Source organism: Loxodonta africana, chromosome 10, assembly GCF_030014295.1.
Source record: "Loxodonta africana isolate mLoxAfr1 chromosome 10, mLoxAfr1.hap2, whole genome shotgun sequence".
Classification (NCBI taxonomy): domain Eukaryota; kingdom Metazoa; phylum Chordata; class Mammalia; order Proboscidea; family Elephantidae; genus Loxodonta; species Loxodonta africana.
The window spans coordinates 72,392,335-72,464,423 of NC_087351.1; the positions used below are offsets into that span (position 1 = coordinate 72,392,335).

Sequence of the window (72,089 nt, forward strand, 5' to 3'; positions counted from 1 at the left end):
CAGGGTTTCCAAAAGAACAATACCTATACGAAATCAAACACTCAAGTGCAACCAAGTCAAATGATTTTTGCATGGTGACAGGATGATTTCAGGACTCTTAAGGTCAATCCAATTTAAGTTTTCTTTAGCTCAGAGTATTAAAATGATGCCTAAATTTCATTGTCAGAGATAAATAATATTTCCTCTTCTGTAGAGTTTCTTGACCAACCCCCTTTTCAAATTTCTTTAAGTTTTGTTATGTTTCCTTTAAAACTCAAATTTAACCAAATAGGCTGCTTTTCCTGATTCAATGTCAATACTTAGAATTAATGGGATTACTTCTTTTGGAAAGAAGGCAAATATGCCCTAGTTAATTCCCAAATATTTTACTCTATAATTCTAAAAAAAATTATCTTGTTGAATGGGTAATTTGAGACTGCTGTGTAAGAAAATAATGATTAGCAAGTGGGGCACCAGAGATATTGAATGGAGCATATGTAATTATCCCAGAGTTTATAAATTTTTCAATAATTAAAAAAGGCCATCTTAAAAAATAATACAAATAAAGACTGAACAACAGTATAAAGACAGCAAACTGGCATGCACTGCTGGCTCTCTCAAAACCCAAACTCAAAGACATTACAAAAGCTAGAGAAAGCTTGATACATCTGCCAAACAAATATCAGCACTAATAATATAAAATAGTACCAAAAATGAAATACTTGGGTATAAATATAACAAAATAGATGCAGGGTATATATTATGAAAACTATAAAACATTGGTGAAAAAATATTTTAAAATGCAAAAATAAGTGGAGAGATATACCATGATCATGAATTGGAAGACTCAAAATCATTAAGATGTTAAAGCTGTAGATCCAACACAATCCCAATCAAAATCCCACAAGCTTTTAAAAAATAGCTAAGGAACTAGAAGAGCTAAATTTTTTTTTTTTTAAAGAACAAAGTTGGAGGACTCACACTATCCCATTTCAAGATTCATTATAAAGCTACAATAATCAAGACAATGTGGTGTTGGTGAAAGGATAGACACACAAATCAATGAAAAAGAATACAGAGCCCAGAAATAAACACATAGAAATATGGTCAATTGATTTTTTACAAAGGTATAAAGGCATTTTTTCAAGAAAGTGTAGTTTTTTTCAACAAATGGTCCAAAAAATCTACCTTGACACATGCCTCACATCTTATACAAAAATAAGCTTAAAATGGATCACAGACATAATCTCTTAGAAGAAAATATGTGTGACCTTGGGTTTGACAAAAAGTTTTTAGATTTGATACCAAAATCACAACCAATGATTGGACTGTATCAAAATTTAAAACTTTTGCTCTGCGAAAGACACTATTAAAAGGATGAAAGGATGAGCCATAGATAGGGAGAAAATATTTGCAAGTCACGTATCTGATAAAGGACCTACATCCAGAATATATAAAGAACTTGCACAATTCGATAATAAGAAAACAAATACCCCAATTTAAAAAATAAACAGTATTTAGACTGCAAATATGTATATGAAAAGATGTTCAATATCATCAGACATTAGGGAAATGAAAATTAAAACTATAATAATATGTAACTTTATATCTATTAGAATTGCTAAAATTTAAAAAAGAAAACCTTACAATAACCGAGTGCTGACACAGATGTGAAGCAACTGGAATTCTTATATATTGCTTGTTGGAATGCAAAATGGTACAGTTATTTTGGAAAACAGTTCAGTAGTTTCTTGTAAAGTTAAGCATACACTTGGTACATACAACCCAGCAATCTCACTCCTAGCTATTTACTCAGGTGAAATGAAAACTCATGTTCACACAAAATCCTGTACATGAATTTTTATAGAAGTTTTATTCATAATCATCAAAAACTGGAAACTATTTAATACCTACCACCAGGTAAACAAACTGTAATACATCCGTACAATAGAACAGTCAACAATAAAAAGGAACAGCCTATTGATTCATGCAACAAGACTGAAAAGGCTTAATTGCATTTTTCAAAATGAAAGAAGCCATATCCCAAAGTCTACAATTTGTATGTTTCCATTTATATGACGTTCTGGAGGAGATAAAACTACTACAGAGTCAGAAAACAGATCAGTGGTTTCCAGGCTTTGGAAGTCAGAGGAAGGGTTGATTATAAACAGGCAATGCTAGGGAATTTTGGGGGTGGTGGAACTGTTTGGTATGGTACCATGGTGGTAGATACATGACTCTCTTTATCTGTGAAAACTCATAGAACTGTACATTACAAAGAAGAAATTTTACTATATACGACATTTTAAAAACCAATCAGGAATTCAGATAAACCCAAGATGGAATGTAGATGGCTATAAATGAATATAACTGTATTATAAATGCGTGACATAATCACACTTAAGGGGGTGGAGGAGACAGAAGCTAACCTACATAACTTTGGAAAACAGTGTTTTGATTGGATGCTGTAAGGCTAAAGACAAAAATATAGTATACAAACACTACACCCTATGTCATTGGCTAAAAAATACCCCCTCCCAGGTGGTAAAACCAAAAAAACCCAAACCCGTTGCTGTTGAGTCAATTCCAACTCATCGCAACCTCATGTGTTACAGAGTAGAACTGATCCATAGAATTTTCTTGGCTGTAATCTTTATGGAAGATCACCAGGCCTTTCTTCTGCAGCACCACTGGGTGGACATGAACGGCCAATCTTTAGGTTAGTAGTTGAGTGCAAACTGTTTGCACTACCCAGAGACTGTTTGCAAATGATACTTATATTCTAATCCCTGGAATCTGTGAATATTTCCTAATATGGTGAAAAACAAGTCTTTGCAGGTGTAATTAAACTAAGGATCTTGAGATGGGGAGATTATCTGAATTATACACCTATGTGAACCCTAAACATAAACATATGTATCCTTATACAAGGGAAGAAGAGAGAGATTTGTGAAACATGCACAGGAGAAAGCCACGGGAAGAAACTAAAGAGATATTTGAAGATACTGACTTTGAAAACTGGAGTGATGGGGCTACAAGGTGAGGGTTACCAGCATCCACCAGAAGGTGGGAGAGGCAAGGGACAGATTCTCTCCTAGAACCTCCAGAGAAAGAGTGGTTCTGCCAACACCTTGATTCCAGTCCAGTGAAACTGATTTTGGGCATCTGATCTCCAGAACTATGAGAGAATAAATTTCTGTTGTTTTAAGCCACCAAGTTTGTGGTAATTTGTTACAGCAGCCACAAAAAACTAATATACCCTAGTTGATAAATTTGTTTCTCACAGGGTTAAAAATTCTGAAACTACATGTATACTAAGGTTGAACAAGAAGGTAAATATGTTGTAGATAATGACAGCCAGGTTTATCACTGTCAGAGAAAGAAATTACAAATAAGCAAAAGTGGAATACTAGAATAAATCAATCTCTTGTTGCTGGAGTTATCAGTATAAACTCATGTCTTTTTATTAATAGATAGGTAAGTAGGTAGGTGAAGAGGATTTGAAGTACTTACTGATGAAGATCAGAGACTACAGCCTTCAGAACTGGACCGAAAAGCAACATCACGATAAATGGAGAAAAGATTTAAAGTTGTCAAGAATTTCATTTTACTTGGATCCACAATCAGCACCCATGGAAGCAGCAGTCAAGAAATAAAACGACGTATTGCATTGGGCAAGAGCACTGTAAAAGACCTCTTTAAAGTGTTAAAAAGCGAGGATGTCATTTTGAGGACTAAAATGGCCTGACCTAAGCCATGGTATTTTCAATTGCCTCATATGCATGTGAAAGCTGGGCAATGAATAAGGAAGACTGAAAAACTGATGTCTTTGAATTATGGTATTGGCAAAGGATACTGAATATACCATGGACTGCCAGAAGAACCAACAAAACTGTCTTGAAAGAAAGTACAGTCAGAATGCTCCTTAGATGCGAGGATGGTAAGACTTCATCTCATGTACTTTGGACATGTTCTTAGGAAGGACCAGTCCCTGGAGAAAGATATCATGCTTGGTAAAGAAGAGTGTCAGCGAAAAAGAAAAAGACTCTCGATGTGATGGACTGACACAGTGGCTGCAGCAATGGGCTCAAACATAGCAATGATCATGAGGATGGTGCATAACCAGACAGTGTTTCGTTCTGTTGTAGATACAGTCACTATAAGTTGGAACCAACTCAACAGCACCTAACAACATAACAGGTAGGTAGATGGATATACATGTGTGTACAGATGGACTAGTATAGATATGTATTTCCTAGCTCTGTCTACTGAGAAAGCCTAGCTCTGTCCAGTGGTACCCCAGTAGTTATTGTGTGCTTAGGCTTATCTCCTTTGAGTATAAATCAGAATTTTGATTGATTTTGGAGTATTACTCTTATATTCTTGGAACACCTTTCCTAACCTTAGAGAGAAAAATTAGTTTAACCATATTAAAGTAACTTTTTTTCTTAAAAATAATTAGATAGAGAAATTAACTTTTCTTCTAAATGTAAATGAGGGCTGAGACTGGACCCCATATTTCTGAAATCTTATTGACTGGAAGGGGTGACAAATTCCTGTTTTGAATGATAGCAGATTTATCTTTAGGAAAAGACTGATCTTTATAAAATAACTTCAGAAGGCTATTTGATTGCCCAAAGTTCTTTTTGTGATCTTAGAAAACTGCACATGACTGCACTAGTTGGATAATCTATGATATTCAAACACAACCAAACAACTCTGATTCCTTTATCCTTTTACTTTATACCCACATGGTATTCAATCATATGTATTTCTTTTACACAAGGTATGCTTTTCCAATTTTAGGTGTCAGCAGCATCAAACCACAAGACAATCAGTTGTTATCATCTGGAACTTATCACTGCACACCTGAGCCAGTGCAATTGTCTCCTCATTGGTTTACCTAACCCTAATGTCTCCCAGCTCTGATTGTATCATCAGTTTAGTTTTCCTTAGCCATTCCTTTTCTCTCACAACTCCAACATTTAAAGTATAAGGTCTTTATTGCCTAAGAAATCAGCTTCAAGATACTCCATAAATCAGTCCTACCATATCTATTAAATTCAATTTCCTACTATTATTCTCTACTCTGATTAGGTCTATTGTTTCAAATAAATTATAAGTTCCTTGAGTGTAGGACTATGTCCTCTAGCTCTTTTATATGCCCTCAAAATGCCAGAACTTTGTAGATACTTTAAAAACACTGATTTTAAATCCTCAACAAAATGCTAGCCAATAGAATTCAACAATATATCAAAAAAATAATTCACCATGACCAAGTGGGATTCATACCAGGTATGCAGGGATGGTTCAACATTAGAAAAACAATTAATGTAATCCACCACATAAATAAAACAAAAGAATAACATGATTTTATCAATTGATGCAGAAAAGGCATTTGACAAAGTTCAACACCCATTCATTATAAAAACTCTCAGCAGAATTGGAATAGAAGGAAAATTCCTCAACATAATAAAGGGCATTTATATAAAACCAACAGCCAATATCATCCTAAATGGAGAGAGCCTGAAAGCATTCCCACTGAGATCGGGAACCAGACAAGGATGCCCTTTATCACCACTCTTATTCAACATTGTTTTGGAGGTCCTAGCCAGAGCAATTAGGCTAGATAAAGAGATAAAGGGCATCCAGATTGGCAAGGAAGAAGTATCTCTATTTGCAGATGACATGATCTTATACACAGAAAACCCTAAGGAATCCTCCAGAAAACTACTGAAACTAATAGAAGAGTTCAGCAAAGTATCGGGATACAAGATAAACATTCAAAAATCAGCTGGATTCCTCTACACCAACAAAAAGAACATCGAAGAGGAAATCACCAAATCAATGCCATTTACAGTAGCCCCCAAGAAGATAAAATACTTAGGAATAAATCTTACCAGAGATGTAAAAGACTTATACACAGAAAACTACAGTACACTTCTGCAAGAAACCAAAAGAGACTTACATAAGTGGAACAAATGTACCTTGCTCACGGATAGGAAGACTCAACATTATAAAAATGTCTATTCTACCAAAAGCGATCTATACATTTAATGCAATTCTGATCCAAATCCCAAGGACATTCTTTAATGAGCTGGAGAAACAAATCACCAACTTCATCCGGAAGGGAAAGAGGCCCCGGATAAATAAGGCATTACTGAAAAAGAAGAACAAAGTGGGAGGCCTTACTTTACCTGATTTTAGAACCTATTATACTGCCACAGTAGTCAAAACAGCCTGGTACTGGTACAACAACAGATACATGGACCAATGGAACAGAATTGAGAATCCAGACATAAATCCATCCACATACGAGCAGTTGATATTTGACAAAGGCCCCAAAACAGTTAAATGGGGAAAAGACAGTCCCTTTAACAAATTGTGCTGGCGTAACTGGATATCCATCTGCAAAAAAAAATGAAACAAGACCCATACCTCACTCCATGCACAAAAACGAGCTCAAAATGGATCAAAGACCTAAATATAAAATCTAAAACGATAAAGGTCATGGAAGGAAAAATAGGGACGTTAGGAGCCCTAATACATGGCATAAACAGTATTAAAAAATTATTAAGAACACAGAAGAAAAACTAGATAACTGGGAGCTCCTAAAAATCAAACACCTATGCTCATCCAAAAACTTAACCAAAAGAGTAAGAAGATTACCTTCAAACTGGGAAAAAGTTTTTAGCTATGACATTTCGGATCAGCGTCTGATCTCTAAAATCTACATGATAGTGCAAAAACTCAACTACAAGAAGACAAATAACCCAATTAAAAAATGGGCAAAAGATATGAATAGACACTTCACTAAAGAAGACATTCAGGTAGCTAACAGATATATGAGGAAATGTTCATGATCATTAGCCATTAGAGAAACGCAGATCAAAACTACAATGAGATTTCATCTCACTCCAACAAGGCTGGCATTAATCCAAAAAACACAAAATAATAATGTTGGAGAGGCTGTGGAGAGATCAGAACACTTATACACTGCTGGTGGGAATGTCAAATGGTACAACCACTTTGGAAATCGATTTGGCACTTCCTTAGAAAGCCAGAAATAGAACTACCATACGATCCAGCAATCCCACTCCTCGGAATATATCCTAGAGAAATAAGAGTCTTTACACCAACAGATATATGCACACCCATGTTTACTGCAGCACTGTTCACAATAGTAAAAAGATGGAAGCAACCAAGGTGTCCATCAACAGATGAATGAATAAATTATGGTATATTCACACGATGGAATACTACCCATCGATAAAGAATAGTGAGGAATCTGAAACATTTCAGAATATGGAGGAACCTGGAAGGCATTATGCTGAGTGAAATTAGTCAGTTGCAAAAGGTCAAATATTGTAAAAGACCACTATTATAAGAACTTGAGAAATAGTTTAAACTGAGAAGAAAACATTCTTTTGTGGTTATGAGAGGGAGGGAGGGTGGGAAAGGGATATTCACTAATTAGTTGGTAGATAAGAACTACTTTAGGTAAAGGGAAAGACAACACACAATACAGGTGAGGTCAGCACAACTAGACTAAACCAAAAGCAAAGAAGTTTCCTGAATAAACCGAATGCTTCAAAGGCCAGTGTAGCGGGGCAGGGGTTTGGAGACCATGATTTCAGGGTACATCTAAGTCAACTGGCATAATAAAATCTATTAAGAAAACATTCTGCATCCCATTTCGGAGAGTGACATCTGGGGTTTTAAACACTAGCAAGTGGCCATCTAAGATGCAACAATTGGTCTCAAGCTACGTGGAGCAAACGAGAATGAAGAACACCAAAGACACAAGGTAAGTATGAGCCCAAGAGTCAGAATGGGCCACATAAACCAGAGACTACATCAGCCTGAGACCAGAAGAACTAGATGGTGCCCGGCTACAACCGATGACTGCCCTGACAGGGAGCACAACAGAGAACCCCTGAGGGAGCAGGAGAGCAGCAGGATACAGAACCCAAATTCTCATAAAAAGACCAGACTTAATGGTCTGACTGAGACTGTTAGGATCCCAGTGGTCATGGCCCCCAGACCTTCTGTTAGCCCAGGACAGGAACCATATCCGACTGGACAATGGGTTGGAGACGGATGCTGGTGAGGAGTGAGCTTCTTGGATCAGGTGGACTCTTGAGACTATGTTGGCATCTCCTGCCTGGAGGGAAGATGAGAGGGTAGAGGGGGTTAGAAGCTGGGGAAATGCACACAAAAAGAGAGAGTGGAGGGAAAGAGCAGGCTGTCTCATTAGGGGCAGAGTAATTGGGAGTATGTAACAAGGTGTATATAAGTTTTTATGTGAGAGACTGACTTGATTTGTAAACTTTCACTTAAAGCACAATAAAAATTATATATATATAAAAAAAAAAAAAACACTGATTTTACCTTGCTGATACATGGTAAGTCTGACTCTACTGGTATGCTAGGCATATCTCTGCTTAAAAATAAACCACTGAGTCACTGTACAGTTTAAGGCTAAATCCAGTTTTGAATTTCTTAATAAACACCAAATAAACCAATTTCAATATTTTTCTCCTTTTCCATATATAGTTAATGCCTTTATAATATCAAAAACTACCAATGAATTACAGGGTCAAGTTAAATATTTGATATGAAAACAAAAACTCCAGCTTTTTCACTGAAATTTTCATCTTTCAACCAGTTGTTGAAGGTGGTTGTTGTTGTTTTTATTAACACAGTCTAAGGTTTTCTTAAATTCCATCATTAGTTAGATCATTCTTCTGACTTCTTAAATGTCTTTGGGTAAGGTTTAATTTAATTTATAGTGTAGCTACCCTGAAGAAGCAAGATGGATCCTTACCCAAAATTTGGTTCAAACGTTGAGACTAATAAGGTATGAAAAGGTTTACTATTCACACAATTAGGCTTTCTGGGGAGTACAGGGCAGGCCTCTCAGGCAGGTTAGAAAATGGCTTGAGAGAGAGAAAGGAAACTGGCTTTGGGTTTTTACGGTGGTTAGTGGGTGAGGCTAGGGTGAGGATTCCTGTGCATGACAGTGCTAAAGGAGGACCTTTCTTGTCAGCTTGCCCCATTGTGGGACAGAAAGGGAAGACTGAAGAGTGTGGCTTAAAAACTGTCAGCAATCAAATACCAAAATAATGGACTCAGATTCTTTATTATATGATAACTCAATACAACTTATAAAAAAAATACAAAGATATTAAGCAATATGTTTATTTAATTTCATCAAATTTTATATATCCTCACATAACCCACATACAATTAATTTACAAGCAAATACTATACATAAAAGATGAAATCATTTTCTGTTGAAAACAGGAAGCAAAATCTTAAACGCAAAAAAAGCCTTAGGAAAAAAATAAACAGTGTCATCATTGATACAATAATCAAATTTTGGAAATTAGTCTATACCTTCATGTTTAATTTCCTTTCATTAAGGATATCAGAATAACTGACTGACCCTACTTTTACCATTCGTTACATTGGAAGAAAATAACACAGACTTTATTCACTACCAAGAACATAAATTCTTTGAGATTATTACTAAAGTACCACTCTGTAGGCCTGCAATGCAATGGTGAAGCATAAATAAAATCCAATAGTTTTAAAATAATTTTTTAGTACCTAAAGTCCACCTCAGCACTAATTCTGCAGAGTTACCACTAAAAGGTCTCCTGATGACCTGAAGTAGTCCTTGTTCTTACTAAAGCACCTAAAGTACTTCCAGAATGAAACTTAGTTCTGAGGACAATCAGGCTTAATATTCACAATAAAGATTAATAGAAAAAAAGTATCAAATTCCATCAAGATTAATAAAGATTCTACCCTGAATGTGGATTATAAAATCAAAACCAAGGCTAATGTTACAAATAAAAACAAAATTAGATAACATAGGCTTAATTTCTGTAAATATTCAATAAAATCAGATAATGCAACTATGAAAAATCTATTATTGATTTAATCGCCTTCATGTTTTAATAATAATGTAAATTTACACTGCAAATAATTTAAGAACAGTAAAATAATTCAAGAAATTAGTAACTAGTTCAAAAAAAAGGAAATTGTGTTGTATTTTGTGAGGAAGACGGAAAACTTTTTAAAGAGGAAGAATATGTGACATTTTGATCCTGTTCAAATGAAAACGGAAAACTAAAATCATCTTTTCCAGCTACAAATGTATGAGTTGACGAGTCTGATGGAAAAGTAAATGTAAAAGCATCTTCTCCTTCTGATTTCCCAAATAAGTTTCCTAAGAAAGATAAATATTACAGTATAGTTATTCATGTTATATAAAGTTTGTATAATCTACTGAATTACAATATACATAACCACAATAATATATAGAGTAACATTGAATCCTTTACCTACTAAGCAGATACTTAACTGTGTTCCTTTTATGTGCAAGGCACTGTCCTGGGTACTATGGACAGTTAAAAACGGACTCAAACTTAAACCTTACTTTGAAGTAATTTGAATTCAAGAATACAAAGAACTAGTATACATGGTAGAAAGTGGGGTAAAATACCTCATATGGAGAGAACAGCACAGAGGCACAGAAAGAGGCATCCACAGGAAGTAAAGAATAACAGAAATCAATTTGGGTTGGCAGGAGCACTGAGAAATAATAAAGAGGTGTAGAGGAAATTACTCAAGATGAGTTTCAAAAGATTGCTGAATACCCAACTACAGAATCTGGACTTTATTTGGTAAAATACAGTAAGCCATTAAAGGTTTTCAAGCTGAGACATGGCATGATTTGAACTGTGCTTTATAAGGATTACTCAGAAAAGAATGCGTAGAAAGGCTGGAACAGGAGTGTCTAGAAATGGGGATAACAGAAAGGAAGAAATATCTATTGTCTAGGCAAGAGGTAATAAAAGCCCGACCTTAGCGACTAGAATGAAGGAAAATGCTGAATCTGAGAGACATCGTACAAGTCAAACTTATTCAACTATTATTTATTAACTACACGACACTATTCATGGCATTGTTCAAGGGAATTGACAGAGTTGTGCAAAGAGTTCTATAGTTTTAAAAGGAATTTTTAAAGTAAACTTTACATATAGATGTAAATACACGTTCATGACTCTCTGAATTGCCATTAAGGAAAAATATTGTTTTTCATTTATTATATTATTTAAACCTATAAATACAAAAAACATTTTCAGCATCTTAATTATAATTTAAAATCAATTATTATTAAGCAATTAAAAATGTACAGTAATCCAAATCCTTACTTGAAACAAATCTTTTAAAATATTTACATTTTTTAAATAGAGAACCAATTCAAATAGTACATTAAACAAAATAATTTACTTTGTGCCACTCTGAGATTTTCATATATTTTTAAACATCTTGATTATTTCACTCTAAATAGAGCTAAGCCAACCAAAAGCAAGTTGGATAGACAAATGGATGGATGGATGGATGAAGTGATTACTAAATACTTCAGTTCCTTCTCTCTCCCTTTTTTATTTTTCCACTGACTTCAGTACACAATCACAAGACTTAAGCAAAGAAAATAGCTATTAATGTAAATATAGATCCAGAAAGAAACAAAATCTTGAATCTTCCTTTGAATAAATAAATTAGAATTTTTTTAATTTGAGAGGAAAAAAGATTCACATAAGGTCTTCACAAAACTCCTATGCTCACTGTAAATAAAATAACAGAATATTGTGTAAGGCAGTATTGTAGGTGCTGTGGGAAATTGAAAGGTGAATAAAATAGAATCCCTGCCTCAAAGGGCCTACGATCTAGAGTAGTTTTTCTACATATTCATAAATAACTGTGATAGAAGGTATAATGTAAAACAGTATCTAAAAAAAGAATAAGAGACTCAGAAAAACAAGGGAGAGATCTTTTTGGAATGCAAGGGTGAGAGAGGAAATAAGAAGAGGTTTTGTGGAAGAGAATTTGGTCTGTAAAGATGGAAAGAGATGATGTTGAGGATTTCCAGAAGAAAAAGTAGGGGAGAAAGTGTGAACATATTTGAGAGGCACCAAGTTCTCTAATCTAGCCAAAGCACAGGTTATATAAATAAGATAAAAGGCTTAAAAGGTATGTTAGATCTAGGCTAGAAAAGTAGGAGCATAATTTGATAGTCAGTGGGGAGTCACTAAATGTATTTGACTAGAGCAATAACATAGTCAGTGCTTTGCATAAAGAAGATTTATTAAGTAAGGTAATCTATAGGTAAACTGAGAGATGAAAAGATCAGTTAAGATGTTACTGCAACAGCCCAAGCGAATGGTAGTAAGAGTCTGAAATATGCTGGTGTCAATGAAAATTGAAAAGAAAAAGAAATATTTTAGAAACAGAACGGATAAAACTTGGTGACTAGCTGAATGTAGTCACAGGCACAGAGAAGTTAAAATTATCACTGAGGTTCTGAATCCTGGCAATTAGAAAAATGGAGATATTTTTAGGGGCATGAGAAGGAGAACAAGTTTGATTTCAAATATGCTGAGTCTTTAATCTACAAAGGCCTTGGATATAAGGAGATTTGGATTATACAATCAGGAATTAGGCCTTTGTGTTGAGGAGAAAAGTCAGTGGGGAAGATATGAATTTGGTCATTACTTGTACTATATTTGGAAGCACTGAAGTACATGAGTGTCAAGTGAATGAGGGTGTCAAAAAAGAGAATGTAAACAGATTTAAAATTTTATATGGCAGACATTTAAAGAATTCTACAATTAGTGGATTCCCTCTGGTCTCATAGCATTAAGTATCACCTATGATAAATCTAAAATTAATGTCTCCACTCCGCTGAATTACAGACTCATATATTGTAATGGATTGAATTCTGTTCCCCCAAAATATGTGTCAACTTGGTTAGGCCATGATTCCCAGTATTGTGTGGCTGTCCTCCATTTTGTGATTTTCCTATATGTTATAAATCATAATTTTTGCCTATGGTTAAAGAGGATTAGGGTGTGATGTAACACCTTGCTTAGGTCACATCCCTCATCCAATGTAAAGGGAGTTTCCCTGGGGTGTGGCCTGCATCACTTTTTGTCTTACAAGAGATAAAAGGAAAGAGAGGTAAGCAGAGAGCTGGAGACCTCATACCACCAAGAAAGCAGTGCCGGGAGCAGAGCACGTCCTTTGGACCTGGAGTTCCTGTGTTGAGAATCTCCTAGTCCAGGGGAAGACTGATGACAAGGACCTTTCCCCAGAGCCGACAGAAAGGAAGCCTTCCCCTGGAGCTGATGCCCTGAATTTGGACTTCTAGCCTACCAGACTATGAGAAAACAAATTTTGTTAAAGCCATCTACTTGTGCTATTTCTGTTATAGCAGCACTAGATGACTAAGACGTATATCCAACCTCCTACTTTATTTTCACCTTAAACTCGCTGCTGTGGAGTAGATTCTGACTCATAACGACCCTATAGGACAGAGTAGAGCTGCTCCATATAGTTTCCAAGGAGCACCTGGTGGATTCTAACTGCCGACCTTTTGCACTTAACCACAGCACTTAAGCACTACGCAACCAGGGTTTCCACTTCACTTCACTTTATTATCTAGTAATTAAAGCAGTTCAAGAACTAAGCTCCCAGTTCCTGCCAATCTCATATCAACTTCTACAGCCTTCCGTATTTCAGTAAATGGAAATTCCACTCTTATGGTTGTTCATGTCAAAACCTTGACATCATTCTTATTTTCTTTCTCTCAATCTTTACATCCAGTCCATAAGCAAATCCTTCCAAATCTACCTTTGGAATACTTTATAACCCAAATCTGACACCTTCTCACCACCTACACAGCAACCATTCTAGCCACCATCAATTCCGACCTGTATTGTTTTTTTTTTTTTTAATAACTTTTATTAAGCTTCAAGTGAACGTTTACAAATCCAATCAGTCTGTCACATATAAGTTTACATACATCTCACTCCCTACTCCCACTTGCTCTCCCCCTCTTGAGTCAGCCCTTTCAGTCTCTCCTTTCTTGACAATTTTGCCGGCTTCCCTCTCTCTCTATCCTCCCATCCCCCCTCCAGACAAGAGTTGCCAACACAATCTCAAGTGTCCACCTGATATAATTAGCTCACTCTTCATCAACGTCTCTCTCCCACCCGCTGACCAGTCCCTTTCATTTCTGATGAGTTGTCTTCGGGGATGGTTCCTGTCCTGTGTCAACTGAAGGTCTGGGGAGCATGGCCGCCGGGATTCCTCCAGTCTCAGTCAGACCATTAAGTTTGGTCTTTTTATGAGAATTTGGGGTCTGTATCCCACTGATCTCCTGCTCCCTCAGGGGTCCTCTGCTGTGCTCCCTGCCAGGGCAGTCATCGATTGTGGCCGGGCACCAACTAGTTCTTCTGGTCTCAGGATGATGTAGGTCTCTGGTTCATGTGGCCCTTTCTGTCTCTTGGGCTCTTAGTTGTCGTGTGGCCTTGGTGTTCTTCATTTTCCTTTGATCCAGGTGGGTTGAGACCAATTGCTGCATCTTAGATGGCCGCTTGTTAGCATTTAAGACCCCAGACGCCACATTTCAAAGTGGGATGCAGAATCCGACCTGTATTGTTTTAATAGCATCCTAATCGTTATCCTTGCTTTCATCCTTGCTTCCATGTACTGTGTTCTTCATATAGCAGCTAAAATAATTCTTTTAAAACCTGTCAGATAATTTCAGTCCTTTGCTCAAAACCCTCCCATCTCGGCTTCCCATCTCACTTAGGAAAAAAAACAAGTCTTTAATGTTCTACAAGCACAAATGATTCTCTCCCCTTCTATCCTCTCTGATTTGATCTCCTACCAGTTTTCCCCTTCCTTATTCCATTCCAAACATACCAATTTACATGCTATTCCATGAACATGTTGCACATGCCTCCATCTCAAGGTCTTTGCACTCTCTGCCTGAAACACTTTTCCCCATAGCTTGTACCTGCACATCCTTCAGGTCTCTGCTCTAATGTTGCCTTTTAGTGATACCTTCCCTGATTTCCTGGTTTTACACGGTAACTACCTTTCCAAACCAAGTACTCTTTATTCTCCTTACTCTACTTTTCTTCATAGTACTTATCACCACCTGTGAGTAAAGAGTTAATCAGGGCTGATCCAGGCCTGCCTGGAAGAATGACTTTGGAGTCTGACTTCTCACAGTACTGTTTTCTTTGAAAATACAGACTTAAGTATGGAGCGTTGTGTCTTCCTTATCTACTGTATGGAACTACACCTGAATTGGAGGAATTATAAGTTAGCATATAGGCTTGGGCTTCGTGACTGATGGTAAAAAAGACTGGAGGGAAACTGAGACAGCAGATTTTCTGTGTCAAGGTGACCTACATGCACCATGCCTCTTACCCTATGTGAGGCGGCAAAAGAAAGCTTATACTTGGACAGCTGATAGCCTCTCATTGAGATAAAGATGCTGCACCTGCTGTTATCTCCTATTCTGTATCTTCTACAAAGCTAAGTAAATATACTATTAGATTAAGTTTACTATAACTTGAGAGTTTGACTGCCAATTCAAGCCCATAACAACCATTCTTTAATGTATTACCTGACATACATTCATTAATTTGTCTATTTTAAATCTCTCCCACTAAAACACAAGCCCTGTAACAACTGTGTATCCTTGTCCACTGTTCAAACCCCAGTCAAAAGGAGATGAAGTAAGAATATCCAATGAAAAGTAAGTACCAGAGGAGAAGAAATCCCAAACTCTAGAAAGATGGCAGTAGTCAACTGTGTCAAATGCTGCAAAAAGCCTGAATGTAACAATAAATGCAAAAAAATCCCCCAAACCCCATAATGTTTGTTAATTGGAAAGTCAGTAGTAGACATGGAGAAAAGAAGTTCTGATATAGTGACAGCAGAAGCTAAGTTGCTAAAAGATGATCACTGAGTGGGACAAAACTAACAGTAATTTTTAAAGATAAACTGAGTACCTAAGAAAATCAGTAAGTGACAAACCCAATACTAAGTGGGTAGTTAACATGTTTTTCTACACAGAAAATTTAAAGCACTTACCAATTTCTTGTTGTGATGAAAGAGAATTTAAATTTGCTCCAGAATAACGTTCATTAAACTGAAAAATAATTTCCATTAAATATACTTGTGAAATCAGTAGAACAGTATACATAGCATTCATACTTGAGTCTAAGTTACATGTAAAACAAGTGTGGCCAGATACACCTTTCGCATAAAGCCTAGTTCTTCAGAATTAGGGCACACAAAATCGTTAACTTTCTATACAGCACATTATTGTGCTTAAAAAGAAATATATCTTCAAAACTACCTGCTATTTATTTACAAAATAAGGCCTATTAATTCTGGCAATAGATAAAATATAAACAGGCAACATACATTGTACTAAGGATTGTTCCTACTTTAGATTACTAGTACGACCTAATATTCAAGTCAACTTTTGCTTTATTACAAAGGCCTTTACTAAATTAGGTTCTTGGTATTGTTTTTCTGCCCATGAAAATAATAGGAAGTATGACAGCTTCATGTCAGTTCAGATCAAATTTTGCTAACAAGAATACTTTCTCTGCAAGACGGACTTTTAAAAACCAGGATCATGCTATATACAGAACTGCTTCCTGTCTTCTTTTCTCTTAATATTACATTGTAAGCATTTTTCCATGTTGCTTTTTTTCAGACATGATTTTTTATGGCAATATAATATTCTACCATATGGACATACTATAGTTTTCAAGGAGCCCTGGTGGCCCAATGGTTAAGTGCTTAGCTGCTAATAACCAAAGGGTCGGTGGTTTGAACCCACCAGCTGCTCTGTGGGAGATGGATATGGCAGTCTGCTTCCATAAAGGTTACAACGTTGGAAACCCTGTGGGCCAGTTCTATTCTGTAATATAGGGTTGCTATGAGTCAGAATCAACTTGATGGCAATGCATACACAATTTTCAACCATTCTTTTATTTTGTACATTTAGGTTGTTTCTAATTTTTTTCTAATGTAAATCACACTTGAATAAACACTGTTCTACACGTTATTTATGTATCTTTGACAATTAATAAGAAAAGCTGTTTTTCCCAGAGATTTCCTAGTCCCTTGAATTCTTTTTCAATGACTTATTCACTCATCAAATAGACCTTGTTCATTTCTCTATTGAAGCAGTCATTTTTTTCTTACTGGTGCATATAAGCTCTTTATATGTTAAAGATATTGACTATCACGTTATTACAAATATTTTATATTATTATATCAATTTGCCCTTAATTTTCTTTTTAACATATGGAAGTTTAAGTTTTTGTATGTAACCAAGCCCCGGCACTGGGTTTTTGGGTTTGGGTTAACCAAGCCCCAATTTTTGTTTTTTTCTTTTGGTTCTCCTTCCACTGTTTTTAATGCTTGGAGAATTCTTCCTCCTCTTAAGATCTGAAAAATATTCACCTATATTTCCTCTGAAATATTTTATGGTTACTTTTTTTAATTGAATGAATCTGTAACTTCTATTGGTGTACAGTGTAAGATGAGTGCCTATTTTATCCCTACTAATTTTTGCTCCCACCTTTATCACATTCTTTTGTTTCAAGACTTTCTAGAAACAACCGTTGTTCAATCTATCAATTCTTATGCCATTATCACACCATCTTGATTATGCTACATTTATACGATGTTTTAATATGCAGAAAGTGAAGTTCCCCCTCACCAATCTTCCTTTTCGTAATATTCTATTATTAATGTTCATACAATCTATAGTGATATCCTCTCTTTCATTCTTAATATTGATAAATTGTACTCTCTTTTTCTTTGTCAGTCTAGCTAGGAGTTTATAATTTTGGCAATTTTTTCAAAGAACCAAATTTGGCTTTGTTAATTTGTCTATTGTTTGTTTCCCTTCCACTGATTTGTTTTTATATTCCTTTAGCTTCTTCATTCTACTCACTTTGGATTTTCTTTGCTGTTCTTTTTCTAGTTTCTCAAGGCGAAACCATAAATCACTGATTTTTGACCTTGTTTTCTATTAATTACTTAAATTTTTAAAGCTATACATTCTGCTCTGACTTTGGCTGCATCCCATAATTTTTTAACATGCTGAATATTTATAATCATTCAGTTCAAAGTATTTTCTAATTTCTCTTGTGATTTTCATGGTACAAGTATTTAGGGTTTTCTTAGATATCTTACTGATTTCTAATTTAATTTCATTACGGTCAGAGAACATACGCTGTATGATCTCAATCTTTTTAAATTTATTAAGTCTCATTTTATGGCCCAGAATATTATCTATCTTGGTGAATGTACCATGGACACTTGAAAAGAACGTATATGCTGCAGTTTGTTAATGTGGTGTTCTATAAATGTCAATTAGGTCAAGGACGTTGATATCGTTCATATCTTATAGAAGATCTTTATTGATTTTGTTGTCCAATATCTATCAGTTGCTGAGAGGGGTGTTAAAAATCTCCAACTATGTTCATGTTTTATATATTACTTTTAATTATATCAACTTTTGTTTCATGTATTTTGAAGCTGTTATTAGGTTTGTATACATTTGTGACTGTTACTTCTTACTGGTGAATTGACCCTTTTGTCCTTATGAAATGTTGTTTGTTACCACTAGTAATATTCTTTAAGACCACCTAAAATGATATTAATATGGCATTGCTACCTTCTCATGCTTATAGTTTTCATGGTATATCTTTTTCCATCCATTTACTTTCAACCTTTGTCTTTATATTTAAAATGTATCTTCTGTAGATAGCTTATAGTTGGGTCTTGCTTGTTTATCCATTCTGACAATCCCTGCCTTTTAATGGAGTGTTTAGTCCATTAATGGTTAATGTAATTATTAAAAAGTTCTTATTTTGGTCTTCTATTTTACTGTTTGTTCCATTTGTGCTTCGATACTCTGATCCTCCTTTTCTACCCGCTTTTGGGTTAAATTTTTTTTAGAATTCCATTTTAATTTATTAACAATCTTCTATTTGAAAATTTTCTTGATTATTCTTGCTATTCTTGATCACTTTTCCCCAGAAAACTTAAAATTATTTTGTCAATCTCCTCCCCCAATCCTTCTACCAAAAAGCAAAACAAACAAAAAAAAAATTAAAGACAAACAATCTTGCTGGGATTTCAATTAGATTCAAACTGAATTAAATCTATAAATTATTTTATAAAGAAATCATCTTCATTAATATTTTCTCCCTATACAAAGGTACTTCATGTATCTTTCTATGTATTCAAATCATTTTTTTCAGTAAAGTTTTTGTAGTTTTCTTTACCCAAAATGTACATGTTTCTTGTTAGGGTTATACACATGTATTTTGTATTTATGTGACTACTGTAAATGAAAATTGAGCAACTGTACTAGATAATTATTTTTTCATGCCCGCAAACCCCTTCTAAAAATTGCCAGATTTTATAATAAACATTTAAATAAAAACTGAGACAAAAGTTGAAGACATGAAATACTATGAAATACATAGTGCTATATCATCCATCAACAAATTCCAAATTTCAATTATTTAATTTAGTATAGGGGGACCTAAGAATAAAGTATTCCAATCCATATAAAATTGGCTAAATATGATTAATTTAAATGAATAACAACACAATATTTATATTAAATTATATTATGTTGTATCATCAAAATACTTATACAGCATTATTAAGTGGTTGTACTTTTCTACATGCTTTATGTATATAAACTCATTTAACATTCAGAAACTATATAGTAACTATTATTATTTCCAATTTACAGATAAAGAAACTGAAGCACTGAGAGTTATCCAAAATCCCACATTCAGTACACACCCAAGCAGTGTGGCTCCACATTTTACTCATAACCACTACATTATACTGTAAAATACTGGTAAAATAAAGCACATCTTAACTTTTGGTCTTAATTGGTAAATACAGAAATTAAGTACTTACTCATGATTTCTGTAACTAAAGAGTATAAATCAGTATTAGAAAGGAAATTCTTTTAGTCTTTTTTAATTAACTGATGATAATGCTGCTATGTATACACATGCAGCTTGTGTATATACACAAGACCAAGTTAAAATGTAGTGCTTTTCATATTAAGAATATGAAGTTTATTTAAAAGTTAGATATAATAACCATAAAGCCAAATTCACTTTTAAACAGCCTTTTAACTGCAACTTAAATCATTCTCTCCCCAAGATTCTGTTTTTACGAATAGATGCCAATTTGAAGTACCTGGAGTTGGAAACAAAAAGATGCTGGGGAGTTTTGATTTACTATCATTACTCCAAATTTTCTTTTAATTGCCTCTGTTTTGTCCTCTGCCCCAAAAGTTTGGTACTAAAGAACTAAAATTACTTGAGTTTCCAGTGTACAATTTGTAGGAAAATTTTAGCTTCTCATATTACCTGATCTGATGAGATTTCTGATTCAAATATAGAAGAATCAAATAAATTCAATCCAGGTGATCTAGAAGTATAACTTGATAGAAAAGAATATCCAGGGGATTCCTTTTGTGTTTGACTTTCAGGTACTATATTTCTATTTCTGTTACAGAGAAATAAGAAATCATCAAAACATTTTTTAAAAATCTACTATTAAACATTTCAGACTGATGGCACCATAAGCAACAGCACAGAGGTGAGAACCAGTGTAGCAGGGAAAAGTAGAAAGTAGTTATTTAAGTAACAAACCTATGGAGAGAATATGGTTTTAAGTGCAGAGTAATGTTAAATAAAGTAGAACAATCAAGCTGAGGATAATATTGCTTAATACCTCTATTCTATATACTTTCATAGGTATTAACTTACTGATTTCTCACAATAACTCCAGGAAGTACCCAAAAAAAACCCAAACCCACTGCCGTCGAGTCAATTCCAGCAATCCTACAGGACAGAGTAGAACTGCTCCATAGAGTTGCCAAGGAGCAGCTGGAGGATTCGAACTGCCAACCCTTTGGTTAACAGTCATAGCACTTAACCACTATACCACCAGGGTTTCCTACTCCATGAAATAGATACTATTATTATCACTTCCATTTTACAGAAGAGGATTTTGAAGCATAAAAAGGTTAAATGATCTTCTCAAAGGTACATAAGTACCAGAATTGGAATTTGAATGGAGCAATGCTGATTTAAAGTCCAAACCATTAACCCCGATGATATATTGTCTCCAAGGTCTTGAAAACCAGTCGTAAGATTTTAGCCTTGATGAGAAACCAGTCATTACAGTAAAAGTAATTAATTTGGGGAAAAACTTAGATGAAGTTGTATATGACAGTGGTTAAAAGCATCGATTCTGGAGCCAAACTAAAATAAACAAGGACAGAGTAGAACTGTCCTATAGGAGCTATACTAAAAAAAAACTACCTGAGCTTAAATCTCAACTTTATCATTGACTAGCTGTACCACCTGTAATTCTATTTCCTTAACTGTAAAAGAAGGATATTATCGTACTTATACCTCATAAGGTTGCAGTATTAAATAAGCAATATTTATAAAATGCTTAGAACAACAGCTTGTACATAATTGGCCCTATATAAGTGTTTGCTAAATAGAAGATACTGCCAGAACTAGATGTATAACCATGAATGAGTCACTTAACTTTTACAGGTCATAGTTTTCTCATTCTTAAAGAGAAGTTTTAGCATATGATCACCTCATTCTTTTTCAGATTCTCAGATTTGATGATGAGTTTCACTTTGAACATTCTGTGCTTGAGTCAACAACATGACATTCATATCTAAAACTCTTAATAGCATTTTAAAATACAAAAGTAGAACACATATGAGAGATACCTTATGATCTAAGTTTAGACGGACCTCAGAGTTTCAGCATTAAGGACAGAACTAAACAAAAAGGTTAAATGCAGCACTGTTTTCTTGGCTACAGATTATAAATCTGTGGCTTCCAAATTTAATAATTAATCATTTGGAGATATTTGTGCCCCCAAATGATATCTAACAGAATGGCAATTCTTGCTTCAGCTACAACATATAGGAAAATGACTGCTAGAACATTATTCAGTCATAAATCCACAATCTACTATCTGTGGCAGCAGCTTTTTAGCTTAACGTTTTTAATTTTCCTACAATTTTTTAAAATCTTTTAGAAGGTATTTAATCCACATACTATTGCCCTAGATAAGTACTCAAGATCTATGCCATCTTCAGCTAAATGTTACAGGAAAGTTGGAGGGGTGGATCTGTGAAACAAAAACAGCACACCATTAATTGTTCAAATAAGGTGATGGATACGTGGAGGTTCATTAAACTAGTTTCTTTGTGTGTTTTAAATTTTTCATAATGAAAACTTTCTAAATTTACAGGTGGTAAAGCATTTTACTACTTCTATCAATTACTGATACAACTCCATATGTAGATATTTTAAATTATTAGTTAAAATCCTACATTTCAAATGAGGGTGTTTTAGGAAACTGCAATTTTTCCAAAGATTCAGGTGTTTTCACAGCTTCAGGAGTTCTTAAAGATAGAGGAATTTCAGGAGTTTTTGGAAAATTCTCAGTTCTTTCTTCTACTTCATTATTTTTATTTTCTACTGGCTTCCCAAAGTGTTCTGAATATATAGCCTGTAAATTCAAAATAACAGAAAACATAAAAATCAATGTTACTGCATTAATAAACTCACATATCTAAAAATGCGTGAGGTGGAAAACACCATATTAATCTATGATGTTATTACTTAATAGGCAAAATAACTAAAATAAAAATAATTGGTAAAAATAGTACCAAAATATATATGTCAAAAAATATATAAATAATTATTTTTAATTATCTAATTTTTCTTCTCTTCTCAGCTCCATCTTCCCCATCCCTACCTAAAAAAGTAAATGAAAAATGGAACATACTCAAAGTTGATCAAGAAAAATGGTTAGGAATTACTTTCTTTTAAATTTTCCAATCATGCTCTGGGTGAAGAAATGTATATGCTACTTCCTTAAAAGGGAAAAACAATTTACTTCAGAACAATCTTGCACTCACTGGTTTAGTGTGTTCTTGTTTTTTTTTTTTTTTGCCCGTATTAATTCATTATACTACTTCAGCTATAAAAATTGAAAACCTGAATACTAAGTTTACTTTATCTCATTCTCTAGGCTAGGAATGTGCTTTTTCAAATATGTTTGTTACACCAAATTCCATTACAGAAACAACTTGGGTCCTCCCACCAAAATTAAAATGTGCCTTTACTTGTATTTCTTTACAGCAGAATACTATTGTTTCTTTTGTTTTAACCTTTAGTAGCTTGGGTAATATAAACCACAGCTTTATATTCTGTTGAATCACTACTTGATACACCTTGTCTATATAATTACTAAAGCTTTCTACTATTATAAAATATTTTCAAGATTTTTTTTTTGTTTTGGTTTTTTCATTGTGTTTTTTTTTTAATTGTGCTTTAGGTGCAAGTTTACAGTTCAAATTAATTTCTCATACAAAAAATTTATATACATATTGTTATGTGACATTAGTTGCAATTCCTATAATGTGATACCACACTCTCCTTTTCCACTCCGGGTCTCTTGCGTCCATTCAACCAGTTCCTGTCCCTTCCTGCCTTTTCATCCCACCTCTGGACAGGACTCGTCCATCTGGTCTCATTTATCTGCTTAAACTAAGAAGCACATTCTTCTCAAGTATTATTTTGTTTTATAGTCCAGTCTGAAGAGTGGACTTCGGGAATGGTTTTAGTTCTCGGTCAAGATATTTTTGTGGCAATCACTGATCTTGAATTGCCATGGAAAACCATTCAATCTCACCAAACAGAACTGTTTTATTTAGTCATAAATTTAGTTGTAGTCTCAACACATATCGTCATCTAATGACAATTCTTTTTGTATATTTTAATGCAAACTTTTTGTGGCTTCTTTTTGTTATCTAAACTGTTCTAAGAGGTAGAATCTCTAACACCCTAGCAACCTGATAACCAAGAAAAACTAGATCCTCCATGATCTTTACTGCATTGAATCTGAATGTTTAATGGAAACAGAATGTCTTAAATTGGAATATTGTGTTTAGAAATTAGAAACCAAACATTTGACTTACTTTTGAAGTACATTTTGACTCCCTTAATTTTCTTACTGTCTCTTTACCACCACATTCAGCATCTGTTTGTTATATGAGAAAAACTTTTTTGTTCTTTTTAACATTTTATGGTGAAATAAAACATTTATAAAACATATAAAATTACCAATATTTTTACCTACAAAAATAGCAATTTCATATCCTATAACCCAATATATACAGGTAAGAGAATAAAACATACATGAACAGTTTAACAAACAATTATAAAGAGAACACCTATGTAACCACCACACAGGTAAAGAAACAGAACATTATGAGTACCTACCCCAAGAGCCCCTGTATTCACCATGTCCTCCTACTAAGAGGTAACAACTATCCTGACTTTTGCAATTATCATGTCATTGTAGATTTTCTTATAGTTTTATCATCTATGTAAGCATTCAAAACCAGTATAGTTTATTTTTCCCGTTTTTAAATGTTATATGATGAATAGTATCTATGTACGCTTATGTCTTGCTTCTTTTGTTTAGCATGTTTATGAAATTCATCCACATTGTTGCACGTAGACTTATTTCATTTATTTTTACTGATATAAAATATTTCATTGAATGAACACAATATATCTATCCATTCTATCACAAGCAGGTATTTGGGATGTTGCTGGTTGGAGGCTATTTCAAGCAAACAATGATGCTATGAACATTCTTTTACATATATCCTTGTATATATGTGCTTGCATTTTTCTAGGTATATATCTAGAAGTAGAATTATAAGATATAGGGTAGGTGTGTCTTCCTCTTTACCAGATGCCAAACTATTTTCTGAAGTGGTTGTTGTGGCAACTAAAACCAAACCAAACCCATTGCCATCGAGTTGATTCTGACTCACAGTAACCCTACAGGACAGAGTAGAACTGCCCCACTGGGTTTCCAAGGCTGTAATCTTTACGGGAGCAAACTGCCACATCTTTTTTCCATGGAACTGCTAGTGGATTTGCTGAGCACTTAACCACTGCGTAAACCAGGGCTCCTTTGCGGCAACTAGCCATACTAAACGAAATCATTCAATCTGACCAGACAGAATTATTAGCTCCTATTATAATTTAGGAGCCTGGTGGCACAGTGGTTAAAAGTTTGGCTGCTAACTAAAAAGTTGGCAGTTCATATTCACCAATTGCTCCTTGAAACCCTAGGGGCAGTTCTATTCTATCCTACAGGGTCGCTATGAGTCAGAATCAACTAGACGGCAAAGGGTTTGGTTTGGGCTTTACTATAACTTAAATATGGTTTCAATATGTAGTCATTTACCAATGATAATTTCTACTAATAGTTTATGAAAGTTCTAACTGCCCTATATTCTTATCAACACTTAGTGATGTATTTTTATGCAAACAACACAAGTATTATGCATTTTTTGCCAACAGCACCCTCCCCAGTGAGTTATTTTCACAAGCATGCTAACTATTTTTACAAGTTGCTATAAAAAAATTAGCATAGCATGCTTATGAAAATACCTGAGGCGGGAGGGCACGGTTTGCAAAAAAAAAAAAAAAAAACACATAACATGGGCGTTATTTGTGTAAAAATACAGTAGTTAGCTTTTTTAAAATTTTGCTAACCTGGTGGGTGTGTAATGATATCTCATTGTAGTTTTATTTGCAGTGGTTGCCAGATATATTTCCCTACATAGCTCTATCACAGATGTATTGTTCGTCTTTCATCTAAAACCCTGTCAGCTAAAGGATTAATGGCAACAGAGCACCTGTGCAGGTAAAGATACAATTCTTTCTCCCAAAAGAAGGCAGGGGAAATATTCATGTACATGGAATAAGAATATTGTGCAGAGTAAATCCTATACTAAAAATGGGAAAAATAGATCCACAGCATATTACCATTCTGAATATGCATATATTTATAGAGTTTTCATTCTGCCATAATGAGGCATTTTTAAAACTTCAAAATAGAAGCACTAATCCATATACTACAAATGAGAAGAGATAACCTAATTAAAAAAAACCCACTGCGGTCAAGTCGATTCCGACTCATAGCGACCGTACAGGACAGAGTAGAACCACCCCAATACATAACCTAATGAGTGGAAGAACTGTTATTCATTACTGGGTTACCAAAGTATGAATACATATATATATGATATATATAAATACGTGTGTGTGTATACATGTATATATGCATGTATGTATAGATAGATAGTTAGATACAGTATTTTTAAGGGTGTGTCAAAGTTCCGAAGCTAGTTGATTTTAGGGTAATAAACTCATACGTATATATCCTGTGACTCTTAATTTTATTTAAAGAAAATAATCTAAAATAGTAAAAGATTCATGATAACATTGTTTATAATAACAAAAAATATCTGAAAATGACAAAATATTCAATGTGAGAGAATGGCTAAACGTATTATGGCACAGTTACACCACAGAACATTATAAGCCTTCTCATTTATCGGCTAACTTGTTATCCAACATTTCGCATTTACAATAGTTAAAAATCTACTATCCAACTACATTGCATATGAACTACATATATCTGGAAGTAAAAAACACCAACGTGTGAGACAAGAGTAAATGTTGGCTTTGATGGTTAAGGTTATGTGTCAACTTGGCTGGGCCATGATTCTTAGTGGTTTAATAGTAGGTAATGATATAATCTGGCAGTTATGTAATAACTTTACAGTTATATAATGATGTAGTCTTCCTCCATTTTGTGATTTGATATGGTCATCCTCCATTTTTGTATATGACCGATTCTGCATAATGATCTGGTCTTTGGGACCTACCTACGTCAATAATTGAGGAAAGTGTGTACTGTCACTATCAACAAAAGTTTTGAATAATATTTAATGACATGGGGATATACCCTCAATAGTATAACAAGTGGGAAAAAATCAGAATACAAAACAATGTATATAGTACGACTGCATATGCATAGAAAAAAGACAAAGAATATACAGCAAGAGTTAAGAGCAGTTAAATCTGGGTAATGGTATTTTTGTTTCCTTTATATTTTTCTCTATCTTCCAAATTTTCTACTAGTATTTTTTCTTATATTTAGAGAAAATGTATTTTAAAACCAGGCATGCATGGTCAATTAAACAACCCAAATAATTTATTTAAACAGTATAAAAACCTGATATAATTTGTTACCCCCACGTCATAGGAAAAATATAAACAGAAAATACCTGTATCTCCTTTTTCAAACCACTGATGACAATCTGATTGTTTCTGTGGGGTTAACAATCTAAAATGCAATAAATACAACTTTTACATTATTTGTGGGTGGATATTCATAAATTATTTCAAAAAATTAAAGCATTTTCTTATTTTTAAAAGTTACCTGAATTGCATGAAATTTTGTAAACTTTTAATAGCTGGAACAGGTGAACACTTTGAATGGTTATTCACAGCAGAGTCATTAAATATCTGAACCAAAAAAATTAAGCATTAGAATTAGCTACACAAAACAATTAAAAAATTTGCTTGCTGTGGCTACTCAGTGTTCTCTCATTTCATTAGCACTGTCATTGTCATCAGCAGCAGCAATATCAACAACTACAAATATTAACTGCATATAAAACATTAAGTCAAATATTGGAAAACAAATACAGTTAAAGACTCACAGAATTTGACATTTTTGATAAGTATAAACAATTATGCATAGTAGTATTTCTATAATTAAGGTAAACTTTAAAAAATTCTGTCCCATATTCTTGATTAATCAAGTGAATCTTAACCATTTTCTCAACTTATTACCTGATTTCTGTGTCTATCCCCTATAACCTCTTAAATTGAACACAGGAAAGCAAACCAATGGGTTAAAAGATTTAAGCTTGACACTTTCATTCATATGTATTTATGAAAGCACTAATATTTTTACCTTTAAATTTTGTTTAACATTAACATCTAAGCCACTGCTATATTAATGTATGCACCGTCTGATTCACCTTTCATTCTCCCTGATTTCATTTATTTTGAAGGGTCTCTGATTTCTGTTATGTGGCCCAAAATGAAAACCCTTTTAATAGGAAATTTATCCCATTTATTTTTGTCATAACAGAGGTTAATCTTAATTTTGTCATCGTATTGTGCTTTTAGAGCATAAGAAAAAGTCAACCTCCCTTAAAGAACAAGTGTTCTTTCTGTTTTGATGTATGTTTTGAACACTACTATACATGTTTGTACATGTCTGCTGGTACACATATTCAAGTAATCTTTTTATTTGACTTCTATTTTTAATATTGTGGTAAGTAAAGATAGCAACTTTTTTAAAATTAAGATATACTTTTTTCTAGTGAATGTTCAATTCTGGTAAACATTGCAAAAAAAAATTGCATCCTGGGTAATGTTATGAACAAAGTTTGCTAACTGTTATTCAAATCCTCTACATCCTCAGAACAATGGGATACTGCACAGTTTAAAGTTGGGAAAGGTGTGCGTCAGGGTTGTATCCTTTCACCATACTTATTCAATTCGTACCCTGAGCAAATAATCTGAGAAGCTAGACTATATGAAGAAAAACGAGGCATCACGTTTTGAGGAAGACTCATTAACAACCTGTGTTATGCAGATGACACAACCTTGCTAGCTGAAAGTGAAGAGGACTTGAAGCACTTACTAATGAAGATCAAAGCCTTCAGTATGAATTGTACCTCAAAATAGAGAAAACAAAAATCCTCCCAACTGAACCAATAATCAACATCATGATAAATGGAGAAAAAACTGAAGTTGTCAAGGATTTAATTTTACTTGGATCCACAATCAACACCCACGGGAGCAACAGTCAAAAAATAAAACGATGTGTTGCACTGGGCAAGTCCACTGCAAAAGACCTCTTTCAAGTGTTAAAAAGCAAAGGTGTCACCTTGAGGACTAAGGTGTACCTGACTCAAGCCATGGTATTTCCAATCGCCTCATATGCATGTGAAAGCTGGACAATGGAGAAGGAAGACTAAAGAGCCGATGCCTTTGAATTACAGTGCTGATGAAGAAACTGAATATACCACAAGGACTGCCAGATGAATGAACAAACCCATCTTGAAAGAAGTACAGCCAGAATGCTTCTTAGAAGCAAGGATGGCAAGACTTCGTCTCATGTACTTTGGACATGTTATCAGGAGGGACCAGTCCCTGGAGAAGGACGACACGTTTGGAAAAGTAGGGAGTCAGTATAAGACAGGAAGACCCTCAATGAGATGCACTGACACAATGGCTGAGGCAATGGGCTCAAACATCACAACGACTGAGAAGATGGCGAAGGACCGGGCCTTTCTGTTGTACATAGGGTTGCTATGAGTCATAATCGACTCGATGGCACCTAACAACAGCATCCTTACTTGTTTTTCATCTGCTTGATTTGCCCCTGTGGCAGAAATTGCCAGTTGCCTATCCTACCCAGTATCTACTTGCCCCTTGTGTTCTCCTTTAAAAACAAACAAAAACTGTATTTTTCAGCCTCTCCTGCAAATGTAAGTGACCATGGAACTAAACTGTTTAAGGAATTTCTGGGAAAGATCCTTAAAAATGGGGCTGACTCAGCTAGGCTTTACCAGCTTCTTCCTTCCTGCCTTGAAGTCAGATATAATGGGAAAGCTGCAGTGACTATCTTTTGGCCATAAGGTGACCCTGAGGTGAAAGCAAAGCACTATAGATAATAATAAAATATCGGTGTTTATCTAGTGCTGCCATAACAGAAGTACCACAAGAGGATGGCTTTAACAAAGAGAAATTAATTCTCTCACAGTGTAGGAGGTTAGAAGTCCAAATTCAGTGTGCCAGCTCTAGGGAAGATTTTCTCAATCTGTCAGTTCTAAGGGAAGGTTCTTGTCATGAATCTTCCCTTGGTCTAGGAGCTCCTCAGTGTAGGAACCCTGGGTCCAAAGGATGCGCCCCACTCCTGGTGCTACTTTATTGGTGGCATGAGATTTCCTCTCTTCTCTGCTCAATTCTGTCTTTTATATATCAAAAGAGATTGACTCAAGATACAACCTAATCCTGTAGACTGAGTCCCACCTCAATAATGTAACTGCCTCTAATCCTACCTCATTAACATCATAGAGGTTAGGATTTACAGCATACAGGATAATCACAACAGATCACAAAATGGTGGACAACCACACAATACTGGGAATCATGGCCTAGCCAAGTTGACACACATTTTGGGTTTGACACAATTCAATCTATAACAATAGGTGAAGCCTCCAAAATAATGACATTATGGAGACAGTGCTAACCCACCTATCTTAGAACATGCACAGGAGAATGCTGCTGCAGTAAAGGTAGAGGACCTGCGATAATTACTAGCATAATTGCTTGAGTTACTTCAATGCGAGCTGGATTAGTTAATACCTGTTCACCCCTAGCCACTCTGCCTTTGGCCAGGCATCAGTAATTGAGTAATTATCTCCAGGTGGAATAAGTGACTATGGAAACTTGGTTAGAGAGAATGTGATGCCTTGGGTGGATCTGATGCAACAGCATTCTCCTATGCATGTTCTGTGCTACAACTTCCCTCTTTAATCCAACCCCTTTTCCGTTTTCCTATATCTGGGACTTCTCACAGTTTTTGGTTTACTTGGTGCAGAGCTTGATATTTTAAAGTATCTTTTCTATTACTTTTAGGAGTAAGAGAGAAAGCTAAAGTTTTTGCTCAGACTGCCATAATGAATTCCTTTACGTTTTTTTAGACTCTGTAAAAAAAAAAAAAAAAAAAAAATTTTTTTTTTTATTACAGGCTAATTTAACATATTGGATAACACCAAAAACAAACAAACCAAAAACCTGTGTCCTAAGTGCATTACATTCATTATTTCATTTAATGAAACCAGGTACAATGCTTACGAATATTTATACTACTAAAACAGAAATACATACCTGTCTATCATTTTCTTTTTGTCCGAAGTCAACATTGGCGAGTTTCACAGAACCTTCTTCTTTTTTATCTGGGTCATTAAATGGTACCACTTCAAATCAATTCCAGGGATAGAATCATATATAATAGTAAATATTTAACCTAACCTTATAATTTTTTTTATAATTAAAAAAATCAAGTCTATATAATTTAATTAAAAATATGATTTAAAATTAAATATTAAATTAAAATTATTAAGTAAATCTTAATGTGAACTCTGAATGTGAAATGAAAACCTGACAAAGCTATATCTTTATAACTGGGAACCAAAGACAGAGTGGTGATATTAACAACTGAAGACAAAAAAACTCAGCCCAGTAAATTTAATCTAATCTGCAGATTCACTGAATTAAACATGATCCAAGTATCTTAGTGACTAAATTACAGATATCATTAACACAAGTCAGCTATCTACTCCAATCACACATGCTGATAAAAAAAAAAACACTGTTGAGTCGATTCCAACTAATACTGACCCCGTAATTTTTTTTTTTTAGCGTTTCCAAGGCTGTAAATCTCTATAAAAACAGACTGCCACATCTTTCTCCCATGAAGCCGCTAATGGTTTTGAACAGCCAACCTTGTGGTTAGATTTTGATTGCTTTAACCACTGCACGACCAGGGCTCCTTTATGCTAATAATACAACTCCTCAAATGAAAAATATACAATTATTCATCCTTCTCTGACAGCTATCAGATCATGATACTTTTTTACATTATGTGAGTGATTTCTCTCTTGAAGAGAAAAAAAGTATAGGAAGACATATCTTGCCTGCTCTCAGAAAGAATCCTAACTCTATAGATCCCTGGTATTTGTTCTTGTTTATTATACCAAATGATAACTAAAATTGCTTCTTTTCTGTTTCTTCTTCTGTTAGCAAAGAATATTAAGTTTTCCAATAATAAAAAAATACTGTACCTGTAACTCTCAGTTCTGAAGAATGCATCTTTACTGGTCTGATGAATTTCTGAGATTCGTAAGGAAGAAATAATTGACTGTTCTGATGTTTTTTCTCCAATACAAGTCCCTGTTCATCTTTTTCAAATATTCTGAAGAGTGAATTTAAAAGACTTTTAAAAAATATCAAACCAATCTACACCAAAACTTTATCCATAAACAGCATGCTTTAGGTTTCAGAGTACTAGGGACTTCAAAAAAATTATTTACAAACAAATCAAATAGCATGATTACAGAAGGCATTATAACAGTATTACAATCAGAAATGAGTCTTTGAAGTTTACTGGAAGGAAAGTTTAATTGAGTTTTCCCTAAATTAAAAAAGTAGAATAGACATTCTCAAAATATATATCAAGTAAAAATTACTAGTTATATAAATTCCTCTAAATATTCGAAATGTTTATAATATTAAAAAATTGTCAATAAAGTAAAAGTCTGTACACTGACCTATTTTTCCATCCAATTTCATTATAAAATTAAAGACACATTACCACAGATGTGAGATTTGGGAGTAAGGGAATCAAGAAAAGTAACTGGTCAGGGAAATTAACTTGAGAAATGAGCGTATTGAAAAATCTGGTAAGTGCAATGGAGCCTAAGGAGAGGAACTTAAAAAGAATAAAAAAGGGTATCAACAGAAAAAGTAGAAAGTTTATCAGAAACAGTAATTAGGTACATCTGTTTTTCTGCTGCACAATAACAGGTAATAGCAATCTTTTTTAATGCCTCCACCACCTCTTCTGCCACCACTGATGCCTATTTTCATTACTATCAGGATGAAAGGCAAGGAAACCTATGAAGCCAGAGATTCAGTAGCATCCTTTGGCTCATCTTCACTCTCTGTGGCAAATGAAAACTGGTCAAACTGGTGACAGGATGATAAAAAGGTAAAATACATTGCTACTCTCAAAACTGCTTCTCTTGTTTTAGTCCTATTACTGACTGTCATGGAAAACTGGATGAAATGTTACAACTGACAGGTTACAGGAAAGATATGCTACTGCTTTCCCATGTTTCCTTACACATTATCTTTGGATTTACTAGTAACAAGCAGTTTTAAGTATTAGCTCTTAATATTTGAAGGTATAAATTATATTTTTTCCGAAGAAATGAGTATATAAGAAAACCCAGTGCTGTCGAGTCAATTCCAACTCATAATGACCCTATAGGACAGAGTAAAAATTATTTATATACCGTATGTATTAATGGCTTGGGATAGAATATAAAATTAAACTTTTAGACTCAGAATATCTGCTCACATAAAATCCAATTTTAAATTTTGCCTATACCTTTCTTTCAATTCCTTTCTCTTTTCTATAATGTTATTCTTTTCTTTCAAAGTTTCTGAAAGATTCTTAGTTTCGTAAAGTCTTGCAATTTGCTAAAAAGAAAGATAATCAAAAATAAGTCAAAATAATTACCTGCAAAGTATTAAGGAACATATGCTTTATCTTAACTAATAAAATTATTTTTTCTACATGTCACAAGATTTATATTTTGATAGTATTTGCCACCTTTTATTGAAAGTTGCTAAAACCAAGTTAAAATTAACAATAAATCACATCCTTTTACTTTTCCTTACAGCTCTATTAGCAAACCTAGATTTCAATGAACTTCTATTTTCTCCTTAAAAAAAGGAAAATTAGAAATAGACATTGATTTCTTACATATGCACATACCCAGAACCCAGTGCCATCGAGTTGATTCCGACTCATGGCAACCCTATAGGACAGAGTAGAACTGCCCCATAGAGTTTCCAAGGAGCGCCTGGCAGATCTGAACTGCCAACATAGTTACCATATATTTTAAAGGAAACGGCACCCAGTTTCTTCGCAATATCAAAATGATATTGCTGTTATTTTGTTACCTCATACCTATGAATAATAAATATACAATCTTAAACAGGATTTTTAAAAATTTAGAAAATTGGGTATTATACTCTTTTTTCTCACAATTTGAAAGCAACTTTGATGTGTTCTCATACCTGCATGAATGAAAGCCACTACAACTCAATGAATGACATTAACAATGCATTCAAAAAAATACCACGCACCATCATTTTGAAGGCTAAACTAGTTCTAGGGTAGCTCTGGAAAAGTTACAGTCTAGTCATAAATTTATCAAGATTAAGTTCTTTAAACCATTTACTCTCTTTGCTCCCTTTTTAACAAGACTTTTGTAGCTTTTTTAATGCTTTTAAATTCCTGCTATTAAGCTACTATCTTCTTTCCTCTTCTTTCTTCCATCTCCAATGGAAGTTAAACTATTCCCCCAAACTCAGTAACTAAAACACATTTTGGCTCCAAAGGTAATCTGAGGCATTAACATTCAGTAGCTAAAACACATTTTGGCTCCAAAGGTAATCTGAGGCAAATAAATTATTTTAACTATCTTCCCTCTGACATACTCTCAGTATAAAAATAATACATCTTCCCAGTATTAAACAATTTCACTAGTAACTTAGAAGTAAATCTACTATTTTTACTGAACGGAATAACACTGGGTCCATATATTAAAATCAGTCCTTTGAAATGAACTACCTACAAAGTGCCAGATGAATCCTGCTGATATTGTTTTAGCAATAACTTTAAAACATATTTTATTTCACATATAGACATTCAAATTGAATTTAAAACAAAATTGCAGAAAATATCACTGAGTTCTGAGAATCATTCTTCTAATATTGTTTTAACAATGTTTCTAAATTTAACAGAAATTCCTTTTGAATTAACTTCAAAACTTTAAGCCTTATCTTAATCATTTCTCCATGTTTCAGCTCTCTTGAAAATAGCTCTTCCAAGGCTACAACACCATTATACATACACATTTATATATACATTAGAAACATAGAACAAAATATATACCTGGTTTAAGTAATTAATTTCCATTTCCATTTCATCTACTTCTTTCTCCAATTCGGATGAGCTTCTGGTAAAATTATTGGCAAGTTTAAGAATTTCTTGTGTTTTACATCTCATATTAACCCTTTTATGTTAAGGAACTATGTCATACAAGTAAGATTTATATTTATGTATATCAGAAATAATAATAATATTATGTAACATCACGATAAACAGAGAAAATGCTGAAGTTGTCAAGGATTTCATTTTACTTGGATCTACAATCAATGCCCGTGGAAGCAGCAGCCAAGAAATCAAATGATATATTGCATTGGGCAAATCCGCTGCAAGAGATCTCTTTAAAGTGTTAAAAAGCAAAGATGTCACTTTGAGGACTAAGGTTTGCCTGACCCAAACTATGGTATTTTCAATCACCTCACATGCATGTGAAAGCTGGACAATGAATAAGGAAGATTGATGAATAATTGATGACTTTGAATTATGTCTTGGTGAAGAATACTGAATATACCATGCACTGCCAGAAGAATAAACAAATCTATTTTGGAAGAAGTAAGCCAGAATTCTCCTTAGAAGCAAGGATGGCGAGGCTTCATCTCATGTACTTTGGACATGTTATCAAGAGGCATCGGTCCCTGGAGAAAGACATCATGCCTTGTAAAGGATCAGCAAAAGGGAGGAAGACCCTCAACAAGATGTATTGACACAGTGGCTGCAACAATGGGCTCAAGCACAGCAATGATTGTGAGGATGGCACAGGACCAGGCAGTATTTCATTCGGTTGTACATACGGTTGCCGTTAGTTGGAGCTGACTCAATGGCACCTAATAACAACATTATTTACATGTATGTTTCATATAAGCAATAAGTAATATTAATAATAGTATCTGCAAGTTCAAGCTGAAACTGAAGAAAATCAGAGCAAAAGCATTCGACTGTGTGGATCATAACAAATTACAGATAACACTGTGAAAAATGGGAATTCCAGAACACTTAACTGTGCTCATGAGGAACCTTTACATAGATCAAGAAACAGTTGTTCGGACAGAACAAGGGGATACTGATTGGTTTAAAGTCAGGAAAGGTGTGCATCAGGGTTGTATTCTTTCACCATACCTATTCAATCTGTATGCTGAGCAAATAATACGAGAAGCTGGACTGCATAAAGAATGGGGCATCAGGATTGGAGGAAGACTCATTAACAACCTGCGTTATGCAGATGACACAACCTTACTTGCTGAAAGTGAAGAGGACTTGAAGCACTTACTAATAAAGATCAAAGACCACAGCCTTCAGTATGGATTGCACCTTAACATAAAGAAAACAAAAATCCTCACAACTGGACCACTGAGCAACATCATGATAAACAGAGAAAATACTGAAGTTGTCAAGGATTTCATTTTACTTGGATCCACAATCAACAGCCACAGAAGCAGCAGTCAAGAAATCAAAAGACACATTGCATTGCGTAAATCTGCTGCAAAGGACCTCTTTAAAGCATTGAAGAGCAAAGATGTCACCTTGAAAACTAAGGTGCGTCTGACCCAAGCCGTGGTATTTTCAATCACATCATATGCATGTGAAAGCTGGACAATGAATAAGGAAGACTGAAGAAGAATTGACACCTTTGAATTGTGGTGTTGGCGAAGAATATTGAATATACCACGGACTGCCAAAAGAACGAACAAATCTGTCTTGGAGGAAGTACAGAATGCTCCTTAGAAGCAAGGATGGCGAGACTGCATCTTACATACTTTGGACATGTTGTCAGTAGGGATCAGTCCCTGGAGAAGGACATCATGCTGGGCAGAGTACAGGGTCAGCGGAAAAGAGGAAGACCCTCAACGAGGTGGACTGACACAGTGGCTGCAACAATGAGCTCAAGCATGACGACGACTGTGAGAATGGCAGGGGACTGGGCAGTGTTTCGTTCTGTTGCGCATAGGGTCGCTACGAGTTGGAACTGACTCAACGGCGCCTAACAACAAGAAATAATAGTATCTAGAAACAGAGGTAAGATTAATATAAACATTGGGCAGACTCACAGATGTAACTTACTATTTATCTAGGTTACATACTGAGCTTAAAAATAACCTTTCATCCAAAATATTTGTTAGGATTTTTTCTTTCAGTTAAATATTTTCATAGGGTGTTTTTTGTTGTTGTTTTGTTTTTATCCAGGATGACCATGTTATTTGGTGTGAATGATAATACATAATCATGTCTAAACTTAACTCCTTAAGTTTCCATTATTTATTGGTTCCAAAGCCAAAATTAAAATTCACCCAATTTCCCTTGTCTTGATTTTTTTTTTTTTTGCTCTATAAAGTTCATGAGTGCACTCTACAAAACTCAGAAGAGGGCTAGATCTTTCATCTGGATTTTCTGCTTGACCTGGATTTAAGCCTAATTTCAAGTAGAGAATTTCTCAGCTATTAACAGATGTACTGTGTGGTTTTAGCTAATACATTTTCCTAAATTACAATCCATTTAAGGGAATTAAAAAAGGAATAGAGTAGTGGCAGTGAACAAAAACTCCACAGAAAATGTCAGACCTTTCCTATCTGCCTTAAAAAATATGATTCATATGCTGGAACACAAAATTTCAGGTGAATATTCTTTATATCACTATGTTTTTTATCAGAATTCTTAATTTAAATTTTAGATAAACCAAAAAAATCAAACCCATTGCACACCGAGTTAATTCTGACTCAACAACCCTACAAGGCAGAGTAGAATTGCTCCACAGGTTTCCAAGGAGCAGCTGGTGGATTCAAACTGCCAACCTTCTGGTTAGCAGCCAGGCTCTTAATTAGGAAACGCATGTTTAAATTCTAATCTTCAATTCTTCTACCTCCATTCATCTCTTCTTGTTTGTCATATAGCCTCACATCTCATCCCACCTCACATCCCACTCCCTAGGCTCCTGTAGTACCTTCTGCACCTACCAAGTTCTGCCCCTCCCCACTGAGAAGTTAAGCACAGATGGGCAGGAAATGGACATCTCAGATTAGAATAGGGTAAAATCAAAACATGGAGTGAGCAAGTAGTAGAAGAGTTAAACGGATGATTTAGGATGAAGCAGACAGGAAGCAAGGTACAATGCAAGGATAAAGAAGACTTAGTACAGTGAAGTTATAATCTGATAGGAAAGGCTATGAAGGATTATGGAGGTTAGAAGAGGGTTAAAGTTCCAAATTCATTATTAGGGAAGATTTCTCTGACAAAACAAGCAAGAATTAGATCAATTAAGAATTACTTAAGCATCTATTACAGTGCCACTGTATTAGATTATTTCTTTATGTGTCTGTCTCACCTACTAAGCTGCAAGCTCCTTGGAAGAAATTTTGTATCTTTTTTGATACTGCCTGGCACAAGGTAAGTTGTACAGATGAATAAAAAATTGTAACTCACCTCCTTACCACCTTCCATCCTAGTAAAGAATAACCAATTTATTTAATTGGAACTCCCTCTTTGGTTAAGACAGAGCAATATGACCTTTTCATTAAGATATACCACTAAAAGCCAGATACATATACCATTTTATTCTCATAAAATTTCCTGCTTCTGATCACATGGACATACATGAAAACTAGTCCCAGATGGCCTTTAAAGTAAACTAAAATTTTAATTAAACAAAAAACAAATTCACATGATTCTTACCAAGGAAACATAATAAAAATTAAAATACTGAAATAATACTTATCTAATAAAAATTCTAGGTAGAAAGACAATTGTGGATACATGTGTAATGTCCATTTAGTAAGTGATGGAAAGGGAGCAGGCACTGAAAAACAAAACCATAGTTCAGACTGATTTATTATATTCTTTTCATTATAAATATACCATTATTAAAACAATATATAACAAGAATGTTAATACCTAGAAATTCCATAAAAATAGTTTCATTCATTTTTAGTTGTTCAGAGCATGCCAATACTCTGTTCTGAATTTTTTCATGTTCTGTTTTCTTCTCATAATATTCACGTGAAAAAGGTGCTTCTGAATATTTTAGTTGGTATTGCTTCAAAACATCTTTATACTGGCATACATAGCTATGGTACATTTTTCTGTTAAAATTATAAGAAAGAAATGATGGCTATATAGAAAAGTATATGTAAAAACTATGTAAATATCACTTGTTAAAGTCTACTAAATTAAGCATAAAAGACAAATCAAATATCTACTTACCCTTGTTTCCCTCAATACTGTCTGCAAACTTTCCATAACTCCATCACATTTCTCTACTCTTTTTCTCCACTACCTGAGTTATTCATTCCTTAATCCTCTTCAGTAAAATTTCACACCCACCATTCTAATAAAACTCCTTTTCCCAGGGTCATCAATGAACTAATCTGTTCAATTCTATTATCTCTTTAGTGCTCATCCTAATTGACACTGCAGAATCTGGTTCTTTTGATCATTTACTTCTTCATGAACCTCTAATCTCCCTGGGTTCTGAGTATTTTCCCCACTTCAGCTACCTCTGTGACTGTGACTTTTTAATATCCTTCAATTTTCTAAGCTAAAATTATCACATGAAGTCATGTTCTTAGTGTTAGAACTCTGAGCTCACAATCATTCATGTATATCTCAGACCTATTTTATAAAGAAAATTTCAGCACTGTTTGAAGGAACTTCTCCAGTCCATCTCAGGTAAAGGTGAAAGAGTCATCTATTTAGGCACAAGTCTTGAATGGGACACTTAATTTTATAAAAGTGTGTTAATCCTTTTTTCTCATTTAACCAGTGCTTGATCTGCAACAGGGGTCAGCAAACTATTGCCCATAGGCCAAATCCAGCCTGCCTCCTGTTTTGGTACAGCCTATGAACTAAGAATGGTTTTTACACTTCTAAATAATTGGAAAAAAAAATCCAAAGAATAATATTTCAGGACACATTAAAATTATATAAAATTAAAACATCAGTGTCCATAAATAAGGTTTTATTGGAATATAGTTCATTCATTTACGTATTGTTAAAACTGCTTTTGCACCACAACAGAGTTGAGTAGTTACAACACTGCATGGCTCAAAACCAAAAACCGAACCCAGTGCCCTGGAGTTGATTCCGACTCATAGCAACCCTATCAGATAGAGTACAACTGCCCCATAGAGTTTCCAAAGAGCGCCTTGTGGATCTGAACTGCTGACCTTTTGGTTAGCAGCCATAGCTCTCAATTACTACACCACCAGGGTTTCCCTATGGCTCATAAAGCCTAAAATATTTACTATCTGACCCTTTACAAAAAAAGTTTGCTTACCCTGATCTACGACATCAAAAATGTTCAATCTGGTTCCTTATAGAATACATACGTTTGAATCTTTTTACTCTATTTTTATCAAATACTTAGTTTCAAGAAATAATATTTATAGAAAAATTTGTGAAAAATATAAACTCCTTATGTTCCTCAAGATTTTCTAAATTTTGTATCTTGGATCAAGACATTCTACGTGGGAAAATTCTTAAAAGATACTGTAATGATTACCTCACCTTAGAAGAAAAGAAAAACAATGTTCATAAACTGTTATGGATAATCAGAAGAAAAATAAAAGTAACAGCCTTATATTGCTCTGAATCTTAAGAATGTTTTCATTTCTTAACATTACTAAACCCCGTCCCCTTTAGCAGGATAAAGAGAGTTGAGCCCAAAACCATCAAACTCCTATTCCCCTAAATGCATATTTTCTAATGAAGCTCTCACTTCTAATATAACGACTTGGGGAAATGGTCCAGGGAGAGGAGAAATATAGGTGAGACTAAGCCTGGGTCACCAGTTTCAAATGAGATTAGCAAACCACATCCATCCTGTTCGTACTGTATATTCACACTCACTCTTCTAACATATTCCATATAGGAACTTTGGCAGAGGCCAGCATAGCCAAGTCATAGTTCAAGAAGAGTCATTACTGTCACATTCGCTGCCAGCAATGCTAGTCTTAGTGATGGGAGAGTAGGAGAAGTTAGCTGGTGCCTCTTCTTTCATTATCCACGACACCAACAAATCAACTCTTCCTTTTACAAATAAATGCCTAGTGCTGAGTCATCAACTAATCAACCTACGTGGTTGGTTTAGGGAAGAATTTAATACCTTTTTCCACTCGGCTAGCTCAGAGACATCAGCTATAACAAACACTATCTTAACATAACTAATTATGTTAAAAATAAAAACATTTTTATTTTCTAAATTAGGTGAAATTTTAGTGTTATATAATATATTCAAAGTCCCTCACTTTACTTTTTTCATTATATTCACTGATTACATTATACCATGTGACTGTCAGTTTGTCATACTGTAGTAGATTGCATGTTTCTATGATACTGGAAGCTTTGCCACTGGTATTTCAAATACCATCAGGGTCACTCTCAGTGGTCAGGTTTCAGCAGAGCTTCTAGACTAAGACAGACTAGTTAGAAGAACCTGACAGTCTACTTCTGAAAAAACTGGCCAGTGAAAACCTTATGAATAGCAGTGGAACACTGTCTGATATAGTGCTGGAAGATGAGCCCCCCAGGTTGGAAGGCACTCAAAATACGAGTAGAGAAGAGCTGCCTCCTCAAAGAAGAGTCAACCTTAAAGACATGGAGGGAGTCAAGCTTTCGGGACCTTCTTTTGCAGAGGTGGCACGACTCAAAATGAGAAGAAACAGCTGCAAACATCCATGAATAATCAGGAACTGGAATGTACAAAGTATGAATCTCAGAAATGAAATGGAATGCATCAACATCAGTATCCTAGGCATTAGCGAGCTGAAATGGACTGGTATTGGCCATTTTGAATAAGACAATCATATGGTCTACTACACCAGGAACGACAAATTGAAGAGGAATGGGACTATTATTCAAATTTACACACCAACCACTAAGGCCAAAGATGAAGAAATTGAAGATTTTTACCAACTTCTGCAGACTGAAATTGATCAAACATGCGATCAAGATGCATTGATAATTACTGGCGACTGGAATATGAAAGTTGGAAACAAAGGATTGGTAGTTGGAAACAAAGGATTGGTAGTTGGAAAATATGGCCCAGAGACTGCATGATAGGCTTTTGCAAGACCAACAACTTCTCCGTTGTAAATACCTTTTTTTCAACAACACAAATGGCAACTATACACTTGGACCTTGCCAGAGGGAATACACAGGAATCAAGTTAACTACATTTGTAAAAAGAGATGATGGAAAAGCTCAATATAATCAGTCAAAACAAGGCTACGGGCCAACTGCAGAACAGACCATCAATTGCTCACATGCAAGTTCAAGTTGAAGAAAATTAGAACAAGCCCACAAGAGGGAAAGTACGACCTTGACTATATCCCACCTGAATTTAGAAACCATCTCAAGAATAGATTTGATGCACTGAACACTAATGTCAGAAGACCAGACATGTTGTGGACTAACATCGAGGACACCATACACGAAGAAAACAAGAGCTCACTAAAGAGACAGGAAAGAAAGAAAAGACCAAAATGGACGTCAGAAGAGACTCTGAAACTTACTCTTGAAAGCAGAGTAGCTAAAGCAAAAGGAAGAACTGATGAAGTAAAAGAGCTGAATAGAAGATTTCAAAGAGTGGCTCGAGAAGACAAAGTTAAGTATTGTAGTGAAATGTGCAAGGACCTGGAAATAGAAAACCAAAAGGGAGGAATATGCTTAGCATTTCTCAAGCTGAAAGAATCAAAGAAAAAATTCAAACTTCAAGTTGCAATACTGAAGGATTCTATGGGGAAGATATTAAACAACGCAGGAAGCATCAAAAGAAGTTGGAAGGAATACACAGAGTCACTGTACCAAAAAGAACTGGTTGAGTTTCAACCATTTCAGGAGGTAGCATATGATCAAGAACTGATGGTGTTGAAGGAAGAAGTTTAAGTTTCACTGAAGACATTGGTGAAAAATCAAGCCTCCAGGAATTGATGGAGTACCAATTCAGATATTTCAACAAACAGATACAGCACTGGAAGCACTCACTCGTCTGTGCCAAGAAATTTGGAACACAGCTACCTGGCCAATCGACTGGAAGAAATCCATATTTGTACACATTCCAAAGAAAGGCGATCCAACAGAATGTGGAAATTATCAAACCATATCATTAACATCATACACAAGTAAAATTCTGCTGAAGATCATTCAAAAGCAGTTGAGTGGTATATCAACAGGAAACTGCCGGAAATTCAAGCTGGATTCAGAAGGGGACGTGGAACACAGGCTATCACTGCTAAGGTCAGATGGATCATGGCTGAAAGCAGAGAATACCAGGAAGATGTTTACCCATGTTTTACCAACTATGCACTCAACTGTGTGGGTCATAACAAATTATGGATAACATTGCGAAGAATGGGAATTCCAGAACACTTAATTATGCTCATGAGGAACCTGTACTTAGACCAGGAGACAGTCAATTTGAACAAGAAGGGGATACTGTGTGGTTTAAAATCAAGAAAGGTGTGCCTCGGGGTTGTATTCTTTCACCATACTTTATTCAATCTGTATGCTGAGCAAATAATCTAATAAACTGTACTATACGAAGAAGAACACGGCATCAGAATTGGAAGAAGACTCGTTAACAACCTGCAATATTCAGTTGACACAACCCTGCTTGCTGCAAAAGATCTCTTTAAAGTGTTAAAAAGCAGATGTCACTTTAAGGACTCAGGTGCCCCTGACCTAAACCATGGTATTTTCAATCACCTCATATGCATGTGAGAGCTAGACAATGAGTAAGAAACACCAAAGAAGAACTGATGCCTTTGAATTAGGTGTTGATAAAGAATACTGAATATACCATGGACTGCTTGGAAGAAGTACAGCCAGAAGGCTCCTTGGAAGCAAGGATAGTGAGACTTTGTAGCACGTACTTTGGACATGTTATCAGGAGGGACCAGTCCCTGGAGAAGGATATCATGCTTGCTAAAGTACAGGGTCAGCAAAAAAGAGGAAAACCCTCAACAAAATGGACTGACACAGTGGCTACAACAATGGACTCAAGCATAACGATTGTGAGGATGGCGCATGACTGGGCAGTGTTTCGTTATATTGTTGGCAGGGTCACTACGTGTTGGAACCGACATGATAGCACCTAACAACAACAGTTACATTTAGTTTCCAAGACCATGTAATCATACACATAATAAAACAAACCAACATAATTATCAGTGCTCCTCCATTAACCATAACCACCCAAATCAATCAATAAAGTCTCAAAAACAGAAGTTTGATATAAAATAACCTTCAAAAGTCAATAACCCAAATTTGTCATAAACTAATTCTATAGATTCCCCCCAGATGTTTGCCTATACCAGTTCAATCATAAAGACCGTTATTTGAAGCATTTTGCTATAATTGCTACTGATAGTTTTATATCTAAAGACACATTTAAACACAGCCGGGGTAGAGAGAGCTTCCCCAAAAGTAAGTAGACCTCCAATGGCACCCAAAGAGTCCAAAATATTTTGTATACTTAAAAAAATATTTTAAATTTTCCCTTAGCATATGTTTGTACATTTTTCAGTTAACAGTCTTACCAAGCATAAAGTCCTATTAACACTAGCTTATAGAATTAAAAAAATTTTTTTATAGAATTGAAAAGCTTAATGTATATACTGTACTTGTCTTTTTCAACAGTTTCTTGATAAACTGTAAATTGGTTCTGCATATAATCTTCATGTTTATGAAAGACACCACATGTTGGCTTCCAGCTACAGAAAAAAATTATATTTGTAATTAATACCTCAGAATGAGAAATAAATCGACAGAGATAATAAAAAATGAATGCAATAATTTAAAGATAATGGAATCATTCTCTTCCTGGAGAAAACTAGTTTACATGAAAAAAAATAGTCTCATCTCCCATAATCACCATTACTACCATTCATGTACTTATACATATGTTCAAATATCCATTAATTTCTACATAAAACCTATTTTGGAACCATGACTAGAGAAGGATCAGATGTTGTACGGCATTTTTATCATACACTCTGCAACACACCAACATCAGCATTTCTTTCTCATCATATTTCTTTAAGATCTTGGCGAAGAAAGTCGTTTGGAGTAAGCACTCAAACAGCTGGGATAAGGCTAAAAAGAGGCTTTTTTTTCCCTTCCAAACTTAGAAAAGCATGTTATTACACCCTTCTGAGCTAGAAAGAAAGAGACCACGCTAATATGAACTCTAAAATTAGGTAACAAGAATAAAGTTAATATCAATCTTATACATTGTTTCATTACCTGACTTGAAAAAAAAATTATCAGTAAATAAATCTAAAATTAGCACACACCATGGCAGCTTCCATTCTACATATCGCTCGAAAAATTTCCTCTTGCTTTTTTTTCTACTTTTTTTTTCCCAGATTTAAAAAGTATACATGCCCACTATGGAAACACACAAAAGTATATAGAAACAAAAAAAGATCATCTATATGCTCAACACTGAATAATTACTATTATTAATAGTTTCCAGATTTTATTATACATACTTGAACATTGTTGAGATCATAACTCACATATAATAACATATCCTCCTTCATCACTTACTTTTAACTTATATACATTTTCCTTATCACTAAGAATTCATTGTAAAGATTTCAATGATACGTAATATTCTGTAATTTATGCAGTCATTCCCATATTGTTGGCCATTTGTGCTTAATCTAGGTTTCCCTATCACATACAGAACTTGTTCTTAAATATTTGTCTGCATTTCTGTTCATTTCCTTAGAAAGGATTCCTCAAAATGGAATCATAAGGTCAAGGGTCATGTATACATATATCCTGACTGTTTTAGAAATTCAATAGTAAATACATGTTTACTGAGAAGATATTCATTGTAACCATTTTCATATATATCTTTCTGGGCTTTTTCTAATTATATGTAAATATACAATTACTAACTGCATTTATATTATGAATATTCTTTTATAACCTGCTTTGTTCAATTTGTAGAATACTATTAACATTTGTCAATAAATATATACCTATTTTACTGGCTTCTCAGTGTTCATTCATATGGATATGCCCAAATTCATTCAATTAATTCCATAATGTTGAATTAGAGTTGTTCCCAATGCTTTGTTATTATTAAAAGTTAAGATAAACACCTTAATGTAATGTTGTACATGACATCTTTGAAAGAATGACTATTCCCTGATGAAAAAATTCTCAGAAATAGAACACTTAACCAAAAGTCATAATTTTTTTTTATTAACTTTTATTGAGCTTCAAGTGAACGTTTACAAATCAAGTCAGACTGTCACATATAAGTTTACATACACCTTACTCCGTACTCCCACTTGCTCTCCCCCTAATGAGTCATCCCTTCCAGTCTCTCCTTTCGTGACAATTTTGCCAGCTTCCAACTCTCTCTATCCTCCCATCCCCCCTCCAGACAGGAGATGCCAACACAGTCTCAAGTGTCCACCTGATATAATTAGTTCACTCTTCATCAGCATCTCTCTCCCACCCACTGTCCAGTCCCTTCCAAGTCTGATGAGTTGTCTTCGGGGATGGTTCCTGTCCTGGGCCAACAGAAGGTTTGGGGACCATGACCGCCAGGATTCCTCTAGTCTCAGTCAGACCATTAAGTATGGTCTTTTTATGAGAATTTGGGGTCTGCATCCCACTGATCTCCTGCTCCCTCAGGGGTTCTCTGTTGTGCTCCCTGTCAGGGCAGTCATCGATTGTGGCCGGGCACCAACTAGTTCTTCTGGTCATAACTATTTTTTAAGTTTATAAAAATATACACTGAAACGTCATCCAAACAGTTTATACCAGTGTACATTCCTACAGTGTACGTAAGAGCTGATTTTCTTATTCCTTGGTCAGTAAAAAAAATACTAGGTGTTAATTTCCTTAAATCGCTTTAAACTTAAAGGCAGAAAAAAACAGTATTTCATTGTTGCTTTAATTTAGATCTTTGCTTATTAGTAATGCTGAGCATTTGTCCACATGTTTCTTAGACTTATGCATTTCCTGCTTTGTTATTTGCCTCTTTAGTTTTTTTTTTTTTTTTAACCTATTTTTCTAACCCTTCGTGTGTTTGTCAGTTTGTCGTACCGTGGGGGCTTGTGTGTTGCTGGGATGCTAGAAGCTATGCCACCGGTATTCAAATACCAGCAGTGTCACCCATTGAGGACAGGTTTCAGCTGAGCTTCCAGACTAGGACAGACTGGGAAGAAGGACTTGGCAGTCTACTTCTGAAAAGTATTAGCCAGTGAAAACCTTATGAATAGCAGCAGAGCATTGTTTGATACAGTGCTAGAAGATGAGCCCCCAGGTTGGAAGGCACTCAAAAGAAGACTGGGGAAGAGCTGCCTCCTCAAAGTAGAGTCGACCTTAATTACGTGGATGTAGTCAAGCTTTTGGGACCTTTGTTTGCTAATGTGGCATGACTCAAAATGAGAAGACACAGCTGCAAACATCCATTAATAATCGGAACCTGGAATGTATGAAGTATGAATCTAGGAAAATCGGAAATCGTCAAAAATGAAACGGAATGCATAAACATCGATATCCTAGGCATTAGTGAGCTGAAATGGACTGGTCTTGGCCATTTTACATCGGACAATCATACATTCTACTATGCTGGAAATGACAGCCTGAAGAGGAATGGTGTTGTATTCCTTGTGGAAAAGAACATTTCGAGATCTATCCTGCTGTACAATGCTGTCAGTGATAGAATAATACCCATACGCCTACAAGGAATACCAGTTAATATGACTATTATTCAAATTTACACACCAACCACTAAGGCCAAAGATGAAGAAATTGAAGGTTTTTATCAGCTTCTAGGAAACCCTGGTGGCGTAGTGGTTAAGCGCTACGGCTGCTAATCAAAAGGTGGGCAGTTCAAAGCCGCCAGGCGCTCCTCAGAAACTCTGTGGGGCAGTTCTACTCTGACCTATAAGATCACTATGAGTTGGAATCAACTCGACGGCAGTGAGTTTTATCAGCTTCTACAGCCTGAAATCGATCGAACATGCAATCAGGATGCACTGATAATTACCAGTGATTGGAATATGAAAGTTGGAAACAAAGAAGAAGGATCGGTAGTTGGAAAATACGGCCTTGGTGAAAAACAATGCCGGAGATCAAATGACAGAATTTTGCAAGACCAAGGACTTCTTCATTGCAAATACCTTCTTTCAGCAACATAAACAGTGACTATACTTTTTTTTTTATACACATGGACCTTGCCAGATGGAACACACAGGAATCAAACTGACTATATCTGTGGAAAGAGACAATGGAAAAACCCAATATTATCAGCCAGAACAAGGCCAGGGGCCGACTGTGGAATGGACCTTCAGTTGCTCATATGCAAGTTCAAGCTGAAACTGAAGAAAATCAAAGCAAGTCCACGAGAGCCAAAATATGACCTTGAGTATATCCCACCTGAATTTAGAGACCATCTCAAGAACTGATTTGACAGGTTGAATACTAATAACTGAAGACCAGACGAGTTGAGGAATGACATCAAGGACATCATACATGAAGAAAGCAAGAGGTCACTGAAAAGACAGGAAAGAAAGAAAAGACCGGAAAGAAAGAAAAGACCAAGATGGATGTCAGAGGAGACTCTGAAACTTGCTCATAAATGTTGAGAAGCTAAAGAAAAGGAAGAAATGATGAAGTAAAAGAACTGAAAAGAAGATTTCAAAGGGCAACTCAAGAAGACAAAGTATTATAATGACATGTGCAAAGGGCTGGACATAGAAAACCAGAAGGGAAGAACACGCTCGGTTTTTCTCAAGCTGAAAGAACTGAAGAAAAAATTCAAGCCTCGAGTTGCAATAGTGAAGGATTCCATGGGGAAAATACTAAATTACACTGGAAGCATCAAAAGAAGATGGAAGGAATACACAGAATCGTTATACCAAAAAGAATTAGTCAATGTTTAACCATTTCAAGAGGAAGCATATGATCAGGGACTAATGGTACTGAAGGAAGAAGCCCAAGCTGCACTGAAGGTATTGGCAAAAAACAAGGCTCCGGAAATTGACAGAATATCAATTGAGATGTTTTCAACAAATGGATGCAGCACTGGAGGTGCTCACTCGTCTATGGCAAGAAATATGGAAGACAGCTTCCTGGCTAAATGGCTGGAAGAGCTCCATACTTATGCCTATTCCCAAGAAAGGTGATCCAACCAAATGCGGAAATTATAGAACAATATCATTAGTATCGCACGCAAGCAAAATTTTGCTAAAGATCATTCAAAAAAGGCTGCAGCAGTATATCAACAGGGAACTGCCAGAAATTCAGGCCAGTTTCAGAAGAGGACGTGGAACCAGGGATATCACTGCTGATGTCAGATGGATCCTGGCTGAAAGCAAAGAATACCAGAAGGATGTTTACCTGTGTTTTACTGACTATGCAAAGGCATTTGACTGTGTGGATCATAACAAATTATGGATAACAAGAAATTATGGATAACATTGTGAAGAATGGGAATTCCAGAACACTTAACTGTGCTCATGAGGAACCTTTACATAGATCACGAGACAGCTGTTTGGACAGAACAAGGGGATACTGGTTGTTTTAAAGTCAGGAAAGGTGCGTCAGGGTTGTATCCTTTTACCATACCTACTCAATCTGTATGCTGAGCTAATAATACGGGAAGCTGGACTATACGAAGAAGGGGGCATCAGGATTGGAGGAAGACTCATTAACAACCTGTGTTATGCAGATGATGCAACCTTCCTTGCTGAAAGTGAAACGGACTTGAAGCACTTACTAGTGAAGATCAAAGACCACAGCCTTCAGTGTGGATTGCAATTCAACATAAAGAAAACAAAAATCCTCACAACCACACCCATGAGCAACATCATGATAAACGAAGAAAAGGCTGAAGTTGTCAAGGATTTCATTTTACTTGGATCCACAATCAACAGCCATGGAAGCAGCAGTCAAGAAATCAAACGACCCATTGCATTGATCAAGACTGCTGCAAAGGACCTCTTTAAAGTGTTGAAAAGCAAAGATGTCACCTTGAAGACTAAGGTGCGCCTGACCCAAGCCATGGTATTTTCAATTGCATCCTATGTATATGAAAGCTGCACAATGAATAAGGAAGACCGAAGAACTGACGCCTTTAATTGTGGTGTTGGCGAAGAATATACCATGGACTGGCAGAACAACGAACAAATCTGTCTTGCAAGAACTACAACCAGAATGCGTCTTACATACTTTGGACATGTTGTCAGGAGGGATCAGTCCCTGGAGAAGGACATCATACTTGACAAAGTACAGGGTCAGCAGAAAAGAAGACGACCCTCAACAAGGTGGACTGACACAGTGGATGCGACAATGAGCCCAAGCCTAAAGATGTGAAGATGGTGCGGGACCAGGCAGCGTTTTGTTTTGTTGAACACAATGTCACTACGAGTCGGAATCGACTGGACGGCACCTAACAACAACATTTTTCTAACGGGGCTTTTGTCTTTTTTTTTATTATTATTTATTAATTTCTAGAAGTACTTTATATTTTTTAAACTTTTTAAAATAATTTTTATTGTGTTTTAAGTGAATGTTTACAAATCGAGTCAGTCTCTCACACAAAAACTTATATACACCTTGTTACATACTCCCAATTACTCTCCCCCTAACGAGAAAGCCCACTCTCTCCATCTACTCTCTTTTCGTGTCCATTTCCCCAGCTTCTAACCCCCTTCACCTTCTCATCTCCCCTCCAGGCAGAAGATGCCAACATAGTCTCAAGTGTCCACCTGATCCAAGAAGCTCACTCCTCACCAACATCCCTCTCCAACCCATTGTCCAGTATAATCCATGTCTGAAGAGTTGGCTGCGGGAATGGTTCCTGTCCTGGGACAACAGAAGGTCTGGGGGCCATGACCACTGGGGTCCTTCTAGTCTCAGTCAGACCATTAAGTCTGGTCTTTTTTATGAGAATTTGGGGTCTGCATCCCGCTGCTCTCCTGCTCCCTCAGGGGTTCTCTGTTGTGTTCCCTGTCAGGGCAGTCACCCGTTGTAGCCAGGCACCATCTAGTTCTTCTGGTCTCAGGGTTATGTAGTCTCTGGTTCATGTGGCCCTTTCTGTTTCTTGGGCTCATAATTTATTTTTAAAACTTTTATCTTTACTTGATATTTTTCCTAGTTTATCAATTTGTCTTTTATAGTCATTATGGGGTGTTTTCCTTTTTAATTTGTATGTAGTCTTATTTACCCATCTTTCCCTCTGTGGTTTCTGTCTTTGGTGGCATACTTAGAAAAGCCTTTTTCTCCCCCAAATTATACAGGCACCTATATATTTTTTTCTGGTACTTTCATGGATTCATATCTTGTATTTAAATCTCTTAACCTGCATGCTCAAACCATAAACTAGAAGTATTTACAAATTTGAATATATTAAAATAAATGGATCCTATCACTTCTCCTCACCACCCAGCAGAGATTAAGCTTGTTTAAAGTATATCTAGGAAAAGCGTAGGTTCTAAGGTGAAACGATTAATACTTTTCTAGCACTCACTGCAATCAGTTGAGGGAAACCACTGGCAAAACCCACTACAAGAAAACCTAAATCAAAATAATGAGAAAAAATTCAAACAATATATAATTTTCGCCTATCATATTGCCAAAGACTTATAATTCCAGTGTTAGCAAGGGTATGAGAAAGTAGAAACTCACAAATATTGTTGGTGACATGTACAGGGGTATAAGTAGGTATAATCTTCTTGGAGAGCAGTTTGACACTACCGAATATTTAAATGTGCACGCTCTTTGGTCTAGCAATTTCACTTAGAGCAGTAAGTGTATAAATGTGAGGAATCATATCTCCACATCGATTGGGAAGTATTATAAAATACTACAGAGCTGTTAAAAAGAAATCGACACATAATCACATGTTAAGCTTAAAAAGCAAGGTGTAGAATAAGTATAGTATGAACTCATTTTTGTAAAAAGAAAGATATATAGATAGATAGTATATGTGTATATGTAATAATAATGTTAAATATTTAACTATTAAGAGTGATTACCTATAGGAGGAGGACATGGCAGCAGGAAGGAAAAAACTTTTACTTCATACATTTCTACATAGTCTGTAATTTTACACTAGATATAAGCTACTTTTATAATTTTTTAAAACTATTAAAAAGAAAAGTAATAGGGGAAAAAGCCAATAGGTTTACTAAAAGCCAATAGGTAACAATGTTTTTAAACAATATAATTCTATATAGTATAGTACTTAATATACAATGATCAATATAAAATTAAGTTAAAAAAACCAACATATTTTATAAGTATTTGTAACATACGGTAAGGTTCTATTCACAATAAGTCCTTTTTATCTTTTTTAATTGTCAAAAATATATATGTAACAAAACGTGTCATTTCAATATTCTTCACACTATTCACAAAAAGTCTTTGTTTCAAGAATCTAGAACTTGAAGCCATGTTGAAAGAATCCCTAATATATTGAATACTTTTATTTTTAAAAGCTACTAATTTTAGGGTAGATTCCCTTACAAGAAAATAAAAACGAAAATATTCAAAGATGGAAATTATTTTTTAATTTATTTATCTAATACGAATTTTATATACTGAGCCTAGATTATTCAAAATTCTATATTCAGGTTAATTGGATCTGAATTAGTGGGATCTTAAATCTCTTGCTTCTATTTGCCTTTTGAGCCTCCTGTAACTCTTCTCTACAGTGGCATGTAACCAGGCACTTTAAGACATGATCCATCATTTTGCTAATACAGACTACTACTTTAAAGCAACCATTTTTTCAGCTATAAACTCAGAAACCTTGAATAGAAGAATCTTGTGACAATTACTGAAAGTTCATTTCTTTCAAATACTCACTTAGTACAGGTGTCTTTGATCTCCTTACTATGTTTACAGTAATAACCAATTTCTTCATCTGTTGTATTTATAGTTTCATGTATCTTACAAATAATTTTTTTGTTTTCTTTAATATCTTCAAAGCATTCTGGAAATAGGGAATGTTTATTTTCTTAAAAATCATAAATTCAAAATAAACAAATACAGTGGGGAAAAGGGATAAGGCAAATTACCTAAAGGGAGCAGAGTCAGACAATGGAAAGGGCCAGATACTAAGAAGCAGAGAACCCGAACCAGGCTTGAGACTAGACCCAGAAGCTAAGGATTTATTTGAGTATGGAGAGAAATAAATGTCACCCGCCCCTCTTCTCTAATGTAAAAGCGCTAGATTAGGTGATATCTAAGGTCAATTGCATCCTATGATGCTATGAGATCATATAAATAATATTTGTTCATTTATGATACTAATAAAATGCTTTTGTTTTTGATAAATGTTAAGTTTCTATTTATCGATTCCATGTCAATCCATTATTAAGTGCATCTTCAACTCACTTATTTACCAGTGAGTTAACACATAAGAAAAATAAAATGATATAATTTTCTGACAAGATTAAATTCTTCATACTCTGTATTCTTTTTGATCACAGAAAAGATAATGAAATCCTCTTTTCAGAACTATTAAGAAATTCAAAGTTGTATTTTATTACAATAGTTTTTATGTAGAATCCTAAACATGCTGTATTTACATAACTTGCCTTGCCATTTCATTCATACTATTATTTTTCAGAATTATTATTCCTGGAAATATGGAATCCATCAATCTTTGTCCCTGATTTTTTGTGATTTTTATAAAGATAAAAATTTTTTTACTCAAATATTTGAAATAACCAGTATTTTGTAAGCAAAATTACATCTTCTCAACTGCACATAAGGGATCATTTCTGCTTCAAGCAAAATTCTTCAACACAAAATAATTAAATGCTGAATACAGAAATTATTAAAAATTATAATTAAATCACACCTATTTTGCCTTGGGTAAATAGCTCATTACTAGTCATTTGATACAACCGGGACAAATCATAATGCCAACAAGTTGTGCTAAACAGGGCAATTGCATATTCCCTTATATGCCATAAAAAATTAAAAGACTAAAATATCTCTTGGTCTACTTACTATTAATTCGTTGAACCATATCCTCTTTAGTTCTTATGTCTTGATCATACTGGAAAACTAAAAGAAATAATTCTTTTGTGACTTCGTATCATTATTAAAATATCAAATGATAGTAAAAATAGCTACCCATTTCTTTATTTTCATTTTATACCTACCAAATTCTAGCAAAAGTCTGTCCAAGCTGACAAATAGGCTGTCATTCATCTTGGATACTATGTTAAAAAAAAAAAAAAAGACATTCATAAGGAAAGATTTTCTGAAAAGTCATATTTTTGGTAACAAAACTTCACAGAAAAATGTGGGTGGAACGGGAACTGGGGAGGAGAGAGACCCTTTCAATCCACAGCTACATTCCTAGCCTAGCACTGGAAAACCATAAAAAGCAAATCTCAGTTCTGACTCACAGTAATGGACAAGGTGGAACTGCCCCATAGCATTTCCAAGGAGCAACTGGTGGATTCCAACTGCCCACGGTTTGGTTAGCAGCCCAGCTCTTAACCACTGTACCACCAGGGCTCCACAGCTCTAAAGAAAAAAAAACTTGCCACGGCTAGACTGACTCATGGCGACCCCATGGCTGTCATGGGTAGAGCTGTGTTCCCCAGGGTTTTCCACGGCTGATTTTTTTCCAAAGAAGACCACCACGACTTTCTTCCTAGGCACCTCAGTGTGGACTCAAACCCCCAACCCTTCTGTTAGTAGGCTAGCATATATATTCGCCGATGTACCACCCAGGGACTGGACACAGATCTGTTGTTGTGTGCCAACAAGTCAATTCCAAGTGACCCTGTAGAACAGAGTAGAATTGTCTACAGGATTTCCTAGGCTGTAATGGAAATCCTGGGGCATAGTGGTTAAGTGCAACAGCTGCTAACGAAGAGGCTGGCAGTTCAAATCCACCAGGTGCTCCTTGGAAACTCTATGGGGGCAGTTGTATTCTGTCCTATAGGGTCGCTATGAGTCAGAATCCACTCGATGGCAGGGGGGTTTTGGGGTTTTAATCTTCACAGGAAGCAGATCACCAGGTGGAGCTGCTGGATGGTTGTAACCACTGACTTGACCTTTCGGTTAGCGGCTGAGCGCTTAACCATTGTGCCACCAGGGCTCCTTGGACATCGATCCCGTAGACACTTAAGAAATACTTGAATATCACTGTTTTACTGAAACTTCTGGGTAAGGCAGGGAAGGCCTCCATAATTGTTTATAGCAGTACTGCAATAAATCTTTAACTCTCCTAAGGCCCACAGATGCCCAGATTTCTCAAAAGGATAAAAAAAAAAAAAAAAGGATACTCCTTTTAAAATCAGTAATATCTCTGAGGATTTCCCTTTCCTGAAAGTCGTCTACTCACTCAACAGCGAGATGAAACCTGGAGAAACAAGGCAATCTTACATTTATGAAATTACCACCAAGAGTCCAAATAGTAGACGTTTTCTCAGGACTGCCAATTCGCATTACAAACTCCGCAGGAAGCGGGGGCCGTATCACTTGTTACCCACAGATTCCGAGCGCTATGCTTTCTGCGCGTTTTCACGTGGGAAACTCGCTCACCGACTAAGCCTCTCACAGCATGGCTGCTCGCCTCACGCCGCACTGCCCCTGAAGCGCGCGGCTCGCCTCAGCGCGCGACGCTCTAGCCACGCGGCAACACCCACAGTCCCACGCGGCACTGCCCGTCGCGGCGCCAGGGCGGTCAGCGAAGAGTCGCCCGGCGGCGCCCAGAACTCGTCCCCAGTTATTCTCTGGCGGCGGGGCCTGCGAGCCACGCCCTCAGGGCCGCCTGCCTGGGAAACAGCCGCCACACACACTCCCTTCCCCGCCCACCTTAACGGCTCCTCTGAGACGTCGAACGTCTGTGCCCTTCCGGATCCCAGGCTTCACCTGGGGTCCGAGGAGCGAGGTCCGCGACCGCACAGCTTGACGCGGAGGAGTCAGAACCGCACCCGGCCGCTCCCCGCCTAGCGCCCCGTCCTCCCCAGCGCCAGCCCTGCCCGACCCGGCGGAGTACGCAGCCGGAGCAGTAGATCGCACCGAAAAGCTTCGAACTGTGTCAGTCACTCCTTCGTCCCTGGGCAAAGCACTAATCAAGTGCTTTAAAACCACAGATGTGGGTGCTACGGCCAAGGGGGCCTTCTAGGGACTCTCCTGTGGCTTTGAAAACAAGAATGGTTTAGGAGTATTCATTCTTGTTGTAACACAACATTACATTTTGGGAAATATTTTGGAGAAGAGCAATAAAATTGATATTAACTTTATCATGACAGTAAAAAATATCTGAAATCAAGAATCAAAATTCAGTTTTGATGTCCGCATTTTTCAAAACTTCTTGAAAAGCAAGCATAAGAATTCAAATACATTTTGATTCAAAAAACATTTAACACTGACTCAGTTGTTCAGTTTCCAATGAAGTGCACATTAACATTTTTGGCCCAAAATGCTGTCTTTCCACAATTCATACTCTTAGGCTTTGTCTGCATATCCAAAGTAAAATAAAAAGTGGAGAGAATAATTTACACAAATCAGTTCCCCAAGTTGCCTCAAATGTTGATATGTTTCTGATGAAAATGTTTTTAATCCTATGTGATCTAAAAAAAACTGTCTTAGTTCACCACAGCTTAAATTGTTTCACAAACTGTTAGTGAAAAAGAAACGTTAATAAGTTTTTCTTGCTTAAGTACCTCAGATCATATATGCATAAACACTTTTATTATAATGTTGCTCACTAGCTAATATTAATGATAGTGTGACATCAAAGTTAATGTAAGTTTTGATAATGTAAGAGTTTAGCAAATTTATTCTTATACTTGTTCATATATGTTTATTAACTACCCCTTTTTAGGTAGGCATGAGAGAATGAATATAAAAAGTAAAGTTAATTAGTCTTGCTGGCAGTACATTGCTGTAATTTTCAAAAAAATCTAATAGGTTAAAAGAGTTGAACCACAGCAACTTAACACTAGTTTTTCTTGGGAAGATTTGTAGAAATTTAGAAATGCCATCTTATTGAGACCTGGAAATCAATTTGTTTGCATTTAACATCAGATCTCTGTATCTCCTAATTACTCTCACAAAAAATATACCTGAGTTCTATCACCATCAGCTAAACCATCTATCCCATTCCAAAAATCTCTGGAAAAGCAATAAAGATGCTCCATCTACTGGAGAGTTTTAAGTAAAAATTTTAACCCCCATACCCCTACCGCCCACCCCCACTGAAATACAGTGCTGTATTTGAAAAAGTATTGGACTTTGACCCAGATAATCATCTATCCTAACAAATCATTCTCTGGAAAAGTCCTCTCATAAAACAAAATTTTCTCCCTACCTATTACTAGCCCCATTCCCTATTGCTTCATACATGCAAACAAGAACCTTAAGAAATTCTGTATTTAAATCTGCCAACCATTATAATTGCATTGTATTCCTTTCTTTGATTGCTAAATTTATCCTACCTACAATTCCTCTCCAGTCCTTTCCTCATTGACCTTTTCAACTCAACCACTAACCTATCATATTTAACTGCTTTCTGGAAGATTATCAATAAAACGTTTTACTCCAAATCTACTAGTCTTTTCTCACTCTTATTCCTGCCCCTTTTTCCCTACTCTCTTTCTTATTTAGCCTCATTAAAACTCTCTGCATGCCTGACTTCCAAGACACTACTCTTCTGGTCCTCCTAGCTCTCCTATCGGCCCCTTGATCTCAGCTTCAACTTGTTTTCCCCTCACCACCACACCCCAACTACATACTCCTACCAAGGTTCTTTCTTTAACTCTACTTAGCTTTGCACACTTTTCTTTGGGTTACTTATCTAAAATGGCTTCAGTTATCACTTCTATGCTATGACTCCCAAATCTTTATTTCAAGCCTTATCTGTTATCTGAGAGTTATCTCCAGTATGTTCAAGTACCTACCAAATATTTACATTTACATACTTTTCTTTTCCATCAACTTAAGTTTAACCTGATACAAATCCAAAGGCTTCTTTTCCTCTCTCTCTAACATATCTATCTCTGTGACACTGTAATTTTCCCAAAATCAAAACATAAAAACTTGGTATCTTATATGACTCATTCCTCCACTTCATCTATCATGAATACTCACAAAATCTTGTTGATTTTTAAAAAATATCCCTTGTAGGGATCCAATTGACTTTGTAAATAGTTTTTGTAGTCAGAGAGATATTGATTGAAATTCTGGTTCTATCACTTTTTTACCAGCCCTCCTCTGTCAGTTTGTCATAGTGTGGTGGCTTGCATATTGCTGTGATGCTGGAAGCCATGCCACCAGTATTTCAAATACCAGCAGGGTCACTGTCTTAGTTATCTACTGCTGCTGTAACACAAGCACCATAAGTGGATGGTTTTAATGAACAGAAATTTATTCTCTCAGGGTGTAAAAAAAACAGGAGGCTAGAAATTTGAGTTCAGGGCGCCAGCTCCCGGGAAAGCTTTCTCTTCCAGTTCTGGGGGAAGGTCCTTGTCATCAATCTTCCCCTGGTCTAGGAGCTTCTCAGTGCAGGCACCCTGGGTCCAAAGGACATGCTCTGCTCCGGGTGCTCCTTTCTTGGTAGTATGAGGTACCCTACCCTCTCTGCTCACTTCTGTCTTTTATATCGCAAAAGAGATTAACTCAAAATACAACCTAATCCTGTAGATTGAGTACTGCCTCATTAACATAACTGCCTCTAATCCAGCCTCATTAACATTATAAAAGTTAGGACTTACAACTCATAGGATAGTCACATCAGATGACAAAATAGTGGACAATCACACAATACTGGGAATCATGGCCTAGCCAAGTTGACACACATTTTGGGGGGACATAATTCAATCCATAACAGTCAGCTTTCGAGACCTTCCTTTGCTGATGTGGCAAGACTCAAAATGAAAAGAAGCAGCTACAAACATCCATTAATAATCAGAAGGTAGAATGTAAGATGAATCTTGGAAAACTGAAAGTTGTTGAAAATGCAACGGAATGCATAAAGATTGATAGCCTAGGCATTGGTGAGCTGAAATGGACTGGTATTAGCTATTTTGAATCAGACGATCATATGATTTATTACATCAAAATCAAAAAAACCAAACCCAGTGCCATCGAGTCAATTCCGACTCATAGCGACCCTATAGGACAGAGTAGAACTGCCCCATAGAGTTTCCAAGGAGTGCCTGGCGGATTCAAACTGTGGACCCTTTGGTTAGCAGCTGTAGCACTTAACCACTACGCAACCAGGGTTTCCGTCTATTACACTAGGAATGACAAATTGAAGAAGAATGGTGTCTCATTCATCACCAAAAAGAACATCTCAAAATCTATCCTGAAGTACAATGCTGTCAATGATAGGATAATATCCATATGCCTACAAGGAAGACCAGTTAATACACCTATTATTCAAATTTACACACCAACCATTAAGGTCAAAGATGAAGAAACTGAAGATTTTTACCAACTTCTGCAGTCTGAAATTGATCAAACATGCAATCAAGATGCATTGATAATTACTGGTGATTGGAATGCAAAAGTTGGGAACAAAGAAGGATCCAAAACCAAAAACCAAACCTACTGCCGTCGAGTTGATTACAACTCATAGTGACCCTATAGGACAGAGTAGAACTGCCCCATAGAGTTTCCAAGGAGTGTCTGGTAGATTTGAACTGCCAACCTTTTGGTTGGCAGCCGTAGCTCTTAACCACTACACCACCAGGGTTTCCAAAGAAGGATCAGTAGTTGGAAAATATGGCCTTGGTGATAGAAATGATGCCGGAGATTGCATGATAGAATTTCACAAGACCAATGACTTCTTCATTGCAAATACCACTTTTTTAACAACATAAATGGAGACTATACAGGTGGACCTTGCCATATGGAATACACAGGAATCAAATCAGCTACATCTGTAAAAAGAGATGATGAAAAGCTCAGTATCATCAGTCAAAACAAGGCCAGGGACCAACTGTGGAACAGAGCATCAATTGCTCACGTGCAAGTTCAATGTGAGGTTGAAGAAAATTAGAACAAGTCCACAAGACCCAAAGTACGGCTTTGACTATAGACCACCTGAATTTAGAGACCATCTCAAGAATAGACTTGATACATAGAACATTAATGACCAAAGACCAGACAAGTTGTGGAATGATATCAAGGACATCATACATGAAGAAAACAACAGGTCATTAAAAAGACAGGAAAGAAAGAAAAGACCAAAATGGATATGAGGAGAGACTCTGAAACTTGGTCTTGAACACAGAGTAGCTAAAGCAAAAGGAAGAAATGATGAAGTAAAAGAGCTGAACAGAAGATTTCAAAGGGCAGCTCGAGAAGACAAAGTAAAGCATTATAATGAAATGTGCAAAGACCTGGAGTTAGAAAACCAAAAGGGAAGAACACGCTCAACGTTTCTCAAGCTGAAAGAACTGAAGAAAAAATTCAAGCCTCGAGTTGCAATACTGAAGAATTCTACGGGCAAGATATTGAACTAAGCAGGAAGCATCAAAAGAAGATGAAGGAATACACAGAGTCACTGTACCGAAAACAACTGGTTGACTTTCAACCATTTCAGGACGTAGCATATGATCGAGAACCAATGGTATTGAATGAAGAAGTCCAAGCTGCACTGAAGGCATTGGTGAAAAACAAAGCTCCAGGAACTGATGGAATACCAATTGAGATATTTCAACAAATGGATACAATGCTAGAAGCGCTCACTCGTCTATGCCAAGAAATTTGGAAGGCAGCTACCTGGTCAATGAACTGGAAGAGATCCATATTTGTGCCTATTCTGAAGAAAGGTAATCCAACAGAATGCAGGAATTATGGAACAATATCATTAATCTTACACACAAGTAAAAGTTTGCTGAATATAATCCAAAAAAGGTTGTAGTAGTACATCTATATGGAACCGCCGGAAATTCAAGCTGGATTCACAAGAGAACGTGGAATCAGGGATATCATTGCTGATGTCAGATGGACCTTGGCTGAAAGCAGAGAACACCTTAAAGACATTTACCTGTGTTTTATTGACTATGCAAAGGCATTCTACTGTGTGGATCATAACAAATTATGGATAACATTGTGAAGGATGGGAATTTCAGAACACTTAATTGTGCACATTTGGAGCTTGTATGTAGACCAGGAGGCAGTCATTCAAACAAAAGAAGGGGATACTGCATGGTTGAAAATCAGGAAAGGTGTGTGTCAGGGTAGTATCTTTTCACCATACCTATTCAATCCATATGCTGAGCAAATAATCCAAGAAGTTGGATTATATGAAGAAGAATGAGGCATCAGGATTGGAGGAAGACTCATTAACAACCTGTGTTATGCAGAAGACATAACCTTGCTTGCTGAAAGAGAAGACTTGAAGCACTTACTAATGAAGATCAAAGACCACAGCCTTCAGTATGGATTACACCTCAACAGAAAGAAAACAAAAATCCTCACAACTGAACCAATAAGCAACATCATGGTAAATGGTGAAAATATTGAAGTTGTCAAGGATTTCATTTTACTTGGAGCCACAATCAACTGCCATGGAAGCAGCAGTCAAGAAACCAAAAGACATTTTCTTGAGCAAATCTACTGCAAAAGACCTCTTTCAAGTGTTAAAAAGCAAAGATGTCACTTTGAGGAATAAGGTGCGCCTGACCCAAGTGATTGACATTTTCAAACACCTCATATGCATATGAAAGTTGGACAATGAATAAGGAAAATGGAAGAAGAATTGATGCCTTTGAATTACAGCGTTGGCAAAAAATATCGATATACCATGGACTGCCAGAAGAATGAGTAAGTCTGTCTCGGAAGGAATACAGCCAGAATGTTCATTAGAAGGGAGGATAGTTAGGCTTGGTCTCACGTACTTTGAACATGTTATCAGGAGGGACAAGTCCCTGGAGCAGGACATTATGCTTGGTAAAGCAGTGAGTCAGTGTAAAAAGGGGAAGGCCCTCAACGAGATGGATTGACACAGTGGCTGCAACGATGGGCTCAAGCATAACAGTTGTGAGGATGGCACAGACCCAGGCAGTGTTTCGTTCTATTGACCATACGGTTACTATTAAGTCGGAACCGCCTTGACGGCATCTAACAACAACAGTATAGTGCCCAATACATAAAAAAAAACATAGTATAGAAAAAATAGAAACTATCAGAATTAACCTTCTTCAAATTCCAGCTACCAAACGTATGAATCTACTTACATCTTTACCATTCTATCTGCCTGACACAATTGTGCAGCAGTTTCTACCTGTATTTTGAGTGCTATCTCCCTTTGTCTCATCAGGAATACTAAAATAGCAAGTATTCCTTTCCTGTGTATTCAATCTCTTCTATTCAGTTGAACCCTTTCCATCACCTTTAAACGTAGTCAAGGCTCTCCCAGTTAAAAGAAAAAAAAAGGAAACTCCCCTAGGCACTAAAGCTCCTGTCAGTCAACAGCATATTTCTCTACCTTCTTCACAGTCAACCTATTTTCTAAAGCATTGTCTATACTCAGACTGTCCATTTCCTTTCCTCCTATTCTTCTCTTGACTTACTCCAACCTGACTTTCATCACCATCGCTGTTATTGCTGTGTGCTGTCAAGTCGATTCTGACTCATAGTGACCCCATAGAGAAAGCAGAACTGTCCCGTAGGGTTTCCTAGGCTGTAAATCTTTATGGGAACAGGTCTTTTCTTCCACAGTGGTTTTGAACTGGCAACATTCCAGTTAGCAGCCAAGTTTTTAACCATTGTACCACCAGGGCTCCTTTCTATGACCATTACTCCATAAAAATTGCTCTTGCTAAGGATAATAATGACATCATGTCACTACATCCAGTGAACATTTTTCAGTACTTACCTTACATGACCATTCAACAGTATTTCACTCCTCTTTCTGAAAATACTCTTTTCCCTTAGTTTCTAAGACACAGCATCTACCTGGTATTTGTATCTTTAGTTAGCTTGTCTATCTCCTTTTTCAGGCTCATCTTCCCCTACTCAGCCATTACAATAAGTTCCTTAGGTTCAATCCTAGGCATTCATTCTGGACTCATTCCCATTCTTGCAATACCATCACTACACAGACATATGTCCCCAGGCCAGATCACTGGTATCAATCCAAGTCACTACACTAGTTGCAAGCAATGGAAGCTGACTCTGGCTGATTAAAGTAAAAAGAGATTTTGTCAGATAGATACTGGTATCACAAAATTGCTAGAATAGCTAGAGAACCAAGCTCAGAAGCTACACAGCAAGGGACAACATCCAAAGTCACACCATAGAACTAGTGGTCAGATATCACCTCCACAACCAAGGACTAAGGGCTGCAGCTCACACCATTAGCATCAGCACATTACACCAGCTTGTGTTACCAACACTACCACAGCTGTCCTTCAAGCTCAGTCTTACTTCAACTGCTACCACTGCCAGAAAAGATTCTTCCTAGAGCACGTTTTGTACTGTTTACTTCCAATTCAAAATCTTGGGTGGGTACATTTGATTGGAGAAGGGTAGGTCACATGATTAGTCTCTTCTTCCTCCCAGATTTTTAAGGCAGGAAATTCTCCAAATTTAAAAATTGGGTTTAAATCTTGAGCAGTCAGAAATAATAGCAAATTTCCATGATACCTATTATCTAAGTTCCAGGCCTACATATCTAATTGCCTACATAACAAATCAAAACACAGCTCATGTTTTTTCCCCACTAATGCTGGGCCTCTTTCATTACTCTCTCTTTTCATGATTGGGACCAGTATCTTTTAGTATATACCAGAAAACTACACATCATCCTTGACAGCCTTCCTTTCCTTTCATACCTCAGCTAATCCATCACAAATTCTACCAGTTATCTCTCAAACCCATCCATTTCTCTCCATCTCAAGTGCCACCGTCTTACTCCAAGTCACTACCATTCTTTCACCTGGATTGTTGTAACAGCTTCCTAACTGGCTTTGTTGCACATCTACTCTGGCCCTCTTATTCAGCCTTCCTTCATTCTGCAGGCAGAGAAATTCTTTTAAATGCAAATTTTACATTCTCTCTCTCTCTCACCTTAAAACACATATTGTTCTTAGAATAATGGGCAAAATTCTTAAAATGGCCTACACATCCCCTTATGCTCCTGCCCCTATCTACCTCTGCATCTTCATATTATAGCAACTCTACTTTCCTCTCTTCACTCCAGCCATATGGATCTTCTTTCAGCTCTTAACATGCTCCTTTCCATCACAAGGACCTTGTACTTGCTGACTCCCCAACCTGCAATGCTCTACCATTCTTCATTTATAATCTACTCAGTCTTCAGATCTCAAATCAAGTATCACAGCATCAACAATACCTGTTATAAACTCTCATAGTTCATGTACTTACCCTCCACAGCCTTGAACACAATTGTAATTCTACATTATTTGCACAATTATGTATAAACGTCTATCTCATCCACTATCCTGGAGGCTCCATGAGGGCAGGCCCAACACCACCCCGCACCTCCCCACCCCCTGCTATGAACACATATACATTGTCAGCCACAAGGAATAGACTACAGCAGTAGTTTGTCAGTATGGCTATAATCCCAATTCAGTTCGCAAGCACTGACGAGGGAATATATGCTGTTTCATTTTGTCTAGAAATGGTCCTTACAGGGCAAACTCATAGAAGAGGGGGTGAAGCAATGTGAATCTGCTAATTCCAATATATTTACATGAACAGCAGTCAGGTCAGTGGAAAAGCAAAGGCTTAAAATGTGCCAGCCCTTTCAAATGTGCGTAATTGAATTTACATTTTAATCCTAAAAGAAAAACCCCTCCTGTTTTGCTTCCTCATTTGGTCCCCTGCGTGAAGATCAATGCTACGGACTTTCCTGCCAAATTAGGCTTGCACCTTCATCATTTCCTTGAATCACCATGCTAACAAATTACGGGTAGTTGTTTGATATCTCTCCAGTCCTTTCCTGACAATAATCCTAATGTTAATGGATTTTCTTCTGAGTGTGGGCAAATCATATTAGACAAGTGCAAAAAAAAAACAAAACACTTTTTGTTCCGGCGTATCTTGTAGACACCGTTTAATGTTAATGTGACTCATCTGTTGTTTTACTGTTCATGGACTTTTGATTCTGCTTTTTTGGTGCAGGTCCATTTCTCTTCAAACATGACTACTTAACTTTTAAAATCCTATTAAATGGGATTTTACATTTCAATTTACTCCCCATTATTTCATCCTTTATGTCACGTAATTCTTTAATTTTATTTCTCTTTTTTGCTCACCATTGTATCAGCAGTGCCTAGCACAGTGCCTGACATATGATGGAAACTCAACAGATATTTATTTGCTTAATGAATAAATGAATGATAGAGAAGCGTTCAAAAAATGGTTGCATAATTTCACACCTGGATTATTGTAACAGACAGAACAGACTCTTCCTCTTTCACCTATCCTATATTCTTCCTATTCTATTCCATAATAGTACTGATTTTTCTTACATCAATTTCATCATGTTACTTACCTAATGAAAAGGAATGCCTCACACTATTTTAAAACTTTATAAAATTTGGCCTTAACTTTATCTCCCAAGAAAATCACTCTACTTTAAAGAGGCAAGTTTCCTCATTCATTCATGAACACACAACGCTTATTTAAGCCTCCATGGCTTTGTGTTCAAGTTGTTCCTTTCAACTGGAAATTTTCTTCTTTCTGGCCCAGTCAAGATCTATCTGATCTCCAGTGTCCATTTCAAGACCTACCTTCCGCAGAGGCCTATCCTATTATAGGTATCCCTTTTCTCTGAAGTCTGTGGTACTTTTTAGACACTGTGTATAGAATTTTAATTACATAGTATGCTAGACACTGGGATTACAAAGATGAAGGAAGCCCTTGCTCTGAAAAACCTCACCATTTAACAGTGGAGGCAGATGCTCATGGTGATAAATGCCATAAAAGAGATATACATATGTGATTAAGATAATATGTTGAGAATATTAAATCAAAGACCTCAGCGACATTTAGTTCAATGTCAGCCAGCAGCTCTGTTTCAGCCAGGGTCCCAGAAGGAAAACAAATTCACCCCAGATGATTCAAATGAAAAGATCTTAGTGAAGAGACTACTTAAAGAGGTATGGGCAGAGGACAAAATGTGTGGTGTTTCACTCCTCAAGGCAAATGTCTAGAACCCCAGATCCTCAGAATAGGTGCCAGAACAATACTCTAAAGAGCCATGTGGGGCTAGTCACTTCAGCTAGTCAACACCCCAAGAGGCCCAAAGGGGCTAAGCTAGTTACACACCAGTTCATACCATAACACCCTCAATTCTACAACAGAGACCATAAAAGATCCAGAGAACACCAAATATATTCAAGACCCCATCTACTCTACCATGAAGTCATATTTTCCACATTTTAGAGAGGCAAAGGAAGATATAAGAAATATGAAAGACTTAGCATTTATCTGAAAAAGACTGAGTTATTTAAAAGAGACATTTAAACTGGCAGTGATTGAGATATCTCTGATTGAGAGATTTAAAGTTGTCCCCTCCCGACCCCCACTCTCTACCCTAGCCCCACCGCCTCTGGTATCCAGCAGGATAGAAGCTCACAATGAAAAGAATATGAGTTATAGAGAAATAAAGAAATCATGCCACTCAAGAGGCCCTTCTCTAACAACAAAACTCCTCTTTCCTAATAAGGATCAATACCACACCATATCCAGTTCCGACGGTTCTGATCTCAGAGGTGGGCATGTGAATTGGCTTGGTCAGAGTACTGCATCTCTGGGGCCAGTTTCTCTTTAAATGGCATGTGTGAACGGTAAAAGACAAAAGTCTCTCTCTGAGCTGGTGAGCTCCAAAAACGTTGTAAGCCTGGAGCTGCTCGTAACTATCTTTCTCATCATATGGAAAAAGCCTGCCGTATAATGAAGGCAACACAGATGAAAGCTGAAGCAAGATACAGAAGAGTCTGCTATCCCCAGACTTTCCGTTCTGTAAGCCAGTTGATTGCCTTTTTATTCAATATAGTCTAAACCAAGAAAACCTAACCCGCTGCCGTCAAGTTGATTCTGACTCATAGCAACCCTATAGGACAGAGTGGAGCTGCCCCACAGAGTTTCCAAGAAGCGCCTAAAGGATTCATACTGCCGACCTTTTGGTTAGCTGCCGTAGCACTTAACTACTATGCCTCCAGGGTTTCCTCAATACAGTCTAAGTTGAGTTTATATTACCTGCATCTGTAGAACTAAAACGAACAAACAAACCCATTACCGTCGAGTCAATTCTGACCCAGCACCTACAGAGTCCTGTTAAATGCAGAAACGTACAGAAGATGATGAAACTGTGTATCTACACCAATGTCACTTGAAAATTTACTTGCATCAAATTTGCAAGCATCCAAGGCAATTAAATTTTGTGTTTAGTCTCCATAAATTGATCATAATCATGCCATGTTTTAGTTTGTCTCACATTTGATCTATCATTTATTGCACAGATTTTGTCTTTCCTGAAGTTTCCAATTGCATTTTTTTTTTTCTATATGGGGAAGAATCATAGGCCTTCTTCACCATATCATTAAAATTCTCTGGGCCCTTAATCATATTAATTGTTGAATGCTCTAACATAATTTCTAGGCCCAGAGTAAGGATTCCACTTAGAGAGTTTACCTTCCCAGCTAATCATTCAATTTCATTAAAGGGTATTTCTCAGGCTTCAGCCTCTGTGCATTCACAGGAGTAGAGAGGAGTAGGAGAGGCCAATTATCACAGCCCTTCTCCACACCATTCTTAGAGCTCTAACCTCATTTTCTGCCCCTCTTACTCCTCCAATTATCTGCATCTACTAACTCACGGAAACTCAATGGAAGAATTTTCTCATTCATTTTAAACAATACTGAATGTTAATTGTTGAACTAATCTGTAACACAGTAATGCCTTTAAAATCCATGGAGTTGTATAGGACTTCAGGCCTTCGCAATAATAACCTCAAATGATGACATGTTTTCAATTTTCATGTCTGCTCTTTCTATATGAAGAAACTATAAAATTTTACTGAAGAACATAAAAGAACATTTGAATAAATGAGAAACCTTCCATGTACCTGAATGGAAACATTCTACATTGTGAAGATGTCATTAATTACAAATTAATTGGGAAATATTCAAAAGAAGAAATATAAATGACCAATAAATACATGATATATGTATAAACACATTAATAATCAAAGGAATGCCAATTAAAAAAAAATGCGAAATTGTTTTCCACCTACCAAGCTGTAAAGATTTACAAGAAAAATAAGGATCAGGGTGTGGGGAAATGGTACTCATTCACAGTATGTGTAGAAGTAAAAATTAGTTTTAAAAAAAAACAAAAAACTTTTGGATGGCAATTTGGAAACATCAAATTTCAAAATGTGTAAATCCTTTGATCCATCTATTTCACATCTAAGAATTCTAAGAAAAAAATTGTCAAGTGTGTAACAATGCATAAATGTTCGTTGCTTCATTGCTTACAGTGGTGAAAAACTGAAACAACTTAAATATCAACAGGAAACTGGTTAAATAAGCAGCAGGAAAGTGGAGAAGTGAAAATACTCTAAAAGTCTGAACATATTTGGGTGGTGAAAAAAATGGGCAAAGTAGGTGGGAAACTCATAGCAACCCATTGTGACCCTATAGGACAGAGTAGAACTTCCCCATAGGATTTCCAAGGGGTGGCTGCTGGATTTGAACTGCTGACCTTCTGGTTAGCAGTCAAGCTCTTAACCACTGCAGCATCAGGGCTCCATAGGGCTGCTGTGAGTCTGAATCTACTAGATGGCAATGGGGTTTGTTTGTTTAGGTAGGGAAAACAGTGTCTCTTCATGGGGAAAATAGTAGTTTTCCTTATGAACAACAATAGTAGTGTCATATGTAAAAATTAGGAGCCGTGGTGGCACAGCGGTTAAGAGTTTGGCTGCTAACCAAAAGCGCAGCAGTTCAAATCCACCAGCTGCTGCTTGGAAACCCTATGGGGCAGTTCTATTCTGTCCTATAGGGTTGCGACAAGTCGGAATCAACTCAAGGGCAATGGGTTATGTAAAAATTAAGAAAGCAGGGAAAGGAAAGAGAACCATTAATGGAATAGGAAATGCTGCAGAACTTCCAAATCAATAGGGAAAAACTTGAATGTTGGAACTTATTCAAGCCACTAAAAATGAGAAAATGGAAAATAAGAATATAACCATGTAAATAATGGGAGAAAAAGAGTTAACTATCTGAATTAGACCTGCAAGAAGTTTTGGTACATGCAATTTTTCAACACTAGCTGTTTTCCACACAGGTGAGAACTATGTAATAATAATTACATTATTATCTATATAATATATAGCAGCCCTGGTGGTGCAGTGGTTGAATGCTTGGTTTCTAACCATAAGGTCTGTGGTTCAAACCCACCAGCCGCTCCAAGGGAGACAGATGGGTCAGTCTGCTTCCATAAAAATTACAACCTTGGAAACTTTATGGGGCAGTTCTACTCTGCCCTATAGGGTCACTATGAGTCAGCATCAACTGGACAGCTCACAACAACAATAAAATGTACACGTATGTTATTATCTATGTAATAATAATAATAATTTCCCTTCTGCTAAGAATGGAAAAGAAAGACTAGGTAAAATAAAATAGACTCTTATCTGACACGGATTTTTACTAAACATGGAAAACGAATTGCCATATATTAAATTAAGTAAATTGTATTGAAGAGCTAAATCACTTGTGTAAAATCTTTATTGTTACAAGACTTTTCTGACCTCCTTTGTCTTATAAGAATAGAGATTACTTTTATACATTAACACTAAAACATAGGAAGAGTTCCATTTCAGTTCACTGGAATAAAGGGAAATACATAAAAACACAAATCTCTTTTTAAGTCTGTGACTTGTAATTTAATATAATAACTACATATTTTTTCAAACCATTCTAGGATAATCACATTCAGAGAGGGATGAATCTTTTCATTTATCTTACCCCATGAGACAAATCTACCACTTTAGTTATTCGTTTCCGTTACCATCCCAAGAGAAGCTTTAAAAGCAAAGCCCAAATTTCAGACAAAATAATTAATGAAAATTCTCTTTTGTTTGGGCCTTTGTCACTCTTGATGCTAAATAATCCTGAGGTGAAAAGTCTACAATTTAAAAAAAAACGAAACAAAGTCAATTGTTTTCATACTTCTAGATTGACCACTTATAATGTTCTATTCTTTCAATTCACTTCCAAGGAACAAGACTAATACTTTGTTATACAAGTGAGTGTTAGGCTGAGAAAAAAAAGGCATCCCCCCAGAAAAGATAACTCACTTCCTAATCCCCTGAACCTGTGAATATCACTGTGTGGGGCAAAAAAAAAAAAAAGAGTGAATATTACTTTCCATGGCAAAAGACGTGATTAAGTTAAAGATCTTGAGAGAAGTTTATCCTGGATTATCTCCGTGGACCCTAAATGCAATCACATGTATCATTATAAAGTAGAGGTAGAAGGAGTTTTGAGATACATACACCCAGCAGAGAAGGTAATGAAGAAGGAGGCAGAGATTGCAGAGATACAGCTGCAAACCAACAAATGATGGCAGCCACCAGAAGCTGGGAGAAAGAAGAAACAGATTACAGCCTTACAGCCTCTGGAGGGAACACAGCTCTGCCAACACCTTGACTCAGACTCGAAATATGGCATGTGTCCTTATAAAGAAGAGCGGAGAGAGAGACACACACATAGGGAATGGACATGTGAGGATGAAGGCAGAGATTGGAGTTATGCCGACATAAATCAAGGAGCAGCTGGAGCTACCAAAAGCTAGAAGACCCAAGGAATGATTTTTCCCTAGAGGCTTCAGAGAGAACATGACCATGGCAACACCTTAATTTTGGACTTCTAGCCTCCAGAACTGTTTCATGCCACCCAGTTGTGGTAATTTGCTACGGCAGCCACAAGAAACTAATACAGGGAGCATTTTGGGAATTTCATGTAAGCTATCTATTGATTTCTCGAGACTAACATTACAACAGCAGTGGTCCACAGAATAGGAAGGCTTACTTCAAAAGAATCTATTGCTTGGAAAGTTTCAAGAGACTTAATCAGAACATGAATTAATTGTGAGGCCAAGGACAAGATGGAAAGTGAGACTTCAATAAGAGAAATACTGAATATCTAATTCATCGATTAAGGGGAGAGTTGCCCACAAGAAGGGAACTAATACTTGTTGAGAATTTACTATGCAGCAGGCACTGTGCAAGGGATATTCATACATATCTCATTTAAGTCCTACAACTACCCTGTAAAATAAGCATTATTTTCTTTAACAGATAAGGAAACTAGGGCCCAAAATCATGTAGTTAGTGCAACTATTTAAACCTAAATTATCTTGCTCTACAGTCCTTGCTGTTTCTACTAATTTATCCACTTCCATTAAGTTTCACTTGAGAAACACTGATGCTCCAAAATATTATAGTGACACTACCCTTTTCTCTGAGAACCACTCCACATCCCTCCATCTCCTCTCCGGGCAGGCGCCTTATCTTTGTATACCTCATAATTTTAACAAGGCTTAATTTAGTGCGGAGGTACCTGGCCATAGAGAATGCGAAGCAGAAGGAAGAGGTCATGGAGTCAAAACAAACAGAAAAGAGAAGGTAGAACATAAATACCGATCATAATACAGAGAAATTCAATCACTGGGGAAAAGATAATTTTCATAGTTAATGAAAGTTGAAAAACACTGAGAAGTGAGGAATAAAAAGGCAAATAAGCAGAAAGAAGATGAATGGGGTAGAAAAATGTAACTAAATGAAGAGTAAAAATTAAATATTAAAATTTTAAAAAATCAATTCAGCCTCAAATTTGCAGTGGTAGATTCTCTTACATTAATTTTGCCAAAACCTAGGAACAATAAAGTAACAATAAAATATTAAAAAATAAAAAAGGTGGGATTAAAATTCCATAGTTTGAAGGGTCTGATGAAAAAAAAAATCTGCTGTTAAAGCAAACATGCACATTTTTCTCTTGGCCTTAATTTTTTTTTAAGTCTACTCCCACTGTCTGTCTATCTAACTCCCTGCCAGAGCTTTGTAGCTGGTCCCCACTGGGGCTTAAGCAGCCTCCTCTCTGTGTTTCCATTTAAAAATCTTTATTTCAATAGGTGGGCCTAGAGCATCTGCACTTCCAAAATTACCACACAACTGATCCAAAATGATTGAAACAAAATTGGTTTCAAAAATTGTCCTTAGGCTGAAAAGAAGATAAAGGCTAACATTTCAGACCTAAAGAAACATTTATCACAATTCTGTGGTCTGTAATAGACTTCTGTGGTCAGTAATAGCAATGTTGACAGCTTGCTAATTATAGAAATGCTAGTGGGCATCGCTGTTATTCTTTTGAAAGATTTGACAAAAGAGTTCGGAGCTTTTTTTCCCTAAACCAAGCCTTACTAAGACAACACCTCAAATCCAATCTCTTCTCCCC

At 36.1% G+C, this 72,089-nt stretch overlaps 1 protein-coding gene across 1 annotated transcript; it reads right to left on the bottom strand.

Moving 5' to 3' along the window:
• Window positions 1-9,936: 9,936 nt before the first annotated feature.
• Window positions 9,937-53,835, bottom strand: C10H14orf39 (chromosome 10 C14orf39 homolog). Its single transcript, XM_003408689.3, has 17 exons — window positions 53,787-53,835; window positions 53,632-53,688; window positions 52,480-52,606; window positions 44,262-44,351; window positions 38,536-38,723; window positions 38,398-38,440; window positions 34,660-34,780; window positions 33,085-33,176; window positions 31,757-31,887; window positions 30,801-30,868; window positions 27,268-27,353; window positions 27,113-27,171; window positions 23,936-23,997; window positions 22,283-22,461; window positions 20,283-20,427; window positions 15,946-16,003; window positions 9,937-10,216 (listed from the first exon to the last, which is right to left on the bottom strand). The coding sequence occupies exons 1-17, from the start codon at window positions 53,833-53,835 to the stop codon at window positions 10,014-10,016; spliced, it is 1,758 nt and encodes a 585-aa protein (XP_003408737.1). The 3' UTR covers window positions 9,937-10,013.
• Window positions 53,836-72,089: the final 18,254 nt, after the last annotated feature.

What these genes read in the sequence shown, in the direction of transcription:
- C10H14orf39 (XM_003408689.3), bottom strand. Translation starts at nt 53,835, where the DNA reads ATGAATGACAGCCTATTTGTCAGCTTGGACAGACTTTTGCTAGAATTT. An exon ending in ATCAAAGACACCTGTACTAA is followed by an intron (nt 44,352 to 52,479) that starts GTGAGTATTTGA and finishes TTTTTTCTGTAG; the next exon opens with CTGGAAGCCAACATGTGGTG. An exon ending in AAATTAATTACTTAAACCAG is followed by an intron (nt 33,177 to 34,659) that starts GTATATATTTTG and finishes CTTTCTTTTTAG; the next exon opens with CAAATTGCAAGACTTTACGA.